We start from the raw sequence: 65,785 nt of genomic DNA, 5'->3' as shown, positions 1-65,785 counted from the left end.
TATAGTGAAATGTTAGACGTTAACAGGTTCTGAAAGTCTATGGAGATACTTAGTCATCCAGATCGTGGTTGGCTCAAAGATGCTTTTTTCAAGAGGCAACTGGACTTTCTGGTTTTTCTTTGAAGATGTTTTGCTTCTCAACCAGGAAGCTTCTTCAGCTCTGACTGGACAGAGTACAAATCCTTCCATTTCCCACCATCCAGTCAGAGCTGAAGAAGCTTCCTGGATGAGAAGTGAAACTTCTTCAAAAACAAAACAAAACAGAAAGTCCAGTTGCCTGGATGGATGACTGAGAATCTTCATAGACTTTCAGAGCCTGTTAACTTCTAACACTTCACTATATTCTGAGACAGGACAATGAAAGGGCTTCAAAGAGAAACCAGAAGGTCCAGTTGCCTCTTCAAGGAATACCCTTGGGGCAGGCTCTGAAAGCTTATCCCAACCTCTAGATCAGAGGTATCCAACCTCTGCAACTTTAAGACCAGTAGTGGGATTCAGCCAGTTCGCACCTATTCGGGAGAACCGGTTGTTAACTATCTAAGCAGTTCGGAGAACCGGTTCTTGGAAGAAATCTCCTTTTGTTTTTTTACACTTTACAGGGCTAATCCTGTAAGCAAGGCAGAAAAGAAACTGTGTTTTTTCTAGCCTAATCTTTATTGTCTTGCTTACAGAAATGGCCTCTCTGGTTAACCCTTATCACATTGTCACAGCTAAGGTGAAATGCCCATCAACCTGAGTGATGCTGAATTGGCCATGCCCACCCAGTCACATGACCACTGAGCCCCGCCTACCCTTCTGGTCATTAGGGAAGAGAACTGGTTGTTAAATTATTTGAATCCCACCACTGTTTAAGACCTTTAGACATCAACTCCCAGAATTCTTCAGCCAGCCATGCTGGCTGGGGAATTCTGGAAGTTGAAGTTCACAGGTCTCAAAGGTGCCAAGGTTGGACATCCCTGATCTAGATCAAGTATCTCCAAACTCTTCAGCTCCTTGCCCTGTCCATGAAGTTTTGAATTGTTCATTGACCTCCAAACATTGATTAAAGGAAAATACAGGTTGCCCTTGACTTACAACCATTTGTTGGTGACCATGTTACCACAGCCCTGAAAATAGTGACTTACAACCAGGCCTCACACTTACAACAGTTGCAGCATCCTCAGTCACCTGATCAACATTTGGCTCTTGGCAACCAACAAGTATTTACAACAGTTGCAGTGTCCCACAGCCATGTGATTGACATTTGTGAATGTCCCAGCTGGCTTCCGACAAGCAAAGTCAACCGGGAAATCTGGATTTGCTTAACAACTGCATGTTTCACTTAACAATGGCAATGACAATCGCTTAACAATTGTGGCAAAAAAGTCATAAAATTGGGTACGACTCACATAACAATTGCCTTACTTAAGAATGGAAATTGTGGTTGTAAGTCAAGGACCATCTTCTTTAATTAATACTACTGTCAACCCCGAAGCTGGTTAGACACTGCAGCACTGCAGGCTACTTCAGCTGACTGCAGTTCTGCAGTTCGGCTGTTCAAATCTCACCGGCTCAGGATTGACTCAGCCTTCCATCCTTCCGAGGTGGGTAAAATGAGGACCCGGATTGTTGTTGGGGGCAATATTGTAGACAACGAAGCCAAGCGATGCAATATAGGAAAAGTTTATTGAATGCGCAGGTTCAAACATGCCAAACAAGCATAAGAAGTTTGAACCCCGAAAGGTTCTTAAAGACATACATTTATAGTGCAAATTACGTCAACATCTGTAGAGGCAGTATCTAAGCATATAAGGTAATAAGAGGAACCAAAAAATGTCTATGCCAGATGGCCGACAGTTACTATTCCAAGAATATACATGGTCAGCACCTTATAGATCATGTGAGACATATAGAAAAGCAAAACAGGACATATCTTGCAAGATAACAGGAAACTCCCTGTCTGGGTCTGCTTGTTCCCAGATGCATAAAAATACTTACTGCCACTTCAGCAACTGTCAGGAATTGCTTTCTGTCACTGGTGCAAAACCTAACTTTGATCAGAGTATTTGATATTAAACGTGAACTATAGAACTGTTAGCCCTAATTAGGTCTATTAGCCTACCTTAATATGCTGACTCTGTAAACCGCTTAGAGAGGGCTGAAAGCCCTATGAAGCGGTATATAAGTCTAACTGCTATTGCTATTGCTAGACAGTGGCCATTTTCCTGCTCTACTGGGGGTTTTCTTTTCTTCAAAGCTTCAATGCTGACACAGACTGGAGATGAGGGATAGCAGTGTGTGTGTGTGTGTGTAGAGATAGCTGGGGTGCTATAACCCAAACAACATTCTTTCTCCTGGGAACCAAGATCATGTGTGTGCGTGCGCACAAGTGGTTGGGAGGTGGAGACTGAAGCCACCCCACATCGGGACTGTGTGCTGATTGGACCATGTGACTGACAGCTCTGGGGAAGTGACAAACTTTTGTTTTTAATTGAGGGGGAAAGCCTGTGGAAACTTAGATCCGGTTTTCCCCAGCATCGTGCCAATTTGACATGCCCTCATAAAATGTTCTGTGATGAGATCTCGGAGATCTTTCTTTTGGGGTTGTGTTACTTGGGACTCTGACAACTACAATGCACAATAATAGCAGCAACATTGACCCTTTGGACACTCCCGTCCACCCAGGTCAATATTTACCTATACCATTTCACACAAATGACTGTCTAATCTCTTCTCAAAACCTCCAGTGATGGAGCAACCCACAACCTCTAAAAGGCAAGTCATTCCACCGATTCACCAACATGAAATCTCCCCCTAATCCTAGGTTGTCTCTCTCTCTCTTTGATAAGCTTCTATCCATTACTTTTTGGTTTGCTCTAAGATGCTTTGGAGAATAGGTTGACCAGTGGTGGGTTGCAGGCGGTACGCCCCGGTAGGCGTGTACCAATGCCTGCCGGAAGCAGCAACCACCCTACCGGAACAGTGCTTTAGAGGGCCCGCCTGCCAGCCCTCGTTCCTTACCTGTATTTGAAGGAAATGGGCCATCTGTGCATGTGCACGCAGCGTACAGCGCCTGCGCAATACTCCGCTGAGCAGCTGGAGCGTTGCAGGCAGTGGGTGCGCATGCGCGCGCAGCATGCATGCCCATGGTGCACGGCCGGCTCCCGTTGCAGCGTACCGGTTGCAACTGGAGCTGAAACCCACTATTGAGGTTGACCCTCTCATCTTTGCGGCAGCCCCTCAAATATTGGAAGGCTGTAAAGACTTTAAATAAACATTGGAAGATATCTCCAGTTGGTTCTGTTATGTGCACTCCCAGGTTTGGCTTTTCATCACTTACACTATCACAATCCCGGTCAACAGCCACGCTCAAACCCTGATGCATAACTTGTTCTTTGGAATACACAAAACCCAATGAATTTAAAGCAACAACAAAACTACACATGCACACACTCATCCATGTCCTTCTCAAGTAGGCTGTCAAGCATTAGCCAGAGGGACAGAAGCTGCCCATCTGGGTCCAAAGAATAGGTGGGCTTCAAAATCTCTTGTATCCTCTAAAGTCCCTGGTTGTTTTGTTTGTAGATTCTAAAGACTGGCAGCTACCCTTGCCTGTTGATGGGATCTGGGGAGATGTTTCCCATACACCAGAGGTGTCAAACTCAAGGCCTGGAGTCTGGATCTGGCCCATGGGGTGCTTAGACCTGGCCCACGGAGCCACCTTGGAAACAGCAAAGGACTGGCCCGTGGTTCCTCTGCCAGTGAAAATGGAGTTCGGGAGGGCCCATACGGCCCTTCAGAGCTCCGTTTTCACTGGCAGAAGGTTGCAGGAAGCCATCGCAGTCGAAAACAGAGCTTGGGAGCCAGTTTTCACTGGCAGAGTGCTCAGGCCACCACAGGTGCCCCAGACACAAGTGATGTCGAGCTAACCATGCCCACCCTGACCACACACACCCTGCCCCCCCCCAAGTCAAACATAACCCTGATACGGCCATCAATGAATTGAGTTTGACACCCCTGTCATATGCTCAGGGCCAACTTCTTTTGTCTGGCTGAGGTGAATTTTTCCTTTGCTTCCTTAGTGACTTGGGTTTCTCTTAATTACCTCTGTGAGGGGGATCTTTTAAACAAGATGCCTGACTTTTACCTGCCTTGCTTAGGCAAATCCTTCCTCTTTAGATATGGCAGCTTCGGCCTAGTCTCACAGCAGCAAAACATCTGGAGAAAGCCAGATAAAAGAAAGTTGCTCTGGGAATATCCTAAGAAGCCAGAAAGAAGAAGAATGGGTATTTTTGCATTGTTCAATATCGTACCTCTGTAAGACAAAAATAGAAATCAGGGGGATTCATGCAGCAGGTTCAGTTTGAATAAAAGAGGCAGCTGCAGGAGCTAATGCAAAAAAAAAAAACCCTTGCCACAGATAAACAGTAAATGTGACTCTATTTTGGGCAAGGCAGTCGTCTATTATAAGAAAGTTTTTAACAGAGGCAGTTGCAGGAAACTGGTCTAGATGAACATTGAAGCACAGGGAACCCAAAGCTTTAGGTGCTAAAACTGAAGTAGAGAAAAGCATGACGTTTATGGAGCTGTTGGAACGTATCTACCAAGAGCGTGGTAACCATTAGGCCCTTTCAGCTGTTGGAGAGCAATATTCTTTCCATCCAACCATTTTACTAGCATGAGAAATCTATAAGAACTGTGTGTGTGCTCATGTATTTATTTCATGCCCTTAATCGTTTGTGTGGGATCCAAAGACTCAGTGCAATGAAGTTGGAAAACTCCATAGTAGAATCTGATCTGTGTTTTGTTTCATTGTCTATTTCAACATGAGCTGAAATCTTACAACAGCCCTGTGAGAGAGGCCGGGTGACCCTCTTCCCCACATTTAAAGCAGAACGCTGGACAGCACAAAGACTTGCTCACAGCTACCAAAATATGACATTTATCTTGGGGTGTTTTTCCTTTCAGTCTGAAGTAAAACCTTGTTTGACCTGAATTCAGCTCCTGATGACTTCGTGGTTATATCTACCTGGCTTTCTTGGCAACTGCAGCTAACTGGGTTTGTCACCAGCTCCTTTGAGTTTAGCTGTCCACCCTTGGATCTTTTTGTGGCCTCCTATCCCAATAACAATCAGACAACATTGCTTAGTTTCCCAGAGCAGACGAGGAGACCTAGAATCATATCACTGAAGAGAATTGCAGTCTGGACCTAGTATTGTTTCCTCTATCAAAACAAAATGAGCAATTTGCTTTAAAGGACACTTGATATTGTTTCTCTTCTTGGTCAATATTGTAAGGTTCTCCTGCTTGAGCAGGGGGATGGACTAGAAGACCTCCAGCTTCTATTCTATTCAATTCCATTATATACTATTCTAGTCTATTCTAAGGGTAATTATCTATGGAGATTCTCAGTCATCCAGGTCATGGTTGTCCCAAAGGTGCTTTTTTTTTCATCTTCAGAGCTGAAGAAGCTTCTTGGATGAGAAGCGAAACATCTTCAACGAAAAACCAGAAAGTCCAGTTGCCTCTTGAAAAAGCACCTTTGGGATATTCCAAGGGCATAAAGTTTAAAGTAGTAGAGTGATCACCCAGACATGGTTCCCGATCACTTTATGTTCTAAGATTAAGCGGAGCAAAACTGCCATCTATTGGGAAAGGCCAATTTATACTCCTGTACCAAGTTACTAAGTTAGTGACTTAGAGGCCTCTCTAGCCCTCCAACTCGGAGTCTTTTTTTCATTTATAGGAACTCCATCATTCTTTTTCTGCTGCGGCATTCTCACGATTGTTTTCCTCTAAAGCCCAAAATATCCCTGAACAGCCCTAATACACTCTGAGCTATACAAGTGTTAAAGTAGTGTTTTCCCCTAGGGATGGGGAAGGAAATACTATAACCCAATAGTCAAGGAGGACCATCTAAAAAGTATTCTTGATCAAGCCACAGTCTCTGTGCAATTCCTGCAGAAAGATGCAACAGGGACTCTGATTATTCCACCGGCTAGATCCATGTTTCTCAAACCTGACCACTTTAAGATGTGTGGTTTTCATTTCCCAGGATTCCTATAGAATAGAAGAATAGAATAGCATGGAATGGAATGGAATAAAATAGACTAGAATAACAGAGTTGGAAGGGACCTTGGAGGTCTTCTGTCTAACCCCCAGCTTAGGAAAGAAACCTTACACTACTTCAGTCATATGGTTATCCAACATCTTCTTAAAAACTTCCAGTATTGGAGCATTTACAACTTCATCAGAACTTAACAACATAACAACATAAATATTGGGCTCAATTGTGGTTGTAAGTTGAGGACTACCTGCATTATGTAAAAGTAAACAGTTGAGATTTGATGTTATTTTATTCTAACCAAAGGAAGTCAGAAGTCAATGCCTTTTTTTTCCTTCCCTCCTTTTCCCCACATTTTTCCCTTCCCCTTTCCCTCCCCTTTCTTTCCTACTATTTTCTTTGGTATTTCTTTATCTTGGAGTATTAATACATAAATAAAAACTTTGGTTAAAAGAATAAATAATGTGCAGTTGATCGAGGAAGGCCACTGAAGGGAACTGCAAACAAAGCTTAAGCAATATCTATATGCACACACACAAGCACACACACACTCACTGGCCTTGGCATCGATGACACTAATAGTTTAAAAGAAATTTCTTTAAATAAACTTAGGATACTCTTAGCTGTGGGAGCAGCCAGTTATGACATAAGAATAAAGCTTTCTCTTTCCTTCTCTTTTCGGTAGAATTGAAGTCACACCGTTTCCAAGAAATGCAGGCATTCAGAGTTGTCAGAACGTATTTAAGAGAATATTGATATAAAATATTTTTAGCCGGTGTATACTAATATTGTTTTATTGTGCATGTGTCGGATGGAAACTGCTGCATTAATTATTTTGGTACCTCTTTGCCCTCACTAGCCACATGAGAAGAGAAGAGAATAGTTTGAAGGCACCTTGGAGGTCTTCTAGTCCAACCCACTGCTTAGGCAGGAAACTCTACACCACTTCAGACCGGTGACGTGCGGTGAGGATTACGGTTGGTGAGGCAAGAGCGTGGCAGCGGCGAGAAGCAACGTCCCCACTGCTGTGTCTGACAGGCATCTCTTGTTTATGTCTGCCATAAATGTGAGATGCCTGTCGGACACAGCGGCAGGGACAGAGGCGGCGGGGGGGGGGGCAAGATGGTGGAGCGCGGCAGCGGCGAGAAGCAACGTCCCCACTGCTGTGTCTGACAGGCATCTCTTGTTTATGTCTGCCATAAATGTGAGATGCCTGTCGGACACAGCGGCAGGGACAGAGGCGGCGGGGGGGGGGGGCAAGATGGTGGAGCGCGGCAGCGGCGAGAAGCAATGTCCCTGCCACTGTGTCTGACAGGCATCTCGTGTTTATGTCCACCATAAACGCAAGATGTCTGTCGGACACAGTGGTCGGGACGGAGGAGGCAGGGGGCGAGGTGGCAGCCGGCAAAGAAAGGGGAGAGGAGGAGAAGGAAAGGGAGAGGGGAGCAGGACGGGGTTCCTGGTTGGGGGGGAGAGAAGAAAGGGAAGGGGGGCACAGCAGGCAAAAGAAAGAAAGCGACAGCCCGCCAGCAGAGGTGGGTAAAAGACCCGATTCTGCTGGCAGGCTGCCCCTCTCTTCTTAAACAAGCCGGCCCTCCCTGCCTCTGCCCCTTCCCTCTCTTCTCAAACAAACTCTCTCTCAAATTGAGAGTTTGAGTGAAGAAAGAAACACAAACGCACACACACACACACACACACACACACACAAAAATTACTCACAATAAAAAATTACTTACAAAATAAATTACAATAATTTTGAATTCCTCCCGTCCGACCTACATACCTTTTCCAGCTGTGTCACATGATCGTGAGCAATGCATGTAGCTGCAGAATTGAACGAAACCAGTGAATGTCACAGTAAATCTTGGTGTGCCCCTTAGCAAAGTAAGTTTGGGAGATTTTGAGAATTAATTGGTTGTGGGCTTAATGAGTGTGGGAGGTCCTCTGCTCTCCTAAGATTTGTGGTTCATGGGTAAATGGCTAATGCTGTTTTGCCAAGTGTCAGGTAAGCTGCCAGGTGCCAGCTACCTCTTTTGAGGATTTGCAAACAATGAACAAACCAGCAGGTAAGGAGAATTTTGAGCCTTTGTGTTCCACTACAGCAAGTAAATTAAACAGACACACATACACACCCCGTATTAAACAAGGTTTTTATTTTATTCCTGTGGTGTAACAGAATACAGTATTAACCACTGTTTTTATTTTTAGTACTCATGCTGTGTCTTCTTGCTAGGAGATCCTTGCCTGGTCCAGCAGCCAGAATCTGTAGACCATGACAAAGTCATACTGCCTGGGGTACACCACAAAGAAGCTAGTCTACATTGCACCCAGCTAAGCAAGATGCTGTCCCTTGAGTTGCTGGGAACCCCATTTTCTTTTCCTTTTTTAAATAAAGTTTTTATTTTATTTTTATTCATCTCATTGCATGAATGGGTTGATTCCTGGGTGTCATAAAGTTCAATACCAATAAACATATCAAAATAAAACAAACGTATTATTCCTAGTAATTTCATTTCATTTTCATTTTTTAGTTTTACTAGCACACAATTTCTACTATCATCCTTCAATTCTGAACCTTCTCATAGTTCTACCATATATTGTATCATCTTAACATCTGTTTTTGCTATTTCCTCCCCTCTTATTTCTGCCTCTATTTTAGCGCCCTCTATTCCCCCCTTCCCCTATCATACTAATATTCAAAGACGTGATCCTTCTGTCTCACACCACATACAGAGCAGTTATCCAACTTCTATAGTTCAAATATTCATACACATTATAAGGTATTTTCATAAAATGTTGCTTTACATTCCTTTCCCTTTATCCCACATCTTTCACCCTCATCCAAATTTTTAGCTTTTTTGTTGTTGTCTCCCATAGACTTCTTTTAATTCCGTTATTTCACTTACTTTTGAATCTGCATTGTAACTACGCCTTAATTTTCTCTCCCCTCACCCTCCCACCCATCACTGTCTAATTCTATGGCTACCTGTTCTAACCCCCTTTTCTTCTCTCCAACTTTTTTCCTGTTTCCTGGGAACCCCATTTTCAAGCAGCGGAGATACTCCAAGGTCCTTGGTGCACTGCGCTGAGCCTGTGCGGAGGGTCAATCTCAGTGAGCAATTTTCGGGGGTTTATTAAAATTCGGCCTCAAGATTTCCTGGCCTTGTATTCCCAGTTTAGGAGACGGCATGACTTGGCGAGATAACTCTGGAATGTTAGGCAGGGGTCTCTGCAGCTGTGGGAAGATTCCTCCCCCCTTCTTTTGTTCAGCAAAAGAAAGAAACAAGGTCAGAATGGGCTATAAATTTCTAGACTTTTCCTAACATGAAAGAGAAATCAAAATTTACCATTGAACTCCACAGTATATAATGGACTCCGAAATATCGCTACAGGCAGTGTAAAGTGATCAGATTTTGAAATTGGTAAAGTGGGACACCATTGACCCGTGTGTGTGTGTGTGTTCTTGATTTAAAATTTGGTCTACGGAAGTTGATAAGACATTCTAGGCCCAACAAATTAAAATACTCACCACCTAGTTCAATACTCAAGGAGAAAAGTGGGAGGGGGGAATTGAAGGGGTGCCCACACGTAGCCCAGCATGCCCAGGTCCTTCTTCTCGCCTGGCCTCATCTTCACCCTCTGGCTGATGCCCACCACCGGCTGCACCGCGGCCAACTTGCCCCAGGCGGGCTGGAAGCTTCGGGCGGCTCCTGGGCAGTGGACTTCCGGGCGAGAAGGGCCAGCGAGGTGGTGGCGGTGACATCTTTGGCGGCAGAGCAGAGGCGCAGCAGCGCCAGAAGCTGGGCAGCCTCCATCAGGCGGTGAGGCGAGCTGCGTGCGAGGTCGCTCGGCCAGCCCACCCCGCGACTCCTGCTAGTGCTCGGCAGCGCGCAGTCACCACGCAGCCTCCAGGCCCACAGGCCGCCCTCCCGACACGCAGCCACTATAGACAAAGATAGACTTGGAAAAATGAGTGAAAATGTTTGCAAGAGGAAGCCATGTGGTGGAGCCAAAAGGAGCGGGGCACCCTTTCTACAAAAATTGGGACTTTTTTAAAATGCCGCGGGACAAATTATTAAAAATGGTCACCTTAACTTAGTGTCTTTCTAAAACAGCTGCGAATGATCAGAAAGAGAACTTATTGCTGGCATTTGGTTTCATTGATTGATAGTTTTTTAGCCCGTCTTTATTATTTTTACAAATAACACAAGGCGGGGAAGACACACAATACTCCTTCCTCCTATTTTCCCCACACCACCACCTCTCCCCAGGTGGGTTGGGTTCAGAGGTGGGTTGCTGCCGGTTCTTTCCACCCCTGGTTGGGTTGAATGAGAATGATTGGCCAAGGCCACCCAGCTGGCTTTCATGGGTAAGGCGGGACTAAAATTCACAGTCTCCTGGTAATTGGCCTAAAGTCACCCAACTAGCTTTCAGTCCTAAGGTGGGATTAGCACTCACAATCACCTAGGGGCTGGTCCAATAGGGAGTAAAACTCATAATCACCTAGTCCAAAACCACCTAGCCAGTGTTTGCAGCGTCTTAAAGACAGAATGCGAAAATATGCTGGGGTAGATCCGGACAATGCTCTAAATATCCAATTGGTGAAAATTCAGTTTGTTACCAAAGCATGGCCGGATATTGCTAAGAAGTTACAAAAGAGAGAGAATTGGACCACAGAAGCTATGGAGGTTCTGTTAAGAGAAGCACAAAAGGTTTATGTAAACAGAGAGGAAGAGAAAGTGAAGAAAGATGGACAGAGAACCAGTAAGATGATGGCAATTGCAGTAAGGGAAGTGATGCAGGCGGAGAAAAGGGAAGAAGAAAGGAGTTGGGCGCCACGTGGGCGAGGAGGAGGGACTGTTGGATTTAGAGGTGGGTTCGGAATGAGGAATAGGGGTGGAGCCACCCGAGGGATGATGAGAGGAGGGGTAATGGGAGAAAGAGGAACTTGCTTCCATTGTGGCAAGACAGGACATTTTAAGAGAGAGTGCCCTGCCCTAACCGGAGGGGAACAAATTAATCGATTGATGGAAGAGGACGAAGACATATATTAGGGAAGTCAGGGGCCCCTGATTAAAAGTTCCCGCCGGGAGCCCTTGATAAATTTGGAGGTGGGGACTCAGGAATATACCTTCTTGGTAGACACCGGGGCATCTCGAACCTCTGTATGTGTGATGCCAAGGGAAGGAAAAATTGATAAGCAGGCAAAAATCAAAGTCAGTGGAAAAAGGAGAAAGATGGTATATTGATAGTTCTTCACGAGTGGTAGAAGGGAAAAGACAAAATGGATATGCTATAATCCAGGAGGGCACATGGGCTCTTCTGGAAGGGGGGAGATTGCCAAACCATTGGTCTGCACAGGCAGCCGAATTGTACGCCTTGAAAAGAGCTCTCATATTGGGGGAAAAATCAAATTTAACGGTTTACACCGACTCTAAATATGCGTTTGGAGTGGTACAAACCTTTGGGAAGATTTGGAAGGAAAGAGGATATGTGACAAGCCAGGGAAAGGACCTGATCCACCAGCAACTAATCGAGGAGGTGTTATCAGCCCTTGCCCTGCCCCATAGAATTGCTGTAGTGCATTTGAGAGCACACCAAAAGGGAGATGAGGTTGAGAAGAAGGGAAACAGGTTGGCAGACCAGGAAGCTAAAGAAGCTGGTATGAATGAAGTTGTTGAACAAATCAAAATTATGATTCCCCATGTATTTGAAATGAAGGAGACACCAATTTTTAATGAGGGAGAGGAAAACAAAATTAAACAGATAGGGGGAACAAAAGATGAGGATGGAAAATGGTGGTTACCAGATGGGAGACAAATTCTCAATTACTCCCTCATGAGACAAATCTTTGAAAGACTACATGAGGGGAGTCATTGCGGAACTCAGGCTTTGATTGATGAAGTATTAAAAAAAATATATGCAGGAGTAAAAGTCTATACTGCAGCACAACAAGTAACTCAAAAATGTATAATTTGTCAAAGGGTAAATAGAAATCAATTAAGGGAAAAACAAAAGGGAGGGAGGCCTTTAGCGCTCTATCCTTTCCAAAATATACAAATAGACTTCACTGAAATGCCACAAGTGGGAAGATATAAGTATTTGTTAGTTATTATAGATCATCTGACAGGATGGGTAGAAGCCTACCCTTGTTTTGATGAAACTGCTAGAACTGTTGTTAGATTATTATTAGAACATATTATACCAAGATATGGGATTGTTCAGAGAGTTGATAGTGACCAGGGAAGACACTTCACGGGGAAAATTACTCAAGGAGTGGCTAATGTATTGGGAATAAAATGGGACCTACACAGTCCATGGCATCCGCCCTCTAGTGGGAAGGTGGAAAATATGAATGGAAAGATTAAAACTATGTTAACGAAATTGTATTTAGAAACAGGAATGAATTGGATGAAAACTTTGCCAATAGCCCTGTTTAGGATAAGAACACAACCCAGGAGGGATGTGGGAGTCTCACCTTATGAAATATTATTTGGAATGCCACTGAGGAATGCTGGGATACGAATGCGGAATTTACCTAGTAAAGACAAAGGGTTGATACAATACTTGCAAATACTGTCCCAGACTTTTGATTCTTTCAGGAAAGCGGGCTATTTAATACAGACTCCTCCATTGAGCTTCAAAGTACATTCCATTGAAGTGGGAGACCAGGTGTGGATAAAGACTTGGAAGGACGATTCCCTAAAGCCAAAGTGGGATGGACCATTCCTGGTGTTGCTGACCACAGACACTGCCATCCGGACGAAAGAAAAAGGCTGGACCCACTACACCAGAGCGAAGAGAGCCAACTTGGAGGAGTCGGAAACATGGAAAGCCTTTTCAAAAGGAACCATTGAAGCTGGTGTTAAAAAAACAAAAAAAAAACAGTGACTTATATCCTTTTGAATATAACCCTAGTGGCGGTTGGGGGAGAATTATGGATTGAACCGCCTAGAATCTTTGAACCTGATGGAACTTGGACACAAATTCGGTGTTATAATGACAAGGAGAGTGAGTGTTTTCCCATGAATTGGATCTTTGAACCCAAAATTTGGTGGTATGAATCTAAGTTACAACCAAACTGGCAACAAGTAGGTCAGGAGGAAAGTTGGATAGTGGTAACACAAAAGAGAGGGGGTAAGTGTCAAACCACTCTATATTTGCAAATAAACCGAGAGACTATAGGAAGATATACTTGTACAATGTGGAAGGAGAAAGACTATTTAAACACAAGCTCTTTAGTGGTCTCCCCAAGTTCTTTCGAATTTCCTCCTATCCCCTCGTGGATGCTGACTGCTTCGGCTATTAGGAGACGCTCCCTGCAGAGAAAGAATAGAGCCGTTAGTATGGTTATCTGTTTGAAAAGTGGGGGACATCAAAAGGGAGAGTTCCAATACTGGAAAACTGCCCAATATGGATGTAATCTGACTCTGGAGGTAACACCAAGGCAAACTCAGAGAGATCCAGCTTGGACTTGTAAAAATCAAAGTAGAGAGTGGATGAGTGGAATCACCCAGATGTGTGAAAATGCAACCAGGGGAGACTCAAGGTGCTATTGGATAGGGAAGGCCTTGTGGTTCAGTGGTTGTGGCACGGAAGGGGAAGGCACTGAGAATCTCCACTTTCTATGTGATAATACCAGGAGTCAGTATTTACAACCAGGATGGAAGGGGTTGTGTAAAGTATTGTGGGAACCTGCTCGGAGTCATCAACCAGCCTATCCCTTAAACCCCCATGGAAAAAAAGAAAGAACAGAGCATTACTTGCCATAACCCAGGCCTACTCACAAGGTATAATGTGACCCTGTGGGTTGGACTGGGAATTATTAGTGGACAACCTGGGGCAGCATTACTAAAATATCTTAATCATACGGTGGTCACCAAAGAAGAAAAATGGGAGCTTTCATTAGATGTATGTAGAGCAATGGATATGATAGCCTTCCGAAAATGTGGTTCACAAACCTGGACTGGTCTGTTAGATGAAGTGGGCTTTTTGGGAGGTATTTTTAGAAATTGGAAGCAGGCTTTATTTATGGTAGGTTTGATTTTTATTGGACTTATGATGCTACCTTGCTTAATCCCAGTAATACGAAATATTGTAACAAGCTCAGTAAATGGAATACTCCAAGCACAACAAAATGCAAAATCTGTAATGGTATTGAAGGAGATTGGAGATCAAATTCAGTTATTAGAACGCATGGAAACTTTGCACCCCATGGAAAATACAGAAATTGAGAAAGAAAGATTGAAAGAAATAAAAGAAAATATTAAACAAATCACCAAATAAGAAATGGGGGAATTGGAGTAATAAAATAATATAAAGTGTTTATATTTTACTGAAATAGTCCCCTAGGGGGAGCTATACCACGTGTGTGCCTTTAGGTAATGGCGGAGAGAAGGAATACTGTATATACTCAAGTATAAGCCTAGTTTTTCAGCCCACTTTTTGAGCTGAAAAAAGCCGCCTCGGCTTATACTCGAGTCAGTGAAAAATTTGCCCGAAATGGAGGAGAAAAAGGGGTGGGGCCATGCCGCTGGGTGACGCTCGTGAATGGCCCAGCGCCCCTGAGTTTCCCCTCCCTCTGTGTCAGTTTGCCGCGCAGCGTGCACCGCACCATCCCCCCTCCTCACGTTCTAATGTAATGCAGGGCTATCTTACGATTCCCCTTCCTCCCCCTCCTGCCACTCTGCAACGATGTCCCACCTCCTCCTTGTTATGGCAAGCAGCCACATAGCGATGTCCCACCTCCTCTGGTACAGTGATCCAATGATAGGAATCACTGTGCCGTGTGTCATAGGAGGCGGGACATCATCATCACAGCGGGACATCAGCATCAGGAGGTGAGTGAAGTATTTCATTGAATACACCGGTATTGTGTGATAATAATTTGTTATGCAGAGCAAATTTTTACAATGGCTACTGTATATTTAATGGGCACAGGCAGGCTGTATATGTTATTCAATGGGCAATGGCATTATTGGTATCTATTTTTATTTTTGAAATTTATCGGTAGCTGCTGCATTTCCCACCCTAGGCTTATACTCGAGTCAATAACTTTTCCAGTTTTTTGTGGTAAAATTAGGTGCCTCGGCTTATATTCGGGTCGGCCTATACTCGAGTATATACGGTATGTAAATACTTGATTGGAGAGAGGAGAACAATGAACTGTAAGAGGAGTGGCTATGAATTGAGCGGGAAAAATGTGATTGCTTGATTGGCCAGAGGGATGCCGGGGGCTAATTGGTTAAAATTGTATTCCCAAATAAGGTAAAAGATAGGGTAATCATTGTCTCTGATTGGTCTGTAACCACCCCCATCAGACTAGCTGACGAGGAGTAGGAGGAGTTAGGGAGGCTATAACTACTGTTTCACTTTTGAATTTGGTGTGGCTCTCCTTTGTGACTCAGGTGAAGTCAGGGTGAGACCCACCAACGCTTTGCAAACCGTTTTCAAATTAATATTCCTTGAATAAAAGAAACTTTATTCCTTCACCCCGAAACTCGTCTTTGGATTTTTGGTTCAAATTCTGCAAACAATCTTAACATCTGTTTTTGCTATTTCCTCCCCTCTTATTTCTGCCTCTATTTTAGCCCCCCCTCTTCCCCCCTTCTCCTATCATTCTAATATTCAAAGACATGATCCTTCTGTCTCACACCACATACAGAGCAGTTATCCAACTTCTATAGTTCTGATATTCATACACATTATAAGGTATTTTCATAAAATGTTGCTTTACATTCCTTTCCCTTTATCCCACATCTTTTCCCCCTTATCCAAATTTTTAGCTTTTTTGTTGTTGTCTCCCATAGACTTCTTTTAATTCCTTTATTTCACTTACTTTTGAATCTGCATTGTAACTATGCCCTCTAATTTTCTCTCCCTTCGCCCTTTCCCCCCCAATATTTAATTCTATGGCTACCTGTTCTAACCCCCTTTTCTTCTCTCCAACTTTTTTCCTGTTTCCTGGGAACCCCATTTTCAAGCAGCGGAGATACTCCAAGGTCCTTGGTGCACTGTGCTGAGCCTGTGCGGAGGGTCAATCTTAGTGAGCAATTTTCGGGGGTTTATTAAAATTCGGCCTCAAGATTTCCTGGCCTTGTATTCCCAGTTTAGGAGACGGCATGACTTGGCGAGATAACTCTGGAATGTTAGGCAGGGCTCTCTGCAGCTGTGGGAAGATTCCTCCCCCCTTCTTTTGTTCAGCAAAAGAAAGAAACAAGGTCAGAATGGGCTATAAATTTCTAGACTTTTCTTAACATGAAAGAGAAATCAAAATTTGTCATTGAACTCCACAGTATATAATGGACTCCGAAATATCGCTACAGGCACTTAGTGTAAAGTGATCAGATTTTAAAATTGGTAAAGTGGGACACCATTGCCCCGGGGGTCTGTGTGTGTGTGTGTTCTTGATTAAAAATTTGGTCTACGGAAGTTGATAAGACATTCTAGGCCCAACAAATTAAAATACTCACCACCTAGTTCAATACTCAAGGAGAAAAATGGGAGGGGGGAATTGAAGGGGTGCCCACACGTAGCCCAGCATGCCCAGGTCCTTCTTCTCGCTTGGCCTCATCTTCACCCTCTGGCTGATGCCCACCACCGGCTGCACCGCGGCCAACTTGCCCCAGGTGGGCTGGAAGGCTTCGGGCGGCTCCTGGGCGGTGGACCTCTGGGCGAGAAGGGCCGGCGAGGTGGTGGCGGTGACATCTTTGGCGGCAGAGCAGAGGCGCAGCAGCGCCAGCAGCTGGGCAGCCTCCATCAGGCGGTGAGGCGAGCTGCGTGCGAGGCCGCTCGGCCAGCCCGCCCCGCGACTCCTGCTAGTGCTCGGCAGCACGCAGTCGGCGCGCAGCCTCCAGCCCCACAGGCCACCCTCCTGGCGCGCAGCCACTATAGACAAAGATAGACTTGGAAAAATGAGTGAAAATGTTTGCAAGAGGAAGCCATGTGGTGGAGCCAAAAGGAGCGGGGCACCCTTTCTACAAAAATTGGGACTTTTTTAAAACACCGCGGGACGCGGAGACAAATTATTAAAAATGGTCACCTTAACTTAGTGTCTTTCTAAAACAGCTGCGAATGATCAGAAAGAGAACTTATTGCTGGCATTTGGTTTCATTGATTGATAGTTTTTTAGCCCGTCTTTATTGTTTTTACAAATAACACAAGGCGGGGAAGACACACAATACTCCTTCCTCCTATTTTCCCCATACCACCACCTCTCCCCAGGTGGGTTGGGTTCAGAGGTGGGTTGCTGCCGGTTCTTTCCACCCCTGGTTGGGTTGAATGAGAATGATTGGCCAAGGCCACCCAGCTGGCTTTCATGGGTAAGGCAGGACTAAAATTCACAGTCTCCTGGTAATTGGCCTAAAGTCACCCAACTGGCTTTCAGTCCTGAGGTGGGATTAGCACTCACAATCACGTAGGGGTTGGTCCAAAAGGGACTAAAACTCACAATCACCTAGTCCAAAACCACCTAGCCAGTGTTGGTGCTGAAGGTGGGATTAGAACTCAAGAGTCTTCCACTTTCTATCCTAGTGCCTTAACTACAAGGCCAAACTGGATCCATGTTTTCCTGTAGCTCAAGTAACCACCCAGCCCTCTGATTTTAACAGTGAGGGGGATGATGATTGACAGATGGAGCGTGCAAAGCTTCACAAGAGAATAGGCAGCTTTCAGAACTTTTGTAATACTTTTACACACCGTATTTTACGACTCCCCGAGGTTTGTCCATCAACTTCAACCCTCCAATTTTGCCTTAAGATTTCCTTCATTGTCTTCTCCATGTACAGAGTGCAATCCATGCAAGACTGAGATTGATTTCCCATTGCATATTTGAGGCTGGAAAATTTCTCTTTTGGATTACCATTCTTTAGAAAGAAGAGCTTTGTTTCCAAACCAAAGACACAAAGGGTCCTTCGACTTTCCATCAATCGCAACTGCCTCCTACCAAGCGCCAGGTGAGGGAGCCTTACCTGGAAATAGAGAGCTCTGCACGCTAATTATGGTTATTTTTTTTGTAACCTTTACCACTAAAAATATGCCTTACCAAACATCCTTTAGTTTCCTTCCCATCAAGGAAAATAAATCCATATCGTTGTATCCTTCCCACGTATATTTTTGTTTTCAAGATCTGGTAAAAAGGATGGTGGAAATGTATTCCGCCCCTAATATTCACACTGTCGCTGTCCCAAAGGTGCTTTTTCAAAGGGCAACTGGACTTTCTTTTTCTTCGAAGACGTTTCGCTTCTCATCCAACGAAATGTCTTCAAAGAAAAACAGAGAAAGTCCAGTTGTCCCTTGCAAAAGCACCTTTGGGAAAACCATGACCTGGATGACTCTGAGAATCTATTTTAAGGAACCTGAAGCTGCTGTTCTAATGAAGTCAGACAAGTGGCAAGAAAGTTTGCACTCTTTTTTCCTTCTGGAAGGCGGGGGGTCTTATTAAATAGATTCCTTGGGTTGAGCAAGTACCGCTTAGGAAGGACAAAGGCAAAATGGACCGCTAAATTGGCCACGCCCACCCAGTCACATGACCACATAGCCATGCCCCCCCCAGCTGGTCTGGGCCCCCAAAAGTCTGAGGGATAATGAATTGGCTCCCTGTTTAAAAAGTGTGAGGACTCCTATCATAGACATTTAGAAACTCTGCTATGTTCTCATCTCTAATGTTATGGTATGTTATGTCAAGAAGATATTAAACCCAGGCCAATTTTAGACAATAGACATTTATTGACTATTTCTAGCATAGAAGCAAGTAATGTAGGATGCTGTTTAGTATAATGTTTAGCATAACTTCAGATGATTAACATATTTCTTATGTGTGGCAGAAAAACTCTTAATGAATCAAATAAAACAGACAAATATTAAAATGTAAAAGTAACAACTCAAAGGCAAAAAGATAAAAATCATATTAACTGATTTAAGATTACAACAATATATATAAAAACATAGTATATTAGCAGTTAATGATAGCATGATTAAACAAATAAAAGAAATTCTTATTTGCAACGTCTAGCCCAAAACTCAATACTTAATTACTCTGTTCATCCTGGATGATTGGTCAACCTCTTTCTCTTGATTTCCTGGAAACTTACCATTTATAAGTACTTAAAGAATATCTCTCTAAACTGGCACTCTTTTCTGTAAGGTACATTTTTACCATTTGGTTTTGATGAAAAGGGATCCCTTCTCAAAAAAAGTAGAATAAAAAAAACCCTGGTTCTTAAGTTTTGCTATCTTAAAAGTTTATTTGCAGAAAGTAAATTAGGAGTGGCTGTTAGAATCTAACCATTCACGGGCTGTACTGACATTAGTAACATGAAAAGATGTTAGATGGACTCAAGAAACCAGGAAGATATTTATCACTTATATTTCAGTGGGCAAAGTAATCCAAACAATCATCTCTGTAAGAGATGACAGATCAGGAAGTTGGACCTGGCAGGGGGTTGGACTAGAAGACCTCCAAGCTCCCTCTGTTATTCTGTTAATTGATAAACATCTCCAAAGAAATACAGGGCTAAAATTGCCAATCCCAGAAGAAAAATAGAGACATTTTATTCATCCTCCCATTCATGTGTGCACATGGATGTGTGTATGAGAGAGGGGGGGGAGGGAGAGATTGAGATTGATTCATACTTGATCAAAATGAGGGAAACCTGCAATGACAACAGAATTAATAGCGATGAATGAAATTGGACACCTTTTTAATATTGATTTCAAGCTACATACTGTAACCCTTTTCTGTATCATAGACACACAAATTATGGTAACAAGAGAAGCATACAAGACACACTTCAGCTTTTCCTCCACTAGAAATGGCCCAAAAAGAGAGGAATGGTAGGGTAAACAGGTATCGGTCCATAAAAAATGAGAGAAGATGAGAGAAGATGTAACTGATGCATAAAGAAGAAATGAAAACAGAAGCATTTAGTAGAACCTAACATGAGCCTCCACCTCAGAAATGATTGGCCAACATGATTTTTGAATGGTTCCTGAAGACAATATCTCTAGCTGTTTCTTGGTTTTCTAGTTTTACCAAACACAAGATGACCGAATGGCCCAATTTATGTTCTATTACTCTGAGGGAAATACAACAATAGAGAAGAGCCTAGGCAGCCTCCATTTCCCTCACGGGTTAAAAGACAATCCTACATAAATTGATCAGCTTCATCCTGGGTGATTTCCCTCATTCCTTTTTGCACATTATGTTCAATAGCTTTTCTCTCTGCTTCGGGCACTTCCGGCAAGACAGCCTTCAGCTCAGAGTTGATTTTTGCCACTCTGGCATGGATATTATTTTCGAATTCTTTCTTTTGCTTAATGACCAGGTCCTCTATGGCTTGTCGGGCACTGTCACAGCCGTCCGCTAGTTTGAGACGCTCCACTCGGAATTTGGGATCGGAAGGGTCCATGGAAATCAGCCTACTCAGGCTGCCCACTTGATCCATCAGGTACTTTGAAGACACCTCAGTATAGGTATCGGATATCATGTGCACCAGGTGAGCTATGTTAGAGGCGTTGAAGGCCTGCTTATAGATCATATCTACGACGAAGTCTCTGTGGGAGTAATTCGGAATTTTGGGAAGATCTTCAGCGGATTTCACAAATTCTGTTAGGCGTTTATTGAGACAGGAGTCCATGAGGTTGGAGATCATCTGGAAGAAACGCACCATTTTCTCCCACTGCTCCTTCACTCTTCCCATGGCATCCAGGCCTTTGATCAGCATCTGTTTGGCTTTTTCAAAATCAATCTCCTTTGTTTCACATTTCCTCATTTCACTGAGCACATCCAGCAAATCCTTATTCTGCTGCTTTAAGTTGTCGAAACTTTTCTGGTATTCTTCTTGGCTCATCTTCAGCATTTCTTTAGTTTGCTCTATTTTCAAAACACTGTTTTTCACTGCCGACGTCGACTCTTCTTGAACGTTTTTCTGGGATTTGGCCATATTTGGCGCCATGGGACCAAAAGGGGATATGCGGTGACAGGATTTGCTTCTGCTATCGAAAATAATGATATCATGTGAGAGAACATTCATTTTCTTTAACAGTTCCTTCTTGTTTATGTTCCCTGACTCTACTACTGCAATTAATATATTGGAAATTTCTATTATGTAATTACATATTTTCACTGCTAATTTTTTCATGCTGCACTTTCTTTCTTTTCTAATTTTTTCTAACAGATGCTGAGATTTCTTTTTGGTCCAAGTGGCTTTGATTTCATTGTGTTTTTTATTGTAGAGGAGATCCATGTCAATGTTACCTTCGTCATCCACCACAGTTTTAAGAGCGTCCACCAATGCCAACATTTGAGCTGACAGGGCACAGATATTGTTCATGGCTATAAAGTCATCCTCACTTCCACAGTCTTCCTCACTTCTGCAGTTGATTGGACTAGGCAACATATTTCCCTTAAAGCTGAGAAAGGATGTCAGAGTGGCAATCGGCACCGTCAAGGTTTCTCGTATAGTTGAAGTGAATTCCAGAATTACAGCATTCCAGCCGGTAGGGATGCTATCGATCGCTTTTCTATAATCGTCAAACGTTTCGGTCATTCTATTCTTTATTTCCTTGTAATATTCATCTGCTTTCACCTTGGCATCTTCAGCTGCTTCCTTTCTTAGTCTCAGGTCTTCTAAGGCACGTCTGGTTTCTGCCAGCCCTTGTTCGTACTGCGATTTGGAACTTGTACACACCTCCAAGAGTTCCTCAATCAGACAGATGACATCATTGAACTTATTGTCAACTGCCTTAGCTAAAGAAGAACATTCGTCTGCAATCGATTTCAGGCTGGACAGTTGTCCAGGGAGCAAGGCATCTATCAAGGTAAGGTCATCCTGGAATAAGGTCTTGATGACCATCTTGATTTGCTCAGGGACGCTCATAGAAAGGAGCCGGATGCCGTCCATATTCTTGTGGGCAGTGCTGAAGGCATGCCAACCACTGTTGCTCACCTGCATCAGGGAAGCCTGGAAGGAGTCTGGATACCTGATATATTTGTAGCCTCCCTGGGGTGGGGCAAGATTGATGGCAAAGTCTCCTTGTCCTGCAGCAATGCAAGCCAGCTCTCCTAAGATGGCGATGGAGATGGGCCCAGGCATCAGGTACTCCTCCCAGTTCGCATGGGGCTTCATCATCAGTTCTGTCTCTTTTCGGACTTCCTCTGCTTTGCTGATGTTCATTACGGCTTGTGCAGCAAGTGCACTTTTGGGCTGGAGAGCCATTTCGGCCTGGATAAAACAAAAAAAGAGGAAAAGTTGAATGGTCAAAATTGTAGTCTCTGGAATACCTGGGTTGGAAAAGATCCCAGGGAACTTATAATTTCTAGAAGACTTTGCCACATCCAGGATAACACAGTCATAACGTTTTTACTGACGCCAATTTCCTTTTCAAAAATTTGCAGGTGAAGCATAGGAAATTAGGAGCTGAGGCAGTTGAAACGGATACAATTTTATTGCATGCTAACACTCTGCACAAGAATCTGAATTACTAATGGTTAAGGCAAATTGGTGGTAGATGAAGGTGAATGGAATTGAAGGATGGCTGATCTCTTGTGGGCAGAAAGGGACTCAAGGCTGATGAAACGCTTCCTAAGGCTTCATTATCTCCTACAATGCAAAATTGGCGTGACTTGCTGCATTTTCATGAATTAGATTTAGAAATTCAGTTCTGGACCTTTGTTTCACCTGTTCCTAACTTGCTTCTCTCAGAAATGTTGGATTATAGCTCCCAAGTCAACCCAATGGCCACATTCATTAGAATTAAATTCAACACATCTGGAGAGAAAATATTAATCAAATATGAATTTAATAAACATTAATTAAATGTTGTTTGTTATGATACGTTGCTGTTTTACCAGTATTTGAATGAATACTATATTTTTATATTTCAATCCAATAACTGAAAACAGCTACCCATATTTTTCAGACTATAAGATGCACCAAGATTTTGAAGAGGCAAATTAAAAAAAGTTTTTGCACTCTGCAGACCTCCCCAAAATGGCCCTTCCCCCCCCCCCCGCAAAAAAGGCCCTGTTTTTTTGTCAAAAAAGGGCATGAATAGCCTTTAGGAGGCTTACAGAGTGTTCCTGGGGGCTGAGGAGGGAGGGCCAAAAACAAGCAAAAATCGCATGGCCATTTTTGCAAAGGGGGCGGGTTTCGGGAGGCCAAAAATGCTGTATTCAGTGTATATGACGCACCCAGAGTTTCATCCTCTTTTCTGAGGGAAAAAGGTGCATCTTATACTCGTATATGACTAAAAAAACTAAACAGTAAAGCTAAAAGAAAAAAAACAGAAATTATAAAGAAAAAATGCAGACCAATATACAAGTAATATTTTCTATTTGCCTAGCACGCCAAAACCATGAAATCATAGTTATTCAGAGTCAACATTTGAACAGCGGTGTTCAAAGTTACCAACAGTGTTACTAATAACTGCAATGATTCACTTGCAGAACCATGGGAAGAAAGATCACAAAATGGGACAAAACTCAACAATCATCTCATTCAGCAATGAAAATTTTGGGTTCAATTGTGATTAAGCTGAGAATTACCTGTGTATCCCAATATTTTCCCAGATAAATTCAAGCTTTCCAGTATATTAATTGGAAACAACTTCACTTCTTTCAAGGTAAGTTCCTCCCTCCCCCAAGAGAAACTTGGCTTATTATACATTTATTAAACAAATAGCTAAGTATATGAATGCATAAAGGAGAGAAGCAAAAGAGCTATCTTGTTTCTTCCAAAACTCTCTTCCATTCCTTTCTGATGTTGATTCAAGAGATTATTCTGACACCCAGGAATCTGTTAAGAGTTGAAGTATAACTAGATTTCATCCACAGGTGGGATTTAAGGCACCCTTGGAGCCTCCTTGTTAGACGGTGAAGAGAAACAAGGTTAAATTATGGTACATTCTCACCACAATCTGCTTCCAAACTGAACACGCGTCCTTGCTCTGAGCGCTGCTTTTTCAGCTGGTTTTGAACTACTGCTGAAAATATGAATATTGACATCACCTTGTGGAGCTCAGTAGCATATAATTTGAAGCTGAATCCTGGCTTCCTGGGTCTCCCCCCATTTCACGCGAGGACGCCCCCTCCTCCGCTTCACACTCTGCCTCCATCCCCTCACGGCTTTCCCTGAGAGCACCGTCCATAACCAGAAAAGCAGCCCGTCTCTGGCTTTGCCCCGCGATGCTCTGCATTTCCCACTCCATGAGGGGGGAGTTTTATGTTCCCTTAACGGACCCAACCCTCTGGACTCTCGTCTGTTTGTAAAAGAAGCCGTGAGAACCAGCATAAAAAAAAACTCACGTGGGCAACCTTTGCTTTTGAAGTTCACACTGGACAGGAGTCAAAACTGACTATTCGCTCTGCGAGTGTCTGCGATGTGAAAGTCCAAGCAGCCGCGAATCCTTTTTATGCAGCCTTCTTACTTTCAGTTTCTGATTTGCAGCGATTCCTGCAAATCAAGCGTTTTCGGAGATCAGCCCCAGATAAGTTAAAAGGCAGCTTTTCTACCCAGAACTCTTAATCAAACCCCGGATGCTTCAAGGCAGCCCCTGAGCCCGTTTGTGGAAACTTTCCATCCTCTCTCAAAACAGGCCGTTGCAAATCAAAACATAAATATGTCTTGGGACCTCCAAATAGGGAGTCGTTTCAAGATTTATTTTCTTTTTTCTTTACTTCTCTCTTTCTTTCGAATCAAAACAGTTTCTGGTTTTATAAATACATCTCTGGACCTCCAAATGGAGAGTTTCTTTCTTTCTTTATTTTTTATTTTCAAACGTACAAAATGCACAAAAACAAAACTTAGACATCAACTACATTTACACAAGACATTGGAACTTCCTGTTCCTTCTTATAGCAGTTTCAAATCGGTACAATTCTCTTTATGTTATTTCCCCTTCTAATATATTTCGTTTGAGTTTCACCATTTATAACCCTTGTTGAAAGAAATGTCCTTCTGGGTTCGGCTCCAAGTGGGGGAAAAGACACTGGAGATATGGAGGCTGTTTGGAAAGATAGTTTAATGGTGGACAGGACCACATGGCTTGAGTCCTGAACAGAAAAGGTGATCACATGCTTCAATGTTGGTGGAGAAAAGAAGGAAGGACTGAGATGCTGAGTCCCTGGTTTTATGCCCTCTCTGGCCTTTGATCTTGAGCGTGTACTTTGATTGGTTGTCAGACTCCCATGGGCCCATGCAGGGGCAACTCTCTAGGCTGCGTTTTGAATCCAGGTTTGGTTGAGTTCTCAGATGCCATGTGGGGAGTTGGGTAAAGTGCCAATATTATTATGCCTTAATCCCATCCCCATGGAGCTGAAGAACTCTTTATTATGTAAAGGGACTAGCTTGGCCTTTTAATGGCCCATTGACAAAAAAAAGGTAGGGGGGGAGGCAGGAAGCTGCAGGAAGTTTCTCTTTAAAATGTTTCTCCCTTTCATATCCAGGGAAATATATTCTGCCTTTTCAACATTTCCTAGGATATTTCATTTCTCTGGGAGAGGGCTGGGTGATAACTTTCCACACCCTCTTATTTTACTTATCTATCTGATATATTGGGTAATTTACCTCTAATAAGTTTAAACTGTCTTGAGTGCATATCAGAGGTGGGTTCCTACCAGTTCGCACCTATTCGGTAGAACCGGTTCGTCAAATCTACCGAACCAGTTAGAAGAGGTTCCACCAGTGGACCCGGAAAGCAGGCCACACCTACAGAAGAGGTTCCAAAAAATTTTGAAACCCACCACTGGTCCTTGGATATGATTATTCTACACTATCATGGTCATATTTATAAAACTCAGTGCCTCTGTGAAAGGTAAGGATGACTACTGCGTTTGTGGTGCAATCAGAACATTGCGTGTGTTGAACTTGTTTTAACGCAAACCAAAGATGCCTTTTAAAAAACAAGTTTACATCATATTCTTATGCATGCCAGTGCTGTGTGTGAGGTAATTTAAGGTGGTTCTGACAAGTGTCCTCGGCCTCTTCATATCCGGTCACATGGGCGGCAAGCCACTCCCACAAAGGAGGCCACACCCACAGAGTAGGTTCGAACAATTTTTGAAACCCACCTCTGGTGCATATATACATGGTAATCCTCCTTAACTTCTATTTTTGGGCTTTATTGGCTTCTTTCATTGACCCTTGTATCTTTCCTCCAACCACCATTTTTCCCATATCATAATATTCTGTCCCTCCCTCCCTCCCTCCCTCCCTTCCTTTCCCCCTCTCCTCTGAATCTTTCACATACATTTCTGGCAAGGACCAGGTCAGTTTCCTGCACTTTTTTCAGCTCCAGTTTAGCTAAGTGATTGACAATCCCCACCCCATCAAATTGGAAAGAGGAAATAGGAAGAATGCTATTAGATTCAGTCCTTTATTTTTTAAATAATGACGTGGGTGGGGGGGGAATGGTGCATGCTGCATAAATTTGCAGGTGATACACAATAGGATGGGTAAAGTTCTAAAGAAGATTCCAGTTTCAAAACCAACTTGAAAGGTAGGAGAAAAGGCACTACATAGAAGTGCTTTAATGTTTTGTGTTTTAATGGTTTTTAAATATGTTTATTGTTTTAAAATATTAAAAGCTTTTAATTGTAATATACATACATGTGAATTGTGAGCCATCCAGGGATGTTTGCTGAGATGGGTGGCTAAAGGAGGGGGGTGGGAAGGGAGGGAGAAGAAAAAGGAAAGAAAGAAAGAAAGAAAGAAAAAGAAAGAAAGAAAGAAAGAAAGAGGAAGGAAGGAAGGAAGGAAGGAAGGAATCTCTTAGAGAGAAATGCAACATTCTTCACTAAGGAAATGCATATAAATAATGGTGGTCCTTGATTTACTGTACAATCACAATTGAGTCCAAAATTTATGTTGCTAAATGAGAAAGTTAAGTAATTTTTCCTCTTTTTACTACCTTTCTTACAACAGTTGTTAAGTGAATCACTGCAGTTGTTGAATTAGTAACCTGGTTGTTAAATGAGTTTGACTTCCCCATTGACTTTACTTGCCAGAAAGTTGCCGAAGGGGATTATACAATGCCCTTTGGACATCATAAATTTGAGTCCATTGCCAAGCATGCAAATTTTGATCACGCAACCCTGGGCATACCATAACAGTTGTAAGTGTGAAAAACAGTCTTAAGTCACCTTTTTTCACTGTTGCTGTAACTTCAAGTGGTCACTAAATGAACTGTTGTAAATCGAGGACTACCTGTAATAAGGATCAACTGGATTGAGAGTTGCATTCATAAAAAATAGGATTGAGTAGTAGGGTTAACAGAGGGATAGAATCAAGATCACGTGAACTATTCATACCATTTTATAATGCCTTGGTAAGTGTTCCACTATCTCAGTGGTGTCAAGCTATTCTCCAGAGCAACTGAGGGCAGAACAAGAAGAAATGGGTGGAAACTAATCAAGGAGAGAATAGTATACACCGGGTAAAAATATTTTATATCAATATTCTCTTAAATACGTTCTGACAACTCTGAATGCCTGCATTTCTTGGAAACAGTGTCACTTCAATTCTGCCGAAAAGAGAAGGAAAGAGAAAGCTTTATTTTTATGTCATAACTGGCTGCTCCCACAGCTAGGAATATCCTTTATTTACATAACGGAATTTTTTTTAAACGGTTAGTGTCATCGATGCCAAGGCCAGTGAGTGTTTGTGTGTGTGTGTGTGTGTGTGTTTGTGTGTGTGCATATAGATATTGCTTAAGCTTTGTTTGCAGTTCCCTTCAGTGGCCTTCCTCGATCAACTGCACATTACTTATTCTTTTAACCAAAGTTTTTATTTATGTATTAATACTCCAAGATAAGAAATACCAAAGAAAATAGTAGGAAAGAAAGGGGAGGGAAAGGGGAAGGGAAAAGTGTGGGAAAAAGGAGGGAATGAAAAAAAAGGCATTGACTTTTGACTTCCTTTGGTTAGAATAAAATAACATCAAATCTCAACTGTTTACTTTTACATAATGCAGGTAGTCCTCAACTTACAACCACAATTGAGCCCAAAATTTATGTTGTTAAGTGAGAAATTTATTAAGTGAGTTGCATTCACTTGTGGACCCAGAGGGGAAATCAGAATCAGAATAGAGCTGGAAGGGACCTTGGGGATCTTCTAGTTCAGCCCCCTGCTCAAGCAGAGACCCTATACCATCTCAGACAAGTGGCTGTTCAGTCTCTTCTTAGAAACTTCCAGTGATGAAGCACCCACAACTTCTGGAGGCAAAGCTGTTCCACTGGTTAATTGTCCTCACTGCCAGGAAGTTGCTGCTCAATTCCAAGTTGTTTCTCTCCTTGATTAGTTTCCATCCATTGTTTCTTGTCCTGCCCTTTGATGCTGTAGGAAGTTATCACCCAGCCATCTCCCAGAAAAATGAAATAGAAATTTGGAGTTCAAGTGTGATCGTAAGTCGAGGACTACCAGTATTTATATACAGTACGTACTCCTACTGCAGATCATGTGATCCAAATTTGGGAGCTCCACAACCGGCATGTATTTGTGACAGTTGCAGTATCCCAGGATTATGAGGTCCCGATTTGTGACCTTCCCAGATGGCTTTCAAAAAGATTTGCTTAACAACGGCAGCGATTCATTTAACAACTGTGGCAAAAAAGGGTCATAAAATGAAGCACAGCTCACTTAGCAACTGCCTTGCGTAGCAATGGAAATTTTGGGGTTCATTGGGGTCTTAAGTAAAGCACTATCTACCTCAACTTTTGTCAACTCCATTAGCCCCAAGTTCTGCTTGGAGACAAAAAAAATTGCAACTATTCAAATGAGAAGAAAGCGCTTTCTTTTAGCAGCCTCAGAATTGAAATCACACCGTTTCTTGGAAGTGGGCGTTGCTAGAAACCTCAGAGAATGAAAAGTTCGATGGGCTGCACTTGGCATGAAACCTTCATTGTCTGGCTGAGAAAATTTCTGGGCTTCCTCTGTATGCCAACTGGAGCATAAGAGAGGAAGGCGTCTAGTTGCTTAGGAAGTGGCTAATAAAATAAAAGAAGAAGATAAGAAGAATAGAACATGTATTAAGGTAGAGAGAAGAATAAAATTATCATTGTTAGCATGAATAGGATGAAAATAACTATAACCAATGTAATTATTGTATATATATATATATTAGAAGATATACTAGAACAGGGATGGCTAACCTTTTTCTAAAGGTGTGCCCAAATTGTGTGCGCGTGCACGCCCCCCCTGCGCATATATGCCCCCCCAATGCATGCACGCCTCCCACCAGCATTGGGGGGGAGTTTTTGCCCTCCTCAGGCTCCGGAGGCTTTCCTGAAGCCTGGGGAGAGTGAAAATGGCTGGGGGAAGACGTTTTTGCCCTCCCCAAGCTTCAGGAGGATGAAAAGCAGTCCCAATGTGCTCACCAGAAGTTCCATAGGTTGTGCCATAGATTTGCCATCACAGTACTAGAAGGTATGTTAAGAACTGGGTATGTCTAGTTTAATAGAAAGAAGGACTAGGGCAGTGTTTTTCAACCTTGGCAATTTGAAGATGTCCAGACTTCAACTCCCAGAATTCCCCAGCCAGCATTCGCTGCTGGGGAATTCTGGGAGTTGAAGTCCAGATATCTTCAAGTTGCCAAGGTTGAGAAACACTGGACTAGGGGAGACATGATAGCAGTGTTCCAATATCTCAGGAGCTGCCACAAAGAAGAGGGAGGCAAACTATTCTCCAAGGCACCTGAGGGTAGAACAAGAAGCAATGAGTGGAAACTAATCAAGGAGAGAAGCAACTTAGAACTGAGGAGAAATTTCCTGACAGTTAGAACAATTAATCAGTAGAACAGCTTGCCTCCAGAGGTTGTGAATGCTCCAACAATGGAAGTCTTTAAGAAGATGTTGGATAGCCATCTGTCTGAAATGGTATAGAGTTTCCTGCCTAGGCAGGGGGTTGGACTAGAAGACCTCCAAGGTCCCTTCCAACTCTGCTATTGTATTGTATTGTATTGTAAGAAGGAAATGAAGAGATTTACAAGATTTAATTGTATAATGCAATATAATTTATGGAAGGATGTTGCACAGATATTCGTGCCCAGGCGACACACGGCTTAAGGAAAGATGGAATGTATGTATTTTAAAATTGAAAAATAAAAAACTTTTACCAAAAAAAAAGAGGAAGTGTCTAATTTCTATATTTTCCCTGAACATTTCCCCACCAGATTCCAATCTTCCTCTTGCTTGAAAAGGATCAAGAAATCAATCAAATGTGTTGTTATGATCAAAATCCAGTTAAGGCTACAAGAAGTTAAACAAGGCAGATAAAATGAAAAGAAGGAGTAATAAATGAAAGCCGACTGAGTGTCTTTGGGCCAATCACTTGCTCTCAAGTGTCTTTGGGCCAATCACTTGCTCTCAAGTGAACCTACACCACCACAGGGTTGTTGTGGGGAAAATAGGAGGCCAGGAGTATTACATACTATATATGACATCTGTCAGGCATGGAAGCAAGACAGGGGTTGGTTCCGGCTTCTTCTACTGTTGGTTCACTCAGGGACACGTATGCACATTAGGTTAAAAAAATGTTTCTGTGCATATGCAGAAGCAAAAACCAAGATGGCGATGCCTACTGGTTCGGGGGTGTGGCCGGCCGAGTTACTACTTTCTCAGCCGAACCGGTCTGAACCTACCTCTGAAGCAAGCCATCTTTTGCATTGGGCCTTCAGGCCTGCCACATTCAATGCTGTGGGAAAATGGGAGGGGGGATTATATGGAGTATGGGAGATATATAGTCATAATAACATTCCTTTCTCAGAGAGTCAAGGACATCTTGCCCTGCACCTGGAGTGGCGTGACTGGGAGGCATCTCCAGTTGGGATGTGATGCCCCAATGTGGGTGCTGGGCAGGGACTTGAGCTTTCATTTGGGTGGGGAAAATCTGACAACCTTGGCCTGCTGTTATAAGTTGATTTACCATAGTTCATTTAGTGATTGTTTGTGACAGCAGCACTGGAAAAAGTAACTTATGACCAGTTTTCGCACATATGACTGTTGCAGAAATCCCTATGGTCATGTGATCAGAATTCGGATGCTTGGCGACTGACTTATTTATTTATTTATTTATTTATTTATTTATTAGACTTATATATCGCTTCATAGGGCTTTCAGCCCTCTCTAAGCGGTTTACAATTTTTTTTAGCAAATTGAGTCAGCAACTTGCCCCCACAGTCCGGGTCCTCATTTCACCCACCTCGGAAGGATGGAAGGCTGAGTCGACCTTGAGCCGGTGAGATTTGAACCGCTGAACTGCAGATCGCAGTCAGCTAAAGGGGCCTGCACCCTAACCACTGCGCCACCTCGTCATATATATGACGGTTGCAGTGTCCCGGGGTCAAGTGATCCCCTTTTGTGGCCTTCTAACGAGCAAAATCAATGGGGAAGCCAGATTCACTCAACAACTGTGTTACTAACTTAACAACTGCAGTGATTCCCTTAAGAACTCTGGGCAAGAAAGATCATTAAATGAGGCAAAATTCACTTATTTGTCTTGCTTAGCAACGGAACTTTGGGGCTCAATTGTGGTCGTAAATCGAGGACTACCTGTATATTGCCTCATCTAAGTTTGCTAAAATAAATATATTGTGTCTCCTTTCCATTTTTCTACTACTGTATTCTGACACTGTATGTCACTGATTCATTGCTCTCATTGTCAAGAAAATTTTTCTTAGTTCTAGGGCAGTTATGGCTAACTGTTTTCTAAAGGTGTGCCTCACCCACCTGATCCATTGGGCCTGCTTTTCGCCCTCTTTAGGCTCCGGAGGCTTTCCTGGGAAGGGCGAAAATGGTCTCCACCAGCCCTCCGGAAGGCCGAAAATCAGCTGGCCGGTGCATGCATGCACACTGGAACTGAAGGCTGCCGTGCTGGCAAATATGGCTCCGTGTGCCACAGGTTCACCATCACGGTTCTAGAGTTTCCTTTTTCATGCCCTGGACATATTCCTTAAAAGTCCACAAGTGAACCGATGCAATACTCAACACATGAAGAAGAAATGTATGAGTGCCATAAGAGGCCAATTGATAGAAATGGCCAATAAAGACCAAAAGTCTTTTTTTGTTCTCCAAAAGGGAGAATGAAAGAATAACAACATACAAAATAACTGAGTTGGAAGGGACCTTGGAGGTCTTCTAGTCCAACCCTCTGCCCAAGGAGGAGACCCTATATCAGTGATAGGTAATGTTTTCCCAGACCGAAAGCATATGTACGGGCGCACAAAAGCATGCGTGCACACCTGAACCCCCCAAATGCTTTTTCAGCTCTGACGGAACAGGTTTCTTGGATGAAAGAAGCGAAACGTCTTCAAAGAAAAATCAGAAAGTCCAGTTGCCTCTTGAAAAAGCACCTTCGGGACAAACACAACCTGGATGACTGAGAATCTTCATAGACAATAAAGAATAAATGCTTTTTCTCTCTGTGTGTGTGTCTCTTTGTGTGTGTGTCAGGCGTGCCTCCATCAATAACCAAGGAAAAAAACTCCCAACTCCGTTGTTCATGGAATTAAAATCCTTTTACTGGCTATGAAAAGATAGCAACGAAAGTAAAGCAAGATCTGAACCAGAAAGGCCGAACAAGTACATATCTACAACTCCCTTAGGTGTCATGTGGATTGCATCTCCAAAAGGCATCATCATGTTGGTATGCAGGACGATTGGCCTTGACCTGGTCTAAATACCAGCCACCAGCATGCCCAGAAGATGGTGAGAAGAATACTCCCTTTTCCATATCACCTCCTGTCCCATTTATTCCCATCCCAAATACCATGCCCACACCCTTCCCATTTCTATGGCAGCCGATAGAAAGTAAGCGAAGCAGAGACTGACAGTGTGTTTGTATATGAGAGCCAGTCTGCTGTAATGATTAAGGCACCAGGCCAGAAACTGGAAGGCGATGAAGTCTGCCTTATGCACAAAGCCAGTTTGGTAACCTTGGGCCTCTTCACACTTACAGTTTAAAATAATCACAATTCCATAAGTGGAGAAAAAAAATTCTCTTCAGTGGCAGAACTGAAGACACAAGCTAGGAAAAGCGGGCATTCGGATTTGCCACACCCGAAAAACTGAACTGAAAATCTTCAAGGGCAAAGGTTGTGGGTCAGATACTATGCTAATTATTATTTCATTTAGCAGACTTTCAAGATTTGTATGGTGTACCTGTGGGTTGTACAGGTGTAAGAGGGGAGGAATTTCATTTCGGCTTAACCTCTGAGGTTTTTCTAAGCTTTCCCACCTTAGTTGGCAGTTGGTAGCTGCATTAAAGAGATCCAACGTATTGTGGGCAACAGGCTTCATCTCTACCAGGCACCACTACATGCCTTAACATCAGGTTATCTTTTTTTGCTGGGAGGATGAAAGAATAACAACATGCAAAATAACTGAGTTGGAAGAGACCTTGGACTTGATACTGGTGATGGCTAACTTTTTCCAGGCCAAAAGTGCATGTGCGCGCCCAAACCCCCAAAATGCCTTTTTAGCTCTGACGGAACAGGTTTCCTGGATGAAAGAAGCGAAACATCTTCCAAAAAAAAAACCAACAACCAGAAAGCCCAGTTGCCTCTTGAAAAAGCACCTTTGGGACAACTTGGATGACTGAGAATCTCCTTATACAGGTAGTTCTTGGTAACCAAAGTTCCAACGGCACTGAAAAAAGTGACTCATGACCATTATTCACACTTATGACCACTGCAGCACCTCCATGGTCACGTGACTCACATTTAATAACTGACTCACATTTATGACGGTTGCAATGTCCCAGGGTCAGGTGAACACCTTTTTTGACCATCTGACAAGCAAAGTCAATGGGAAGACCAGATTCACTTAACAACCGTGTTACCAATTTAACAATTGCAGTGATTCACTTAGCAACAGAAAATGCTGGGCTCCGTTGTGGTCATAAGTGGAGGACTACGCGTAACGGATGGAAATTCAGCAGCAGTTGCTTACTCTGGCTTTCTTTGTAGCAGGGGAAATAAGCAATTTAAGGTCAGTATATAGAGGATTTCCCAGACAGCCTATACCCTTTTTTTCTTCTGAGCACAAACAGATTAGAACAGGAAGTTTTGCAACATTTCAATTTCCTCTGAGAGGCCCCTTTTTAAAACTTTGAAATGACTATCTGCAGTCAGAACTAGGGCTTTAGGCCAATGATTTTGAGACGGCAAGGACTATGTACTGTACAGGGGCTTACTTTGAAATTGGTCTCTTCACACACACACATACACACACACACACACACACACACACACACCAGGGGTGGGTTTCGGCTGCTGCTACCGCTGGTTCCCTTAGGGAAGCATGCGCAGTAATAAAACAAAATGCTTCTGCGCATATGCAGAAGCAAAAAGCAAGATGTTGGACGGACACACGCACACAAATAACCACAAATGATGGTGACCCAGTTGTGGCTGGATTGATACAGCTTTGTGACCCTGCTGTTGGAAATTTCCTATAGAAAGTCCTCGCTGACTGACTGCCCCGTTTAGTGAGCATTCAAAGCTATCTGGCAACAAAAGTAATTTTACAGCTGGTCCTTGCACTTAAGACTGTTGCAGTGTCCCTGACAGGGACGTGCAGTCAGGGGAGGCAGAGCCTCACCACTGTCATCATGAAAAGAAAAGAAAAAATGTAAAAGGAAAAAGGCAAGAGCTGAGGTCAGGCTGAGCTAGTTGCTGCCAGTCACCATGGATGACTCTGCTTAACTGTTTAAAAAAGCCTCTAAAAAGCGCCCTCTACAGGAGGAGACAGGAGATCGACGTGCCTCATCTAGTCTGCCTTTAGGCGTTTTATGATCACTTAAGCAGAGTTAAGCAAGGATTAAAAGCCCAAAAAATCCTGACGTAGGTGAGGCACATCGTTCCCCTGCCTCCTCCTGTAGAGGGCACTTTTTAGAGGCTTTTTAAACAGTTAAGCAGAGTCATCAACGGTGAGTGGGTGGGTGGTCCATTGGAAAATATATCCAATCCAACTTCTGTGTTTGTGTTTGTTTGAGAGAGTGAGTGAGAGAGGGAAGGGGGTAGGAGAGATAGTCCAATCCAACTTCTCTGTGTGCGTGTGTCTGTTTGAGAGAGGGGGAAGGGAGGAAGAGGGAGGAAGGAGAGGCAGGGAGAAGAAAAAGAATGAAGGAAACTTTTTCGCAAAGGAGAAAAACAAGTGCTGTTGCTTTAAATCGGAACTGAGCATGCCTGGCTGTGGAGTTGAAGTCCACAAGTCTAATAAAATTTGAAACCCGCCACTGTGTCAGTGCCTCACCAGCCATAAACCTCACCGCACGTCACTGGTCCCTGAAGTCACCTTATTGTCATTTGTGTGCTTCACGGCTGGCTCCGAGAATCAAAATCAATGGTATAGGCCAGGGATGGCGAACCTTTTCAGCACCGAGTGCCCAAACCAGAACACGTGTGCATGTGCTGGAGCACCAAAAACCTGAAGAACAGCTAGCTGGCACGCACGTGCCTGATTTTTGGCCGCTTTGGGGGCTGTTTTCATGCCGTTTTCCAGCTGATTATGGGGTCAAAAATGGCTTGAAAAATGGCCTGAAAATTTCCTGAAACAGTCCAGAGAACGGCCAAAAAACAGGCCATTTTCTGGGCCATTTTTCAAGGAAATTTCAGGCCTTTTTCGAGCCATTTTTGACCTAAAAAACAGCTGGAAAATGGCCTGGAAAACAAATTAAAAATGGCCACATGGACGCCATAAACCAGAAGAACAGCTGGTGATGGCGTGCATGCCCTCATTCACCATCACGGGTATAGGCCATGTTGTCAACATTCAAGTAATGCACCCACTAAAAGCAAAACTCCAAGGCAGATCGATTCCTCAGAGAACAATTTTATTGGAAACATCATATTAGCACAAACTGGTGAAAACTATGAACCCCAAGGAAAACTGCACCCCCATTCCCCATCCTGGTATGTACCCAAGGGCTCCTTCCTTCTAGGAAGGAAGAGGGCTGACCCATCGACAGCAACACCCTCCAGCCAGCCATGCCTTGTCAGCAGACTTCCAAGTTGCTCTCCAGCTCCATTGAGATATTTCAAACTTTAGCCTTGGTTCAAAAATAGCCAATCGCCATTTGTCCGTTGGGCATTGTCACCAGCCAATTAGGTGCAGAGATCAGAGTGGTGGAAAAGAGGGTAGGAATACGACATCGCTGCCTTGCACCACACAAGCTCTGGGTTTCTGGGAAGTGTAGTCAGAAGGCGCAGTGGTGCTGAAGTAGCCCCGATTTCCCCAAATTTCAATAATGAATCCCAAATTTTCGATGCATTCTTTAAGTTAGCCCATTTGAGTTACGTCAATTCAAAAACTGTTGCCCTCTAATGTATAACTTCCCCCAATTGAAGGTTACAAGCAGGCAAACTGTGAGAGTTTAGGAGTTTATAGGTTAATTACAACTATTTTTTTCCTTTACTGTAGGGGTGTCAAACGTCCATTGCCATGTCATCACGTGACGTATCAAGACTTTTCCCTTCTTCGCTAAACTGGAGGTTGGTGTGGCCAATGTATGACGCATCCGGCCCATTGGCCGCGAGTTTGACACCCCTACTTTACTGGATTAATAGCCCACCATTGTGTTTTTATAAAGAGAAAGCAATTGATAATATTTAAAATAAAAATAGTTTAAAGCAAAAAATATAAGTCGCACAATTACAGGTAGTCTTTGACTTACGACCGTTCACTTAGTGACCAAAGTTACTACAGCACTGAAAAAGTGACTTATGACCATTTTTCACACTTATGACCATTGCAACATCCCCAGGGTCATGTGATTTACATTTGCATGTTTGATAACTGACTCATATTTATGACGGTTGCAGTCTTGGGGTCATGTGATCACCTTTTGCGAACTTCTGACAAGCAAAGTCAATGGGGAAACCAGATTCATTTAACAACCATGTAACTAATTTAATAACTGCAGTGATTCACTTAACAAATATGGCAAGAAAAATCATAAAATGGGGAAAAACTCATTTGACAAATTTTTCACTTAGCAACATAAATTTTGGACTCAATTGTGGTCATACGTTGAGACTACCTGTATATTAGCTGATCTAAATTTGCTAAAAGAAATATATTGTGTCTTCTTTCCATTTTTCTACTAATGTAGGGGCCAAGAACAACTCCCCTGGAAGGGCATGTGCAGCCTGGAAACTTCCAGAGAGGCCTCATCCGGCCTGGGCCAGTTTTTTTGACCGTAGAAGTATCCTCAAACGATCTTTCCTGCTGATATAAATACAGGTAGTCCTTGACTTACAACAGTTCACTTAATGACCATTCAAAGTTACAATGGCACTGAAAAAAGTGATTTATGACCATTTTTCACACTTACGACTGTTGCAGCATCCTCATCGTCATGTGATTTACATTCGAATGCTGGAAAATTGACTCACATTTATGACGGTTGCAGTGTTATGGGGTCATGTGATCCACTTTTGCGACCTTCCAACAAGCAAAGTCAATGAGGGCAACTTAACATCACTCATTTAACAACTTAACGTGACTAATTTAACAACTGCAGTGATTCGCTTAACAACTGCAACAAGAAAGGTCGTAAAGTGGGGCAAACTCATGTAACACATTCCTCACTTAGCAACTTAAGTTTTGGGCTCAATTGTGGTCGTAAGTCGAGGACTATCTGTATTGGAGCAGATTCACAGAATGGGAGGTGCTCCTTAAATAGAGAGCTACTAAGCGAAGAAACAGAAAACGATACAGCCAATTAAAATAACCAGAAGGATTTTGTACAAGCCAGTTGCCCAGAGCAAGGCCAGGATGACAAAACCAATGACAAAGTATCTATGCGCATCCTGGTCATCGAGCATTTCCTTAAGAGTGTAAGTATTTCTGGCCAAAGTACTTGGGGTCTCAGAGAAAAACTGCAATTTCTTGATACTTCGTCTGATCTTGGGGCAGTCCAGCAGCCGGTGCTTGGGATTTTTCGCATCCAGGAAGGGAAGCATGTGATGCGTGATACTATCGATTTGAGGCTTCAAGGCATTGTAAATGAACACATACTGGCTTGTCACCCGAACCGCATTGGCTTCAGAATGCAGGGTCCCCACCAGATTGGAGCAGCCCCTGAGGTCCTCCTGCAGACTCAGAACATCCTTGTGGAACTTGGTCAGCTGCTTTTTTCGCTCTTCCATCTCTTTAAGCTTTTTCTGGGTCTCCTTAATTTTACTTTTTTGATTTTTCAACTGGTTCTCACATTTGGCAACTTGGTCCAGAGCCTTCTGTTCCTTGGCATGATAATCGTTTACCATTTCCTGTGCCTCATTGGCCTTTTCCTCAGCTGCCTTCTGAGACATGTGAGCGTCGATAGCCTGAATACCCCCTTATAATGAGACAAAGAGAAAAATCAGGGGATGTTAACAGGTAGCCAACAAGTTTTTCCAACCAAGATCGTTCCACATACATTTAGAAGATTCCTTGCTCTTTAACTGTGGCAGCAGCTGAACTATCATGTCTCAGCTTGGGAATCTAGGTAGGACAACTTGCCACAGCCAACTCATTGCAGCCAACTTGCCAATGTGGCTAATTCACATAAGGGACTTATGACTGTTTTTCACAGTTACGACCTTTGCAGCATCCCCATGATCGTGTGATCCAACTTCAGATGCTTGGCATCTGGTTCATATTTATGACTGTTGCTGTTTCCCCAGGTTACATGGTCACTTTTGGTCACCTTCGGAAAAGCAAAGTCAATGGAGAAGCCAGATTCATTTAACAACCGGCTCACTATCAATCACAGTGATCCACTTAACAACTGTGGCAAGAAAGGCTGTAAAAGGGGACAAAACTCACTTAATAAGTGTCTCATTTCACAATAGTAATTTGGGGCTCATTTGTGGTCATAAGTCGAGGACTACCTGTATTAAAATTTAATCGGCCAGCAACAATTTGCATCCTGAGCTAAAGAGATAGGAATCCATAGTCTCACCACAAAAGTCACACCCATATTGTAGGCCAAATGCAAGTGGCCTACAATATGTCAAAACCATGTATTCGATTCTGCAATTACCTATCAGAAGATCAATCTTCACTGATCTGGAAGAAACCTAATGTCAGTGTTCCAAATAGCATCCAAAAGTAAATCAGAGTCCAAGGCAATGGTCCAATTTATTAGGAGAGCCATGTTGGCGTATCTGGGAAAGCCCAAATCTGAAAGCTCCCCGGTTTTCCTCACCCAGTTGAAAGTTCAAGATCTTGCCCCCACACCCACAAGTCCATCACACGGTCCAATCTCCCACTGCCATGCTGGCAGTTCCACCCATCCAGTTCCGGTCAGGTGCAAAGACAAAGGATGACCTTGGCTTTCTAGAAAGAATTTTGTTATGGCTACATCGCATCTCACTCCTACAATCCCCACAATAGAAAATGCATAGTAGAATAATAAAAAGTGTGGCAGGCCAAAGACTCAAAAGAAAAGATGGCTGCAGGCCTGACAACTAAGCAGGGTTGAGTCTAGTTAACATTTGGATGGGAGACCGCAAGGAAACCAGCTTCTTAAAGCAAGCATGGTGTCAATTCTGAAGCTAGCCTGATTGAGGCCATTTTGGAGGTTTCAGTGCTGCCACGCTGGAGCTGAGGGATGGGGATTGGGACTAGAGATAGCGGGGGGTTTGTAGCCAAAACAAAAAACTTTCCCCTGTGGACCAAGGACATTCCCACAGGTGGTTGAAGAGAGGAGGAGTGAAGTTCCCAAGCAACCAGAAGCACCTTCATTGGACCATGTGACTGATTTTTTGGGAAAGGAAGAAAACTTTTACTTTTAATTAGTTAAAAACCGTGGGAACCTTTAGAGTCGTTTTTCACTAGCCAGTGCCAATGTGATATATCCAATAAACCTGTTCTTTGAGGAAACTGCTTGCCTCAGAGTTCTGCTTGTTATGAGTGTATTACATAGAACCCTGACATATGGTATCAGTGTGACTCATTAAGTCAACTCCACGGAAGCCTAAAAGAGATGTGGTTGCTTTAATGAGAGATCAGTCGATTGTGTGCCTGAGCACCCCAAAGTATTTCATCCAGCGCATGTTTTTGACATATTTAGGGTGTTGTTAATACTCACCAATAATAGTTCCCACAACTGGTACCAACATGAGCCACAAGGCCTTATCTTTCCGCCTTTCTTGTTCTCTCATTTCTTCCATTGCGCGTTCTCTATCCCTTTTTGCTTTTTCCTTCATTGCTTTTTGGTGTTTATAGTCTTCTCTTTGCAACTCACCCCATTTTTGCAAATCCTTCTGAAGGTTCTGGAAATTGACAAGCTCGCTCTCTTTGGCTTTCTGTTCATCCACGAGTTTTTTCTTTGAGACCATCATCTCGGAAGTCATTGAATCCACATTCTTTAGGTCCCACAGGATCAATTCTTCTGTCCTGCCCAACTCCTCCGTAGCCTTCTCAATGTGCTCCTTTAGATCTATGTAAAAGTTAACATCTTCCTTTGCTTGGTACAGACAATTGACCACAGAGGTTAACTCACATATTCCTTGGTTGAAATGGTGTCTGACTTCTTTTTCAAATGTCTTGTCATGGGCACGACTTTGTACAAGGGCCATACTTTCACTGAATCACAGCAGAGCCTGGTTTGCAGAGGGGGAAAAAAAACACGAGGCAGATTTCAAAGAGAAGGTGGGATCTGATTCATGATATAACTAATGGTGTGCCTTAGGCTCCAAAAGACAGAAGATCGGTAAAGATTTGCTCTGTCTAGTCAAGTCTGACTCTAGGAAATGGTGCTCATCCCCATTTCCTAGCCAAGGGATCCAGCTTTGTCCAAAAACACTTCCGTAGTCAGGTGGCCAGACTGACTATACACTGACACATACAGAATAGCAATAACAATAGCACTTAGACTTATATACCACTTCACAGTGCTTTACAGCCCTCTCTAAACGGTTTACAGAGTCAGCATATTTGCCCCCAACTAACTGGGTCCTCATTTTACCAATCTTGGAAGGCTGAGTCAACTTTGAGCCTGGTGGGATTTGAACTGCCAAATTGCAGGCAGCCAGCAGTCAGCAAAAGTAGCCTGAAGTACTGCACTCTAACCACTGTGCCCCCAAGGCCCATTCTGTTATCTTCCCACTGAAGTGGTATCTATTTATCTACTTGCATTTACATGTTTTCAAACTGCTAGGTTGGCAGAGCTGGGACAAGAATGGAAGCTCACCCCATCATACATTACTACTTGGGTCTAGAACTGCCGATCTTACGGTTGACAGCCCATCGTCTTAACTGCTAGGCCACCAGCTCTTGGGTGGAAGATACCAACAATGAACTTTCTTATGACTTTTGGTACTATATGAGCACAAATTAGGCATACTGGTTAAAAGCACCAGATTAGAAATTAGAAGATCTTGAGTTCTAGTCCTGCCTTAGGCATAAAAACCAACTGGATGATCTTAGGCCAGACTTTCTCACTCACCCTAGGAAAGAGAAAGCAAATGGCAAGCTACGTCTGAAAAAAATGATGCCAAATATACTGCAGGGACTTGTCCAAGTAACTGCCAAGAGTCAAAGTGGCAAGAATTAATACAAGTAGCCCTCTACCTACGACCACAATTGAACCCAAATTGTTGTTAAGTGAGAGACACTTGTTAAGTGAATTTTGCCCCATTTTATGATCTTTCCTGCCACAGTCGTTAAGTGAATCTTAATGACTTAGTAGGATTCACTGGGCTAGGGATTTTTTTGGGTCTTTCACTGTGAGTTGTATTGTGTTTGGGGGGGGGGGGGTGTTGCATGAAGGGAGGCTCAGCCAATCTTATTGTACACATGTTGTACTCCGACAAAGGTTTGAATTGAATTGAATCACTGGAGGTGTAAAATTAATAACCCAGATGTTAAGTGACTCTGGCTTCCCTATTGACTCTGCTTGTTAGAAAGTCACAAAAGGTAGTCACATGACCCTGGGACATTGCAACTGTCACAAACACAAGTCAGGTGCCAAGAGTTTGAATTTTGATCATGTGACCATGGGCATGTTGCAATGGTCATAAATGTGAAAAACAATCATAAGTGACTTTTTTCAGTGCCGTTGTAACTTCAAATGGTCACTAAATGAACTGTTGTAACTTGAGGACTACCTGCAATTACGGTGGTGACAAGCCCTTTGACGAAACATGACCTCTGGAATCAATGGTACATTAAAACGTTCCATCTTGGCCTAGTTCTTCTACCTGCCCTTTCTTCGAGGAATGTCTGTGGAGATTCTCAGTTTTTCAGGTCACGGTTGTCCCAAAAGTAGTTTTCCAAAAGGCAGCTGGACTTTCTTCCTTTCTTTTTTCTCTTTGAAAATGTTTCACTTCTCATCCAAGAAGCTTCTTCACTGAACTGAGGAAGCTTCTTGGGTAAGAAATGAAGCGTTTTCAAAGAAAAAAACAAGAAAGTCCAGCTGGCTTTTGGAAAAAAAAAAAAACACTTTTGGGTTTCTGCTGAGGAGATCTTCAAAGCCCATGTGTAAACATTAAGAATGGCATGCCAAGTCCAGCTTCAGACAACCCCCTCAATTCCCCCACGTTTCTTGCTTTTACCTAACTTCTTCTAAAAACATTGTGGAGCTCTAGCTGAAGGCAAGAGAAGAATATTAAAATTGGATTCTCATGTTCGTGAATTTCCCCAAGAGAAGGAACTGTGGTGCATCGTCCCTTTAAAGTAGACCCAGTTGCAAAGAGGAGGAGGAGGCTGTCTTAATCCCACCCTCTGAAGCCTGACCAGGGGCAGCCATGACTCATAACTAGACCTGCTCTAGAGAAGCTGAATCATCCTGCTTCATTTTTATACAACGTACAAGATGGCAATAGCACTTAGACTTATATACAGCTTCACAGTGCTTGTACAGCTTATTCTAAACGGTTTAGAGTCAGCCTCTTGCCCCCAACAATCTGAGTCCTCATTTTACCCACTTCGGAAGGATGGAAGGCTGAGTCAACCTTGAGCCTGGTGGGATTCGATCTGCCAAATTGTAGGCAGCCGGCAGTCAGCGGAAGTAGCCTGCAATTCTGCACTCTAACCACTGCGTCACTACAGCTCTATAGATAATAAGTTTACCTGACCTCTGTGCTACAAAAGGCCCCCAATGTCAGGCAAAACTATCTCTAGACCAAGAGGAGGCTGATGGCAGCTGTTTGGTGGGCCAGCCAAAACATCTGACCCAGGTTGTTTCTTACTTACAAATGGCTTTTGCTATTCGGTTGACCTTTCACTGGGTTCAAAGTGATCTTTCTGGAATGGTTCAGAATCATTTTGGTTTCTGATTCCTTGAAAAGGTTGCTATCATCCAGGAATGTTCAATGCTTTCAAGTCAAAATAATTTATGAACAATTTAAAAGCAGCAATTTTTAAATTCCTTTCCCAAGAACCCTTACCCCCACTAATTAATCCTATTTCTTGCTTTCTGATTTCACCACATAAAAAAATCTTCTTATCCCATGACTGCTAGGAGACTTAGATAAGGAACTTTTTCAATATATTTTTTTCATAAGGAACTTGAAAAGCCCCGTTCACAGTATCAATCTCTATCTATGGATCTATGGACACCGTAAAAAGAAAACTTTGAGAAGGTGGATTTTGGTGTCAATTAGGTTCAGTTAAAATTCCAAGTTGGTTCCTAACTTCAAAACATTGGGGATATCTAGCTGAAGGCAAGAGTAGAACTCACTCTTGGTACCAATTTGAAATTCTATGTTCTGCAAAGAAGATGCAAAATATTTATATCTCCTAACCCAGAAATATAAAGGCTATGATTTGTGGAAAATGTGGGGGAAAGCAAGGTTTTACACTTAGGCAGAAAAAGTATAGATTAGGCAAACATGGCTCAACAATGGTAACTGTGTGAAAGACCTTGGAGTCCTAGTGGATCATCACTTAAATATGAGCCAGCAGTGTGGGGCAGTAGCCAAAAAAGGAGAATATAATCCTTGGTTATTTAAACAGAGGCATAGAATCAAGACCACATGAAGTATTAGTAGTATTGCTTTATAAATCCTCAGTAAGGTCATATACCTGGAATACTGCATCCAGTTTTGGTCATCACATTACAAAAAAGATGTTGAGACTTTGGAAAAAGTAGAGAGAAGACAAACTAAAATGATTAAAGGCCTTGAGACTAAACCATATGAAGAACAGTTGCAGGAATTGGGCATGGCCAGTCTAGAGAAAAGAAGGTCTAGGGGTGACATAATAGCGGTGTTCCAATTTTTGAGGGGTTGCCACAAAGAAGAGAGGGTCATCTTATTTCCCAAAGCACCAGAAGGCAAGGCAAGTGTAGGAAGTTATCACCCAGCCTTCTCTCAGAAAAATAAAATATCCTAGGAAATATGGAAAAACAGTATATTTCTCTGGATGTGAAAAGGAAGAAACATGTTTTAAAAGACAGAATAGCTGCCTGCAGCTTCCTGCCCATCTCCCTTTGTCAATGAGCCATTAAAGCCTGAGCTAGTCCACTTTACATAACAAAGAGTTCTTCCATTCAGCTCCAGGATTAAGGTAGGATAATATTGGCCCCTTTACCCAACTTGCCACATGGCATCTGAGAACTCAACCAAACCTGGATTCAAAATGCAGCCTAGAGAGTTGCCCCTGCATGGGCCCATGGGAGTCTGATAACCAATCAGAATACAAGCTCAAGATCAAAGGCCAGAGAGGGCATAAAACCAGGGTCTCAGCTTCTCTTCCTCCCTTCCCTTCTCTTTTTCTCCACCAACATTGAAGCATGTAATCACCTTTTCTGTTCAGGACTCAAGCCATGTGGTCCTGTCCACCATTAAAACCATCTTTCCAAGCAGCCTCCATGTCTCCAGTCTTTTTCCCCACTTGGAGCCAAACCCAGAAGGACATTTCTTTTAACACAAGAAACAATGGATGGAAACTAATCAAGGAGATAAGCAACTATGGAAAAGCTTCCTAACAGTGAGAACAATTAACCAGTAGCACAGCTTTGCCTCCAGAAATTCTGGGTGCTTCATCACTGGAGGTTTTTAGAAGGTTTTTAAGGGGTTTTACTGGACAGCCACTTGTCTTAAATTGTATAAAGTCTCCTGCTTGAGCAGGGGGTTGGACTAGAGGACCTCCAAGGTCCCTTCCAGCTCCATTCTGATTGATTGATTTCTTTGAGTGTCTTAAAAAGCTGTGAACAGGAGGATTTTCGCATTTACAATTTCTCCTCCTTACAAGAGAAATAGTTAATCTCTCCATCCTTGGTCACAGGGATTCTGCAATGACAGATAAAGAACTGTATTTACCAAGTTGGGATAAATGGACTCAGTTGCCTTCCAGTCACTATTGATTCCTGGCAATTCCTGGATTTCTTGGCAAGATTTTGGAAGCAGTTTGCCCTTGTCTGCCTTTTCTTTCTAGGACCGAGGGAGGGGGACTGTTCCAAGATCACCTAGTTGGCTTCACGTCTAAGGCATCACTAAAACTCCCAGTCTCCCAGTTTCTAGCCCGATGCCTTAACTAGCACACTAAACTAGTTCCCTTAAATTAACTTAGAGGAATGTCTTAATTAGAACCCATTGATATTTAAGAAAACAAAAGCAGTTTGGCTAAAACTATCAAAATAAAAACAAACTCCCCAAAAAGCAAACATTTTGTGCTCATTTTATAAGCTTGCAAAAGATTGAGAGAAAAATATTCTTACCTCGCCGGAGTGTGCTACCAAATGAAAAAAACAAATTATTTAGTTTCTGTTTCTAAATCGTAGTATAGGAGGACTTTCAAAGCTCCCTCTCTTCTAAGCACTAGCGCCCTCTTCTGCCTCTAAAATTAATAACAGATGGAGGTTTATTATTAAAACGAGGGAAGGAAGGAAAAGATGTTTTGCTTTGCTTGAAATCTGACTGAGCCAGCAAAGGTCTCTCTCAGAGCTGCTTTGCAAAGCCACAGGGCTGCCTCATTTCCCAAAGCAAAACGACCTTGGAATTTCACTTCATTTTCCTTCACACTGTAGGAAGTTATCACCCATCCCTCTCCCAGAAAAATGAAATATCCTAGGAAATATTGAAAAGGCAGAATATTTCTCTGGATGTGAAAAGGGAGAAACGTTTTAAAGAGAAACTTCCTGCAGCTTCCTGGCTCCCCCCTTTTGTCAATGGGCCATTAATAAGGCAAAACTAGTCCCTTTACATCATAAAGAGTTCTCCACTTCAGCTCCAGGGGGATGGGATTAAGGCATGATAATATTGGCCCTTTACCCAACTCCCCACATGGCATCTGAGAACTCAACCAAACCTGGATTCAAAACGCAGCCTAGAGAGTTGCCCCTGCATGGGCCCATGGGAGTTTGACAACCAATCAGAATACAAGCTCAAGATCAAAGGCCAGAGAGGGCATTAAACCAGGGACTCAGCTTCTCTTCCTTCCTTCTCTTCTTCTCCACCAACATTGAAGCATGTGATCACCTTTTCTGTTCAGGGCTCAAGCCATGTGGTCCTGTCCATAATAAAGCATCTTTCCAAGCAGCCTCCATGTCTTCAGTGTCTTTTTCCCCACTTGGAGCCGAACCCAGAAGGACATTTCTTTCATCAACACATTATTTCTCAAAGCTTGGGCAATTGCTGGAGAATAACCTTTCTGCTTTTTTTCCTGCATGCTTTTTCCACGTTTGATGCTTAGAACAACACCAGGAGCTCTTCCTCCTCAGCTAACATGCTGTTCACCACCAATCTTTGAAACAATTGAAAACTATATTGGGATAAGAAGTCCAACTGGCGTCAGGAGGCCAAAAAATGTAAATGAATACAGATGGTCTTTGACTTATGATCACAATTGAACCCAACATTTGTGTTGTTCAGTGAGACATTTGAGTTTTGCCCCATTTTACGACCTTCATTGCCTCATTGAGTGAATCACTGAAGTGAATCTGGCTTCCCATTCCCATGGACTTCGCTGTTATGCAACAGGTGCAAAATTGTTTGAATCCTGACATCTCAGCTTCTTTGTTTTCTATTTTCTACTGGTATGGGAACTGTTAAGTTCTGGGTGAAGAATGGAGGTGAGGCCAGAGTGATTTCCAACAGCTCTTTATTCAATACTGCCTGCGAGGCAACTGAACTCCCTACCTGACAGAGCTCCTTTTATAGGAAACTGGTCAGCCAAACAACCAATCAGGAGAGAGTATTTTCCCGCTCCAACAGAGGACCAGACTGAGAACTTCAACTGACACTTTGTACACTATATACAATACATAACAGAAATGCTCAGGAAACAATAGGAAATTAGTCAACTTCCCAACCGCATAAACTCCTTCCTTTTGTACAATCAGCATTTGCACACAGAGATTTTCTCAACCAACCAATTATGGCTGCACGCAATCACACCTTTCATCAAATGTCATCAAACTTTTCGCCAACTGAGGCTCTTCCTTCTAGCAGTGCTAAATGCTGCCATTTTGGAGAAAGAGTGTGATTTCAGTTCTGCCGCTACAAAGAAGAAAAAGCTTGGTCCTCCTTTGAATATTTGGAGCCTTTCCCTCTCAAAGAGAAACTGTGAACTTGGAGAGAAACATTTCCATTCTAGGCCTAGGGCAGTGATGGCTAACCTTTTTGTCATCGCATGCTGAGAGCGAGCGCCCACACCCATAATGCAATGCGTGTGCAACACACACCCACGCACCCCATTTTGGGCCTACTAGGCCTCCCTGCAGCCTCCTGGGTCCAAAAACAGGCAGGGGGGTGGCGCACCTCCCCGTTCCCTGTTTTGGGCCTAGTAGGCCTGCAAATCCTAAGATTTGTGGTTCATGGGTAAATGGCTAATGCTGTTTTGCCAAGTCAGGTAAGCTGCCAGGTGCCAGCTACCTCTTTTGAGGATTTGCAGACAATGAACAAACCAGCAGGTAAGGAGAATTTTGAGCCTTTGTGTTCCACTACAGCAAGTAAATTAAACAGACACACATACACACCCCGTATTAAACAAGGTTTTTATTTTATTCCTGTGGTGTAACAGAATACAGTATTAACCACTGTTTTTATTTTTAGTACTCATGCTGTGTCTTCTTGCTGGGAGATCCTTGGGTGGTCCAGTAGCCAGAATCTGTAGATCATGACAAAGTCATACTGCCTGGGGTACACCACAAGGAAGCTAGTCTACATTGCACCCCGCTAAGCAAGATGCTGTCCCTTGAATTGCTGGGAACCTCATTTTCTTTTCCTTTTTTAAATAAAGTTTTTATTTTATTTTTATACATCTCATTGCATGAATGGGTTGATTCCTGGGTGTCATAAAATTCAATACCAATAAACATATCAAAATAAAACAAACGTATTATTCCTAGTAATTTCATTTTTTAGTTTTACTAGCATGTAATTTCTACTATCATCCTTCAATTCTGAACCTTCTCATAATTCTACCATATATTGTATCATCTTAACATCTGTTTTTGCTATTTCCTCCCCTCTTATTTCTGCCTCTATTTTAGCCCCCCCCTCTTCCCCCCTTCCCCTATCATACTAATATTCAAAGACGTGATCCTTCTGTCTCACACCACATAAAGAGCAGTTATCCAACTTCTATAGTTCTGATATTCATACACATTATAAGGTATTTTCATAAAATGTTGCTTTACATTCCTTTCCCTTTATCCCACATCTTTTCCCCCTTATCCAAATTTTTAGCTTTTTTGTTGTTGTCTCCCATAGACTTCTTTTAATTCCTTTATTTCACTTACTTTTGAATCTGCATTGTAACTATGCCCTCTAAATTTCTCTCCCTTCGCCCTTTCCCCCCCAATATTTAATTCTATGGCTACCTGTTCTAACCCCCTTTTCTTCTCTCCCAACTTTTTTCCTGTTTCCTGGGAACCCCATTTTCAAGCAGCGGAGATACTCCAAGGTCCTTGGTGCACTGCGCTGAGCCTGTGCGGAGGGTCAATCTCAGTGAGCAATTTTCGAGGGTTTATTAAAATTCGGCCTCAAGATTTCCTGGCCTTGTATTCCCAGCTCAGGAGACGGCATGACTTGGCGAGATAACTCTGGAATGTTAGGCAGGGGTCTCTGCAGCTGTGGGAAGATTCCTCCCCCCTTCTTTTGTTCAGCAAAAGAAAGAAACAAGGTCAGAATGGGCTATAAATTTCTAGACTTTTCCTAACATGAAAGAGAAATCAAAATTTGTCATTGAACTCCACAGTATATAATGGACTCCGAAATATCACTACAGGCAGTGTAAAGTGATCAGATTTTGAAATTGGTAAAGTGGGACACCATTGACCCGGGGTGTGTGTGTTCTTGATTAAAAATTTGGTCTACGGAAGTTGATAAGACATTCTAGGCCCAACAAATTAAAATACTCACCACCTAGTTCAATACTCAAGGAGAAAAGTGGGAGGGGGGAATTGAAGGGGTGCCCACACGTAGCCCAGCATGCCCAGGTCCTTCTTCTCACCTGGCCTCATCTTCACCCTCTGGCTGATGCCCACCACCAGCTGCACCGCGGCCAACTTGCCCCAGGCGGGCTGGAAGGCTTCGGGCGGCTCCTGGGCGGTGGACTTCTGGGCGAGAAGGGCCGGTGAGGTGGTGGCGGTAACATCTTTGGCGGCAGAGCAGAGGCGCAGCAGCGCCAGCAGCTGGGCAGCCTCCATCAGGCGGTGAGGCGAGCTGCGTGCGAGGCCGCTCGGCCAGCCCACTCCGCGACTCCTGCTAGTGCTCGGCAGCGCGCAGTCGCCGCGCAACCTCCAGCCCCACAGGCCGCCCTCCCGGCGCGCAGCCACTATAGACAAAGATAGACTTGGAAAAATGAGTGAAAATGTTTGCAAGAGGAAGCCATGTGGTGGAGTCAAAAGGGGTGGGGCACCCTTTCTACAAAAATTGGGACATTTTTAAAACGACACGGGACGCGGAACAAATTATTAAAAATCGGTACTGTCCCGCCAAAAGCGGGACGTCTGGTCACCTTAACTTAGTGTCTTTCTAAAACAGCTGCGAATGATCAGAAAGAGAACTTATTGCTGGCATTTGGTTTCATTGATTGAGGTTTTTTAGCCCGTCTTTATTATTTTTACAAATAACACAAGGCAGGGAAGACACACAATACTCCTTCCTCCTATTTTCCCCACACCACCACCTCTCCCAGGTGGGTTGGGTTCAGAGGTGGGTTGCTGCCGGTTCTTTCCACCCCTGGTTGGGTTGAATGAGAATGATTGGCCAAGGCCACCCAGCTGGCTTTCATGGCTAAGGCGGGACTAAAATTCACAGTCTCCTGGTAATTGGCCTAGTCCCCCAACTGGCTTTCAGTCCTGAGGTGGGATTAGCACTCACAATCACGTAGGGGCTGGTCCAAAAGGGACTAAAACTAACTATCACCTAGTCCAAAACCACCTAGCCAGTGTTGGTGCTGAAGGTGGGATTAGAACTCAGAGTCTCCCACTTTCTATCCTAGTGCCTTAACTACAAGGCCAAACTGGATCCATGTTTTCCTGTAGCTCAAGTAACCACCCAGCCCTCTGACTTTTAACAGTGAGGGGGGTGATGATTGACAGATGGAGCGTGCAAAGCTTCACAAGAGAATAGGCAGCTTTCAGAACTTTTGTAATACTTTTACACACCGTATTTTACGACTCCCTGAGGTTTGTCCATCAACTTCAATCCTCCAATTTTGCCTTAAGATTTCCTTCATTGTCTTCTACATGTACAGAGTGCAATCCATGCAAGACTGAGATTGATTTCCCATTGCATATTTGAGGCTGGAAAATTTCTCTTTTGGATTACCATTCTTTAGAAAGAAGAGCTTTGTTTCCAAACCAAAGACACAAAAGGTGCTTCGACTTTCCATCAATCGCCACTGCCTCCTACCAAGCGCCAGGTGAGGGAGCCTTACCTGGAAATAGAGAGCTCTGCACGCTAATTATGGTTATTTTCTTTGTAACTTTTACCACTAAAAATATGCCTTACCAAACATCCTTTAGTTTCCTTCCCATCAAGGAAAATAAATCCATATCGTTGTATCCTTCCCACGTATATTTTTGTTTTCAAGATCTGGTAAACAGGATGGTGGAAATGTATTCCGCCCCTAATATTCACACTGTCGCTGTCCCAAAGGTGCTTTTTCAAAGGGCAACTGGACTTCCTTTTTCTTCGAAGACGTTTCGCTTCTCATCCAACGAAATGTCTTCAAAGAAAAACAGAGAAAGTCCAGTTGTCCCTTCCAAAAGCACCTTTGGGAAAACCATGACCTGGATGACTCTGAGAATCTATTTTAAGGAACCTGAAGCTGCTGTTCTAATGAAGTCAGACAAGTGGCAAGAAAGTTTGCACTCTTTTTTCCTTCTGGAAGGCGGGGGGTCTTATTAAATAGATTCCTTGGGTTGAGCAAGTACCGCTTAGGAAGGACAAAGGCAAAATGGACCGCTAAATTGGCCACACCCACCCAGTCACATGACCACATAGCCATGCCCCCCCCCAGCTGGTCTGGGCCCCCAAAAGTCTAAGGGATAATGAATTGGCTCCCTGTTTAAAAAGTATGAGGACCCCTATCATAGACATTTAGAAACTCTGCTATGTTCTCATCTCTAATGTTATGGTATGTTATGTCAAGAAGATATTAAACCCAGGCCAATTTTAGACAATAGACATTTATTGACTATTTCTAGCATAGAAGCAAGTAATGTAGGATGCTGTTTAGTATAATGTTTAGCATAACTTCAGATGATTAACATATTTCTTATGCGTGGCAGAAAAACTCTTAATGAATCAAATAAAACAGACAAATATTAAAATGTAAAAGTAACAACTCAAAGGCAAAAAGATAAAAATCATATTTAGCTGATTTAAGATTACAACAATATATATAAAAAACATAGTATATTAGCAGTTAATGATAGCATGATTAAACAAATAAAAGAAATTCTTATTTGCAACGTCTAGCCCAAAACTCAATACTTAATTACTCTGTTCATCCTGGATGATTGGTCAACCTCTTTCTCTTGATTTCCTGGAAACTTACCATTTATAAGTACTTAAAGAATATCTCTCTAAACTGGCACTCTTTTCTGTAAGGTACATTTTTACCATTTGGTTTTGATGAAAAGGGATCCCTTCTCAAAAAAAGCAGAATAAAAAAAACCCTGGTTCTTAAGTTTTGCTATCTTAAAAGTTTATTTGCAGAAAGTAAATTAGGAGTGGCTGTTAGAATCTAACCATTCACGGGCTGTACTGACATTAGTAACATGAAAAGATGTTAGATGGACTCAAGAAACCAGGAAGATATTTATCACTTATATTTCAGTGGGCAAAGTAATCCAAGCAATCATCTCTGTAAGAGATGACAGATCAGGAAGTTGGACCTGGCAGGGGGTTGGACTAGAAGACCTCCAAGCTCCCTGTTATTCTGTTAATTGATAAACATCTCCAAAGAAATACAGGCCTAAAATTGCCAATCCCAGAAGAAAAATAGAGACATTTTATTCATCCTCCCATTCATGTGTGCACATGGATGTGTGTATGAGAGAGGGGGGGGGGGGGGAGGGAGAGAGAGAGAGATTAAGATTGATTCATACTTGATCAAAATGAGGGAAACCTGCAATGACAACAGAATTAATAGCGATGAATGAAATTGGACACCTTTTTAATATTGATTTCAAGCTACATACTGTAACCCTTTTCTGTATCATAGACACACAAATTATGGTAACAAGAGAAGCATACAAGACACACTTCAGCTTTTCCTCCACTAGAAATGGCCCAAAAAGAGAGGAATGGTAGGGTAAACAGGTATCGGTCCATAAAAAATGAGAGAAGATGAGAGAAGAGGTAACTGATGCATAAAGAAGAAATGAAAACAGAAGCATTTAGTAGAACCTAACATGAGCCTCCACCTCAGAAATGATTGGCCAACATGATTTTTGAACGGTTCCTGAAGACAACATCTCTAGCTGTTTCTTGGTTTTCTAGTTTTACCAAACACAAGATGACCGAATGGCTCAATTTATGTTCTATTACTCTGAGGGAAATACAACAATAGAGAAGAGCCTAGGCAGCCTCCATTTCCCTCACGGGTTAAAAGACAATCCTACATAAATTGATCAGCTTCATCCTGGGTGATTTCCCTCATTCCTTTTTGCACATTATGTTCAATAGCTTTTCTCTCTGCTTCGGGCACTTCCGGCAAGACAGCCTTCAGCTCAGAGTTGATTTTTGCCACTCTGGCATGGATATTATTTTCGAATTCTTTCTTTTGCTTAATGACCAGGTCCTCTATGGCTTGTCGGGCACTGTCACAGCCGTCCGCTAGTTTGAGACGCTCCACTCGGAATTTGGGATCGGAAGGGTCCATGGAAATCAGCCTACTCAGGCTGCCCACTTGATCCATCAGGTACTTTGAAGACACCTCAGTATAGGTATCGGATATCATGTGCACCAGGTGAGCTATGTTAGAGGCGTTGAAGGCCTGCTTATAGATCATATCTACGACGAAGTCTCTGTGGGAGTAATTCGGAATTTTGGGAAGATCTTCAGCGGATTTCACAAATTCTGTTAGGCGTTTATTGAGACAGGAGTCCATGAGGTTGGAGATCATCTGGAAGAAACGCACCATTTTCTCCCACTGCTCCTTCACTCTTCCCATGGCATCCAGGCCTTTGATCAGCATCTGTTTGGCTTTTTCAAAATCAATCTCCTTTGTTTCACATTTCCTCATTTCACTGAGCACATCCAGCAAATCGTTATTCTGCTGCTTTAAGTTGTCGAAACTTTTCTGGTATTCTTCTTGGCTCATCTTCAGCATTTCTTTAGTTTGCTCTATTTTCAAAACACTGTTTTTCACTGCCGACGTCGACTCTTCTTGAACGTTTTTCTGGGATTTGGCCATATTTGGCGCCATGGGACCAAAAGGGGATATGCGGTGACAGGATTTGCTTCTGCTATCGAAAATAATGATATCATGTGAGAGAACATTCATTTTCTTTAACAGTTCCTTCTTGTTTATGTTCCCTGACTCTACTACTGCAATTAATATATTGGAAATTTCTATTATGTAATTACATATTTTCACTGCTAATTTTTTCATGCTGCACTTTCTTTCTTTTCTAATTTTTTCTAACAGATGCTGAGATTTCTTTTTGGTCCAAGTGGCTTTGATTGCATTGTGTTTTTTATTGTAGAGGAGATCCATGTCAATGTTACCTTCGTCATCCACCACAGTTTTAAGAGCGTCCACCAATGCCAACATTTGAGCTGACAGGGCACAGATATTGTTCATGGCTATAAAGTCATCCTCACTTCCACAGTCTTCCTCACTTCTGCAGTGGATTGGACTAGGCAACATATTTCCCTTAAAGCTGAGAAAGGATGTCAGAGTGGCAATCGGCACCGTCAAGGTTTCTCGTATAGTTGAAGTGAATTCCAGAATTACAGCATTCCAGCCGGTAGGGATGCTATCGATCGCTTTTCTATAATCGTCAAACGTTTCGGTCACTCTATTCTTTATTTCCTTGTAATATTCATCTGCTTTCACCTTGGCATCTTCAGCTGCTTCCTTTCTTAGTCTCAGGTCTTCTAAGGCACGTCTGGTTTCTGCCAGCCCTTGTTCGTACTGCGATTTGGAACTTGTACATACCTCCAAGAGTTCCCCAATCAGACAGATGACATCATTGAACTTATTGTCAACTGCCTTAGCTAAAGAAGAACATTCGTCTGCAATCGATTTCAGGCTGGACAGTTGTCCAGGGAGCAAGGCATCTATCAAGGTAAGGTCATCCTGGAATAAGGTATTGATGACCATCTTGATTTGCTCAGGGACACTCATAGAAAGGAGCCGGATGCCGTCCATATTCTTGTGGGCAATGTTGAAGGCATGCCAACCACTGTTGCTCACCTGCATCAGGGAAGCCTGGAAGGAGTCTGGATACCTGATATATTTGTAGCCTCCCTGGGGTGGGGCAAGATTGATGGCAAAGTCTCCTTGTCCTGCAGCAATGCAAGCCAGCTCTCCTAAGATGGCGATGGAGATGGGCCCAGGCATCAGGTACTCCTCCCAGTTCGCATGGGGCTTCATCATCAGTTCTGTCTCTTTTCGGACTTCCTCTGCTTTGCTGATGTTCATTATGGCTTGTGCAGCAAGTGCACTTTTGGGCTGGAGAGCCATTTCGGCCTGGATAAAACAAAAAAAGAGGAAAAGTTGAATGGTCAAAATTGTAGCCTCTGGAATACCTGGGTTGAAAAAGATCCCAGGGACCTTATAATTTCTAGAAGACTTTGCTACATCCAGGATAACACAGTCATAACGTTTTTACTGACGCCAATTTCCTTTTCAAAAATTTGCAGGTCAAGCATAGGAAATTAGGAGCTGAGGCAGTTGAAATGGATACAATTTTATTGCATGCTAACACTCTGCACAACAATCTGAATTACTAATGGTTAAGGCTAATTGGTGGTAGATGAAGGTGAATGGAATTGAAGGATGGCTGATTTCTTGTGGGCAGAAAGGGACTCAAGGCTGATGAAACACTTCCTAAGGCTTCATTATCTCCTACAGTGCAAAACTGGCGTGACTTGCTGCATTTTCATGAATTAGATTTAGAAATTCAGTTCTGGACCTTTGTTTCACCTGTTCCTAACTTGCTTCTCTCAGAAATGTTGGATTATAGCTCCCAAGTCAACCCAATGGCCACATTCATTAGAATTAAATTCAACACATCTGGAGAGAAAATATTAATCAAATATGAATTTAATAAACATTAATTAAATGTTGTTTGTTTTGATACGTTGTTGTTTTACCAGTATTTGAATGAATACTATACTTTTATATTTCAATCCAAAACTGAAAACAGCTACCCGTATTTTTCAGAGGATAAGATGCACCAAGATTTTGAAGAGGCAAATTAAAAAAAAACGTTTTGCACTCTGCAAACCTCCCCAAAATGGCCATTTTTTTCGCAAAAACGGCCCTGTTTTTTTGTCAAAAAAAGGGCATGAATAGCCTTTAGGAGGCTTACAGAGTGTTCCTGGGGGCTGAGGAGGGAGGGCCAAAAACAAGCAAAAATCGCATGGCCATTTTTGCAAAGGGGGCGGGTTTCGGGAGGCCAGAAATGCTGTATTCAGTGTATATGACGCACCCAGAGTTTCATCCTCTTTTCTGAGGGAAAAAGGTGCATCTTATACTCGTATATGACTAAAAAAAACTAAACAGTAAAGCTAAAAGAAAAAAAACAGAAATTATAAAGAAAAAAATGCAGACCAATATACAAGTAATATTTTCTATTTGCCTAGCATGCCAAAACCGTGAAATCATAGTTATTCAGAGTCAACATTTGAACAGCGGTGTTCAAACTTACCAACAGTGTTACTAATAACTGCAATGATTCACTTGCAGAACCATGGGAAGAAAGATTATAAAATGGGACAAAACTCAATAATGATCTCACTCAGCAATGAAAATTTTGGGTTCAATTGTGATTAAGCTGAGAATTACCTGTGTATCCAAATATTTTCCCAGATAAATTCAAGCTTTCCAGTATATTAATTGGAAACAACTTCACTTCTTTCAAGGTAAGTTCCTCCCTCCCCCAAGAGAAACCTGGCTTATTATACATTTATTAAACAAATAGTTAAGTATATGAATGCATAAAGGAGAGAAGCAAAAGAGCTATCTTGTTTCTTCCAAAACTCTCTTCCATTCCTTTCTGATGTTGATTCAAGAGATTATTCTGACACCCAGGAATCTGTTAAGAGTTGAAGTATAACTAGATTTCATCCACAGATGAGATTTAAGGCACCCTTGGAGCCTCCTTGTTGGACGGTGAAGAGAAACAAGGTTAAATTATGGTACATTCTCACCACAATCTGCTTCCAAACTGAACACGCACAATTGTTTTCTCAGCGTCCTTGCTCTGAGCGCTGCTTTTTCAGCTGGTTTTGAACTACTGCTGAAAATATGAATATTGACATCACCTTGTGGAGCTCAGTAGCATATAATTTGCAGCTGAATCCTGGCTTCCTGGGTCTCCCCCCATTTCATGTGAGGACGCCCCCTCCTCCGCTTCACACTCTGCCTCCATCCCCTCACGGCTTTCCCTGAGAGCACCGTCCATAACCAGAAAAGCAGCCCGTCTCTGGCTTTGCCCCGCGATGCTCTGCATTTTCCACTCCATCGGGGGGGGGGAGTTTTATGCTCCCTTAACGGACCCAACCCTCTGGACTCTCGTCTGTTTGTAAAAGAAGCCATGAGAACCAGCATAAAAAAAAACTCACGTGGGCAACCTTTGCTTTTGAAGTTCACACTGGACAGGAGTCAAAACTGACTATTCTGTCTGCGCGTGTCTGCGATGTGAAAGTCCAAGCAGCCGCGAATCCTTTTTATGCAGCCTTCTTACTTCCAGTTTCTGATTTGCAGCGATTCCTGCAAATCAAGCGTTTTCGGAAATCAGCCCCAGATAAGTTAAAAGGCAGCTTTTCTACCCAGAACTCTAATCAAACCCCGGATGCTTCAAGGCAGCCCCTGAGCCCGTTTGTGGAAACTTTCTTTCCTCTCTCAAAACAGGCCGTTGCAAATCAAAACATAAATATGTCTTGGGACCTCCAAATAGGGAGTCGTTTCAAGATTTATTTTCTTTTTTCTTTACTTCGAATCAAAACAATTTCTGGTTTTATAAATACATCTCTGGACCTCCAAATGGAGAGTTTCTTTCTTTCTTTTTTATTTATTTTGTTGAAAGAAATGTCCACAATTTTCAAACGTACAAAATGCATAAAAACAAAACTTAGACATCAGCTACATTTACACAAGACATTGGAACTTCCTGTTCCTTCTTATAGCAGTTTCAAATCGGTACAATTCTCTTTATGTTATTTCCCCTTCTAATATATTTCGTTTGAGTTTCACCATTTATAACCCTTGTTGAAAGAAATGTCCTTCTGGGTTCGGCTCCAAGTGTGGAAAAAGATAATGGAGACATGGAGGCTGCTTGGAAAGATGGTTTAATGGTTGACAGGACCACATGGCTTGAGTCCTGAACAGAAAAGGCAACCACATGCTTCAATGCTGGTGGAGAAAAGAGAAGGAAGGACTGAGATGCGGAGTCCCTGGTTTTATGCCCTCTCTGGCCTTTGATCTTGAGCTTGTATTCTGATTGGTTGTCAGACTCCCATGGAGCCATGCAGGGGCAACTCTCTAGGCTGCGCTTTGAATCCAGGTTTGGTTGAGTTCTCAGATGCCATGTGGAGAGTTGGGTAAAGTGCCAATATTATCATGCCTTAATCCCATCCCCATGGAGCTGAAGTGAAGAACTCTTTATTATGTAAAGGGACTAGCTTGGCCTTCTTAATGGCCCATTGACCAAAAAAAAAGGCGGGGGGAGGCAGGAAGCTGCAGGAAGTTTCTCTTTAAAACCTTTCTCCCTGTCACATCCAGGGAAATATATTCTGCCTTTTCAACGTTTCCTAGGATATTTCATTTCTCTGGGAGAGGGCTGGGTGAAAACTTTCCACACCCTTTTATTTTACTTATCTATCTGATATATTGGGTGATTACCTCTAATAAATTTAAACTCTCTTGAGTGTATATATACATAGTGATCCTCCTTAACTTCTACTTTTGGGCTTTATTGGCTTCTTTCATTGACCCTTGTTTCTTTCCTCCAACCACCATTTTTCCCATATCATAATATTCTGTCCCTCCCTCCCTTCCTTTCCCTCTCTCTCCCTCTCCTCTGAATCTTTCACATACATTTCTGGCAAGGACCAGGTCAGTTTCCTGCACTTTTTTCAGCTCCAGTTTAGTTAAGTGATTGACAATCCCCTCCCCATCAAATTGGAAAGAGGAATTAGGAAGGATGCTACTAGATTCAGTCCTTTATTTTTTAAATAATGACTGGAGCTGGGGGGGAGGAATGGTGCATGCTGCATAAATTTGTAGGTGATACAACAATAGGATGGGTAAATTTCTAAAGAAGATTCCAGTTTTAAAACCAACTTGAGAGGGTAGGAGAAAAGGCAGAACATAGAAGTGCTTTAATGTTTTGTGTTTTAATGGTTTTTAAATATGTTTATTGCTTTAAAATGTTTAAAGCTTTTAATTGTAATATACATACATGTGAATTGTGAGCCATCCAGAGTTGTTTGCTGAGATGGGTGGCTAAAGGAGGGGGGAGGGAAGGGAGGGAGAAGAAAAAGAAAGAAAGAAAAAAAGAAAGGAAGGAAGGAAGGAATCTCTTAGAGAGAAATGCAACATTCTTCACTAAGGAAATGCATATAAATAATGGTGGTCCTTGATTTACTGTACGATCACAATTGAGTCCAAAATTTATGTTGCTAAATGAGAAAGTTAAGTAATTTTTCCTCTTTTGAGTCCGTTGCCAAGCATGCAAATTTTGATCACGCAACCCTGGGCGTACCATAACAGTTGTAAGTGTGAAAAACGGTCTTAAGTCACCTTTTTTCACTGTTGCTGTAACTTCAAGTGGTCACTAAATGAACTGTTGTAAATCGAGGACTACCTCTAATAAGGATCAACTGGATTGAGAGTTGCATTCATAAAAAAATAGGATTGAGTAGTAGGGTGTATCATAATAGAGGGATAGATTCAAGATCACGTGAACTATTAATACCATTTTATAAGGCCTTGGTAAGGCCACACGTGGAATACTACATTCAGTTTTGGTCGCCACGATGTAGAAAAGATGTGGAGACTCTAGAAAAAGTGCAGAGAAGAGCAACAAAGAGGATTAGGGGACTGGAGACTAAAACATATGAAGAATGGTTGCAGAAACTGGATATGTCTAACCTGAAGAAAGGACTAGGGGAGACATGATAGCAATGTTCCACTATCTCAGGGGTTGCCACAAAGAAGAGGGAGTCAAGCAGAGGTGGGTTCCTACCAGTTTGCACCTATTTGGTAGAACCGGTTCATCAAATCTACCGAACCGGTTAGAATAGGTTCCACCAATGGACCCGGAAAGCAGGCCACACCTATAGAAGAGGTTCCAAACTTTTTTGAAACCCACCACTGGTCCTTGGATATGATTATTCTACACTATCATGCTCATATTTATAAAACTCAGTGCCTCTGTGAAAGGTAAGGATGACTACTGCGTTTGTGGTGCAATCAGAACATTGCGTGTGTTGAAGTTGTTTTAACGCAAACCAAAAATGCCTTTTAGAAAACAAGTTTACATCATATTCTTATGCATGCCAGTGCTGTGTGTGAGGTTGTTCTGACAAATGTCGTCGTCATCTTCATATCCGGTCACATGGGTGGCAAGCCACTCCCACAAAGGAGGCCACACCCACAGAGTAGGTTCGAACAATTTTTGAAGCCCACCACTGGAGTCAAGCTATTCTCCAGAGCAACTGAGGGCAGAACAAGAAGCAATGGGTGGAAACTAATCAAGGAGAGAATAAAATAATATTAGTATACACCGGGTAAAAATATTTTATATCAATATTCTCTTAAATACGTTCTGACAACTCTGAATGCCTGCATTTCTTGGAAACGGTGTGACTTCAATTCTGTCGAAAAGAGAAGGAAAGAGAAAGCTTTATTCTTATGTCATAACTGGCTGCTCCCACAGCTAGGAATATCCTAAGTTTATTTACATAAAGAAATTTTTTTAAAACTTTTAGTGTCATCGATGCCAAGGCCAGTGAGTGTGTGTGTGTGTGTGTGTGTGTGTTTGCATATAGATATTGCTTAAGCTTTGTTTGCAGTTCCCTTCAGTGGCCTTCCTCGATCAACTGCACATTACTTATTCTTTTAACCAAAGTTTTTATTTATGTACTAATACTCCAAGATGAAATACCAACGAAAATAGTAGGAAAGAAAGGGGAGGGAAAGGGGAAGGGAAAAGTGTGGGAAAAAGGAGGGAATGAAAAAAAAAGGCATTGCCTTTTGACTTCCTTTGGTTAGAATAAAATAACATCAAACCTCAACTGTTTACTTTTACATAATACAGGTAATCCTCAACTTGCAACCACAATTGAGCCCAAAATTTATGTTGTTAAGTGAGAAATTTATTAAGTGAGTTGCATTCACTTGTGGACCCAGAGGGGAAATCAGAATCAGAATAGAGCTGGAAGGGACCTTGGGGGTCTTCTAGTTCAGCCCCCTGCTTAAGCAGAGACCCTATACCATTTCAGACAAGTGGCTGTTCAATCTCTTCTTAGAAACTTCCAGTGATGAAGCACCCACAACTTCTGGAGGCAAAGCTGTTCCACTGGTTAATTGTCCTCACTGCCAGGAAGTTGCTGCTCAATTCCAAGTTGTTTCTCTCCTTGATTAGTTTCCATCCATTGTTTCTCGTCCTGCCCTTTGATGCTGTAGGAAGTTATCACCCAGCCATCTCCCAGAAAAATGAAATAGAAATTTGGAGTTCAAGTGTGGTCGTAAGTCGAGGACTACCAGTATTTATATACAGTACGTACTCCTACTGCAGATCATGTGATCCAAATTTGGGAGCTCCGCAACCGGCATGTATTTGTGACAGTTGCAGTATCCCAGGATTATGAGGTCCCGATTTGTGACCTTCCCAGATGGCTTTCAAAAAGATTTGCTTAACAACGGCAGCGATTCATTTAACAACTGTGGCAAAAAAGGGTCATAAAATGAAGCACAGCTCACTTAGCAACTGCCTTGCGTAGCAATGGAAATTTTGGGGTTCATTGGGGTCTTAAGTTAAGCACTATCTACCTCAACTTTTGTCGACTCCATTAGCCCCAAGTTCTGCTTGGAGACAAAAAAAATTGCAACTATTCAAATGAGAAGAAAGCGCTTTCTTTCTAGCAGCCTCAGAATTGAAATCACACCGTTTCTTGGAAGTGGGCGTTGCTAGAAACCTCAGAGGGTGAAAAGTTCGATGGGCTGCACTTGGCATGAAACCTTCATTGTCTGGCTGTGAAAATTTCTGGGCTTCCTCTGTATGCCAACGGGAGCGTAAGAGAGGAAGGCGTCTAGTTGCTTAGGAACTGGCTAATAAAATAAAAGAAGAAGATAAGAAGAATAGAACATGTATTAAGATAGAGAGAAGAATAAAATGATCATTGTTAGCATGAGTAGGATGAAGGATGAAAATAACTATAACCAATGTAATTATTATATATGTGTGTGTGTGTGTGTGTGTGTGTGTGTGTGTGTGTTATATTTATGCTGATAAATATATATACATATACATATATATATATATATATATATATATATATATATATATACATATATATATATACATACATACATACATACATACATACATACATACATACATACATACATACATACATACATACATACATACATACATACATACATATATATATATATATATATATATATATATATATATATATATATATATAAAGTCACAACCCCTGGTATGCCCAAATATGGGAGGAAGGTCACACTTCCATTCTCTGTCCTTCGGCTCGTCACAAGAGACCATCCAGACAGAAACCCAATATTTTTTTACTGTTGCCTTTTTGTTACATTTGTTATATTTGTGCTGATAAATAAATAAAGGGAGACTAGTATAGATCTATTTCAAGCTATTTAGCTCTCATCAGCTAGCCATACCCCGAAGGACAGAGAATGGAAGTGTGACCTTCCTCCCATATTTGGGCATACCAGGGGTTGTGACTTTAAATATATACCTTTCACCCTGGCCTGGCTGACAAGTAGTCGAGCTCTGTAGCTCAATGGTTAACACATCTGCCTAAGAGGCAATAGAGCACAGGTTCGATTCCCAGCAAGGGTATGGCTAGCTGATGAGAGCTAAATAGTTTGAAATAGATCTATACTAGTCTCCCTTTATTTATTTATCAGCACAAATATAACACATATATATGAAGATATACTGGAACAGGGATGGATAACCTTTTTCTAAAGGTGTGCCCAAATTGTGCGCGCGTGCATGTGCCCCCCCCCACCTGCACGTGTGCACCCCCCCCCTTGCATGCATGCCTCCCACCAGCATTGGGGGGGGGGAGTTTTTGCCCTCCCCAGGCTCTGGAGGCTTTCCTGAAGCCTGGGGAGAGTGAAAATGGCTGGGGGAAGACGTTTTTGCCCTCCCCAAGCTTCAGAAGGATGAAAAGCAGGCCCAATGGGCCAACCAGAAGTTCCATAGGTTGTGCCATAGGTTTGCCATCACAGTTCTAGAAGGTATGTTAAGAACTGGGTATGTCTAGTTTAATGAAATGACGGACTAGGGGAGACATGATAGCAGTGTTCCAATATCTCAGGGGTTGCCACAAAGAAGAGGGAGGCAAACTATTCTCCAAGGCACCTGAGTGTAGAACAAGAAGCAATGGGTGGAAACTAATCAAGGAGAGAAGCAACTTAGAACTGAAGAGAAATTTCCTGACAATTAGAACAATTAATTAGTAGAACAGCTTGCCTCCAGAGGTTGTGAATGCTCCAACAATGGAAGTCTTTAAGAAGATGTTGGATAGCCATCTGTCTGAAACGGTATACAGTTTCCTGCCTAGGCAGGGGGTTGGACTAGAAGACCTCCAAGGTCCCTTCCAACTCTGCTATTGTATTGTATTGTATTGTATTGTATTGTATTGTATTGTATTGTATTGTATTGTATTGTATTGTATTGTATTGTATTGTATTGTAAGAAGGAAATGAAGAGATTTACAAGATTTAATTGTATAATGCAATATAATTTATGGAAGGATGTTGCACAGATATTTGTGCCCAGGCGACACACGGCTTAAGGAAAGATGGAATGTATGTATTTTAAAATTGAAAAATAAAAAACTTTTAGCAAAAAAAAGAGGAAGTGTCTAATTTCTATATTTTCCCTGAACATTTCCCCACCGGATTCCAATCTTCCTCTTGCTTGAAAAGGATCAAGAAATCAATCAAATGTGTTGTTGTGATCAAAATTCAGTTAAGGGTACAAGAAGTTAAACAAGGCAGATAAAATGAAAAGAAGGAGTAATAAATGAAAGCCGACTGAGTGTCTTTGGGCCAATCACTTGCTCTCAAGTGAACCTACACCACCACAGGGTTGTTGTGGGGAAAATAGGAGGCCAGGAGTATTACATACTATATATGACATCTGTCAGGCATGGAAGCAAGCCAGGGGTTGGTTCCGGCTTCTTCTACTGTTGGTTCACTCAGGGACACGCATGCACATTAGGTTAAAAAAATGTTTCTGTGCATATGCAGAAGCAAAAACCAAGATGGCGATGCCTACGGGTTTGGGGGTGTGGCCGGCCGAGTTACTACTTTCTCGGCCGAACTGGTCTGAACCCACCTCTCAAGCAAGCCATCTTTTGCATTGGGCCTTCCGGCCTGCCACATTCAATGCTGTGGGAAAATGGGAGGGGGGATTATATGGAGTATGGGAGATATATAGTCATCATAACATTCCTTTCTCAGAGAGTCAAGGACATCTTGCCCTGCACCTGGAGTGGCGTGACTGGGAGGCATCTCCAGTTGGGATGGTTCCTGATTGGGCCATGTGATGGCCCAATGTGGGTGCTGGGCAGGGACTTGAGCTTTCATTTGGTTGGGGAAAATCTGACAACAACCTTGGCCTACTGTTATAAGTTGATTTACCATAGTTCATTTAGTGACTGTTTAAAATGACAGCAGCACTGGAAAAAGTAACTTATGACCAGTTTTCGCACATATGACTGTTGCAGAAATCCCTATGGTCATGTGATCAGAATTTGGATGCTTGGTGACTTATTTATTTATTTATTTATTTATTTATTTATTTATTTATTAGACTTATATATCGCTTCATAGGGCTTTCAGCCCTCTTTAAGCGGTTTACAATTTTTTTTAGCAAATTGAGTCAGCAACTTGCCCCCACAGTCCGGGTCCTCATTTCATCTACCTCGGAAGGATGGAAGGCTGAGTCGACCTTGAGCCTGGTGAGATTTGAACCGCTGAACTGAAGATCACAGTCAGCTAATGTGGCCTGCAGTACTGCACCCTAACCACTGTGCCACCTCGTCATATATATGATGGTTGCAGTGTCCCGGGGTCAAGTGATCCCCTTTTGCGACCTTCTAACGAGCAAAATCAATGGGGAAGCCAGATTCACTCAACAACTGTGTTACTAACTTAACAACTGCAGTGATTCCCTTAAGAACTCTGGGCAAGAAAGATCATTAAATGAGGCAAAATTCACTTATTTGTCTTGCTTAGCAACAGAACTTTTGGGCTCAATTGTGGTCGTAAATCGAGGACTACCTGTATATTGCCTCATCTAAGTTTGCTAAAATAAATATATTGTGTCTCCTTTCCATTTTTCTACTACTGTATTCTGACACTGTATGTCACTGATTCATTGCTCTCGTTGTCAAGAAAATTTTTCTTAGTTCTAGGGCAGTTATGGCTAACTGTTTCCTAAAGGTGTGCCTCACCCACCTGCGGAACTGATCCATTGGGACTGTTTTTCGCCCTCTTTATGCTCTGGAGGCTTTCCTGGGAAGGGTGAAAATTGTCTCTCCCAGCCCTCCGGAAGGCCGAAAATCAGCTGGCCGGTGCATGCATGCACACTGGAACTGAAGGCTGCCGTGCTGGCAAATATGGCTCTGTGTGCCACAGGTTCACCATCTCGGTTCTAGAGTTTCCTTTTTCATGCCCTGGACATATTCCTTAAAAGTCCACAAGTGAATCGATGCAATACTCAACACATGAAGAAGAAATGCATGAGTGCCATAAGAGGCCAATTGATAGAAATGGCCAATAAAGACCAAAAGTCTTTTTTCGTTCTCCAAAAGGGGGAATGAAAGAATAACAACATACAAAATAACTGAGTTGGAAGGGACCTTGGAGGTCTTCTAGTCCAACCCTCTGCCCAAGGAGGA

The 65,785-nt window shown here is 42.6% G+C and overlaps 3 protein-coding genes across 8 annotated transcripts; all 3 read right to left on the bottom strand.

Annotated features, from left to right (window-relative positions):
• Nucleotides 1-19,246: 19,246 nt before the first annotated feature.
• On the bottom strand, nucleotides 19,247-56,937 carry LOC148047831 (uncharacterized). Of its 3 annotated transcripts, none has more exons than XM_087708514.1 (2): nucleotides 56,836-56,937; nucleotides 19,247-22,266 (listed from the first exon to the last, which is right to left on the bottom strand). In XM_087708514.1, exon 2 carries the CDS (start codon nucleotides 22,258-22,260, stop codon nucleotides 20,188-20,190), a length of 2,073 nt encoding a protein of 690 aa, XP_087564640.1. In that variant the 5' UTR covers nucleotides 22,261-22,266; nucleotides 56,836-56,937; the 3' UTR covers nucleotides 19,247-20,187. The 3 variants fall into 3 exon arrangements, with proteins under 3 accessions (XP_087564640.1, XP_087564638.1, XP_087564639.1); XM_087708512.1 differs by lacking the exon at nucleotides 56,836-56,937 and adding an exon at nucleotides 24,348-24,503; XM_087708513.1 differs by lacking the exon at nucleotides 56,836-56,937 and adding an exon at nucleotides 24,051-24,233.
• Nucleotides 35,746-40,675, bottom strand: LOC148047832 (uncharacterized). The gene is made up of 2 exons (XM_087708511.1): nucleotides 40,111-40,675; nucleotides 35,746-38,373 (listed from the first exon to the last, which is right to left on the bottom strand). The coding sequence occupies exons 1-2, from the start codon at nucleotides 40,598-40,600 to the stop codon at nucleotides 37,727-37,729; spliced, it is 1,137 nt and encodes a 378-aa protein (XP_087564637.1). The 5' UTR covers nucleotides 40,601-40,675; the 3' UTR covers nucleotides 35,746-37,726.
• On the bottom strand, nucleotides 52,090-57,297 carry LOC106555604 (uncharacterized). 4 transcript variants are annotated; one of them, XM_014074483.2, is made up of 2 exons: nucleotides 57,221-57,297; nucleotides 52,090-55,121 (listed from the first exon to the last, which is right to left on the bottom strand). In XM_014074483.2, the coding sequence occupies exon 2, from the start codon at nucleotides 55,113-55,115 to the stop codon at nucleotides 53,043-53,045; it is 2,073 nt and encodes a 690-aa protein (XP_013929958.2). In that variant the 5' UTR covers nucleotides 55,116-55,121; nucleotides 57,221-57,297; the 3' UTR covers nucleotides 52,090-53,042. The 4 variants fall into 4 exon arrangements, with proteins under 4 accessions (XP_013929958.2, XP_087564641.1, XP_087564644.1 ...); XM_087708515.1 differs by lacking the exon at nucleotides 57,221-57,297 and adding an exon at nucleotides 56,836-56,970; XM_087708518.1 differs by lacking the exon at nucleotides 57,221-57,297 and adding an exon at nucleotides 56,921-56,967.
• Between the last annotated feature and the right edge of the window lie 8,488 nt (nucleotides 57,298-65,785).

This window comes from Thamnophis sirtalis, unplaced genomic scaffold (assembly GCF_051295495.1).
Source record: "Thamnophis sirtalis isolate CommonGarterSnake01/CBP01778 unplaced genomic scaffold, rThaSir2_p1.2 scaffold_3, whole genome shotgun sequence".
NCBI lineage: Eukaryota > Metazoa > Chordata > Lepidosauria > Squamata > Natricidae > Thamnophis > Thamnophis sirtalis.
Note: the sequence above shows the minus strand (reverse complement) of the source record. Positions and strands in the feature narration are given on the sequence as shown.

Coding starts and splice junctions, on each gene's coding strand:
- LOC106555604 (XM_014074483.2), bottom strand. CDS start 55,115: ATGGCTCTCCAGCCCAAAAGTGCACTTGCTGCACAAGCCATAATGAAC.
- LOC148047832 (XM_087708511.1), bottom strand. CDS start 40,600: ATGGCCCTTGTACAAAGTCGTGCCCATGACAAGACATTTGAAAAAGAA. Junction 38,374..40,110: donor AGTTGTGGGAACTATTATTG/GTGAGTATTAAC, acceptor TCTCATTATAAG/GGGGTATTCAGGCTATCGAC.
- LOC148047831 (XM_087708514.1), bottom strand. CDS start 22,260: ATGGCTCTCCAGCCCAAAAGTGCACTTGCTGCACAAGCCGTAATGAAC.